Below are 72089 nucleotides of genomic sequence, written 5' to 3'. Positions count from 1 at the left end.
GCCCGCTTAAACCGAGCTCAGTGCATAATAGGCTGTCCTCAGCTACCAGTGGCCGAGCCGCACCCTATGGGCTAGTGTAAACTCCGACACTCTTAGGCTGTTTTTCTACTATTTACATGGCATAATACCATCCTTTATAAAAGCATACAAGGCAGGGAACCCTTAGTCCCATTATGAATCCACAACCAGGTGCAGTTTTCTTACATTTTATTTCCAACCGCTTCGATTACAAGAGATGCCCCTTAAGCATGATCCGCTTCCCGAGCCCTAGCTTTTACCTAGTCACAACCAAGATAAGGGATTCCATTAATATTCGAACAAAGGTTTCTGGATGAAGTTCTAGCTTCCGGGACATCGAATTCCACCAAACAAGTGGTGGAATTGATCCCGAGCACCCTAGGTTAGATTCCCGAGCTTAAAACCTTCAAATAACCAAAATTACCCTTAAGAGACGCGACCGTTGAAACCCATGCCGCGGCCCGCCCCTGAAACAGAGGCTAGGCCTCTCTGAAGACAGACACTCACTGCGGCCCTGCCCTGTGGCACCGCGGCGCTTCCCCACTGCAGAGCCTCTTTGGCTTTTCTTCGTTCCGTAGGGCCATGGCACTCTAAAACAGAGCCTCAGCTCAGCCCTTCGTGCCCAGAAAATTCACCATTCCTAACATCCTAACCTTGCTCAAAACCACCCTAATTCCAAAACCCATTGATCACAAGACTTCTAACATGATTCTAACAACATAGTCCAACAAAACCCTAGCTTTAAAACTCATTAAAATCTCATTTCAATTTCTGAAACTCACATACTCAAGAACACTAAAACCAGCCATGCAAACTCAAAATTTAAACTCTAAATTACGAATTGAAGCTTACCTTCTTTGATGAACCACTTCCTTAACAATTTCTGAGCTAAAACTGTAACACCCCAAACTCCAGAGACCGTTAAAGTGTGCCTTGTAACCAGTGCAAAACTCGCTAATCGAGTCATTTGGCCAAAATCGTTTAACTAAGTATGATTAGCGGTTTAGGGATTAAAATTTTTGGTTAAGGTGTAACGTTTCATTAGAACGTTTATTATATACATTGGGATCCCAAAATATAATTTAAGAGTCTATTACAGGAAAAATATTTACAACAGGCCGATCTAAGCGGAAAAACAGGGTTTAACCCTAGTTCCTCTTCAAACCCTCGGCCGTGTGGTGGTCAAGTAGCTGCATATGTACATGTCATCACCTAAGCTCTCCAACTCAAGGATGGTCCAGCTTTCTTTTGCCTTTACCTGCACTACAAAGCACCCGTGAGCCGAAGCCCAGCAAGAAAACTCAATATGCTCATGAACAGTAATAACATGTCATCAAATCATAAGGCACACGCCTAGCAAATATAGCCCTAATCAGGCAGGCAAACCAATCCACGTAATGATGGGTATCCAGGACAAGAAATCCTGCCCTCCTGAGTGGATGACTATCAAGTCAATCTCAATCAGATAAGTGATTTAACACTGGTGGTTCTGGTAACCATATCGGGCTGATAGCCCTGAATAGAAGAGTGACAGTGGTATAAGTCACTAAAGTGGGTTCCGCTCCCTTTATAAATAAGTGATCCCTTCACTAGCTTAAACAGGATAGGTGCATGATGATTGGTCACCAACATAACCTTCCTCATGACCCTAGAGTCATATCTATGGAACATCGTTCCCTAGCCATGTGACAACAGTCACCGGGGCCATATGCTCTGGCTCTTAGTAACTAGTCTTAGACTAGCAAAGCGCTTATAATTTCCATCGACCTTTAGGTCGGTCCAGCATTAATACCCCATATGAGTCATTCAACGCTGATATTGATCAGATCTAATCTTCATTCGGCCCTGTGTCCTCGACACTTATGCTGTTTCTGACTCTCAGGTCAGTGAAACACGACCAGTGCTCAACCCGTTGTGAACTTGACTGATAAGTCACAACTTCACAGACGGATCTGACACCATTGTCGATTCTGACTAATAGGTTAGTGCCACACATAAGCAAGCAATGCTACCAAACATATATCACATGTCAAATGCCCGAATATATGGTATTCCGCATGCTTACTTAACCACTACCAGCATAATTAGGACCATGCATAAACAAAGAGGCTTAAGCTTTGCCCAATCTCATATTCGATATTCACGGCATGCCCTAATCACATATTTCTCATGCATCATATGCATTACATTTAAACATCCAACATGCATCAAGAATAACCATGCATGTCACATATACACAAGGTGCAGTTTTCTTACCTCAGATTCGAGCTAGAATGAATAAAAGAATGACCCTTGAGATCGATCAACTTTTAGTCCTTTAGCGGTCACCTAGTCATAACCAAATACGAGACATCATCAATAAAAATGATCAACATAGGTTCCAAAACCAATATCTAGCCTCTGGAACATCAATCCCCACTAATCCGGGTAGTAGGAACGATCCCGAGGCCTAAAACCATGTTCTTGGGGCCAAAACGCGCAAACGGGCTCAACCCTGCTCAAGGGTTGCGGCCCTAGCACCTTGGGCCATGGCCCCCAGCCAAACCTGAAGTAAGGGCCGCACTGCCCAACACCAAGGGCCGCGCCGCCTAGCAAGACCAATTTCTTGACACCTGCTTCTTCGAGCTAGGGCCTTGGCGCCCAAGAACAGGGCCGCGGCCCCCAACCCTGGGCCATCCCCAAACACGATTTTCAACTTCCCAAATCCTCCAAAAACATGCCTAAACATTACCAAATCATCAAATCAAAGTTCCCAAGCTTCCCAATGGTCCAAAACCCAAGGCTCAATCGAACCAAAAATTCAACGATTCACAAAGTCCAATTCTAAGCTTAAAAACTTTAAAAACTTAAAACTTAAACTTAGATTACCTTCAATTGGGTTGTTTTCTGTCAAATCCTTCGGTTAAGAAGCTTCTAATCTTTCCTAGGATCGCTATGCCTCAACCCTCGCTTGATTTCGATTCCTAGAACTCGAGATTTCTTCAAAAAGGCTTCGAACGGTAAAATAAGCTAGCGGGAAGGGAGAGGGAGATTTTCTAATGTACGTTCTTATCTAACAAGCTACTTCAAGCTTAAGTAACCTCAAATAAAACCTAGTGCTCGGGGTCTCGAAAACACCCCCAGAGACATTATAGTCAAAACTTCCGGAATTTCCTCCTGATCTCAATAACTCCTAATTTATCACCAAATAAACATTCTTATTACCCAATAATTGACCCCGTTATGACAAAACCGTTAATCCATTATATAGGACCGTCTCATGCCGAATAGCTCGAATATATCTCCATAATAATGGAATCTCATACACAAATCACAATATGCACCCAAATATACAAATATGGCCTCAACAGGCCAAATTACCAAAACACCCTAATAACCAAATATGGACCCACATGCATGCATATAACATCATATTATAATATAATTATCATAAACATGCATATTACCATTTAATAACATAACAAATCAATTATGGCCCTCCCGGCCTCCTAATCAAGGTCTTAATCCTTTTTTAGGAAATTTGGGGCATTACAAAAACTCAAGCTTTCAAGCCTCAATTCTGCCCTTCAACACCCAAGTTCATAAACACTTCAAAACCCAGCTATAACATAAAATTTTAATCACCATGCTTCAAGCTTATATCTTACCTTAGATCCCAACTAAATCCTTAGCTGAACACTGGACTAATCCTTTCAAACTCCAGCCCAATCCACTGAATTCCCAACTAAAATCCTCAAGTTCTAGTAGCTTTCTTGAGAGACATAAGAGAAGGAAGAAAGGAGCAAAAAGGGTCGGTTTGGGTTTTTGTTCTATTGTTTTCTATTTTACTTGATTTAACCTTAGTTAATTAATTCAATCCCGAGGCTCGGGGTGCCGGAAACATCCCCGAGGGCAAAATGGTAAAATTCCCCAGTATTCCCGCCTAAGCTTCCAAATTCAAATATATCTCCAATTATTTATTTCCATAACCCGATAATCTAAATAACCTTACAACCCTTAAAATACCCTTTGACTTGCCCAAAGTAAAGTATTAAGCCCCGTTGTGACTTTCCTGCTACCTAGCTCCCTAGGATCGCCTCAAGTCGCATGTTGCAGATTCACCCACATAATAATGTGGTTCTCACAAATATAATATATAATCGCATTAACATTTACATAACCATACAATCATGCTTATCATATAATCATGCATTAAATCAATAAATTCACACATAAACCAATTATGCCCTCCCAGTACACTAATCAAGGCCCTTAAGCCATATTAGTGATTTTGGGTTGTTACAACTTTAAAAGAATGTAAAAGACATTTGTTTTTTCTGTGAATAAATAAATACAATGGTTTATTATTATTGGTATATTTAGATTATTAAATTATTGTTTGAATAATTTTGTAAATATTAGAAAATTTCCATATTCATTATTGAGGATGTGATCTTGTATTAGTACGAGAGAATTAAGATCACATGAATGAATAAAAATAGTCAACAACAACAAATTAAAGTTATGGAATTCTTTAATTGGAGTTGTAGGTACGGTTTACTGAGTGTCATAATGATACAAATAATCTAGATTCGGATTATTGATGTGGTAAGACATCTCGGTAAATGTGCTTTATATAATATGATTATATATGACTAGGACCAATATGAATTAAAGTCTTTATCCAAAAACCATTTAACAATAAAGACTTGTAATTCATATCATAACTGATGATCATTTATAGATCAATCTAAATCCTGAGTGTTCATGAACTCCTGTTCATGTTTATTAAATCTTTTGATTCATTCGTTAAGGTGTCTTCAAGGAATGAGGCTAATGACTTTTGTTTTGGAGATTTAATATCATGGATGGCTGGGAACATGTATCAACAATACAAAATCTAATCTTTCCTAACAGATCGTCTATTTGTTCCCTTAAGGGTTAATTCTGGAACTGAACGATTTTGAGCTCAAATCTATAATTAGATTATAGATTAATTATTCACTAGTGAATTAATGATACTTAAGGAATAAGAAGTAAATTAGAAAGGTAAAATGGTAATTCTTCCATTCTAATTTATGAACTAATTAATTAGAGGGTTGAACTATTGTACGATGGTTATATCAATGGACGACTTAAGAAAAGATTTCTGTAAAAGTATATCTATAACATAAAGAGTGCGATTCTGAATTTATAGAAGAGTAATATCAGAATTAATAAATTAACTATTATAATTAAAGAGTTTAATTATTTAGTTTCAATTTATTAGAGCTTAATGTTATAAGTCCATGGTCCCCGAAATGGTTCAAACAAACACTGACAAAGGTAAATACAGAAAATGGGCAAAAATGACTATGTGATAAGTAAAATATTTTTCTATGTATCAAACATAATTATTGTATAATTATGTGTAATTAATTAATTATTTGATTTAACAAAAATATAATTAATTTTGAATTAATTTATTTTTGGGATTTTTCGTATTTAAAGAATAATAAAAATTGGGAAAAATCACATGCCATCACTGGCATGTGGTACACGTGTAGCACAGTGCACAGTCACTGTGCTACACGCATAAGAGACTATGAGCAGTTTCTAGGTTCCACAATTTTTGTTATTTAAATATTAAATAAATAATGAGATATTGTAATTTGATTAAAATATTATTATTTAAATAAAAATCTGATAACTGATTAGTTATTTTCAAATTGTTTAAAATAACTAAGATTTTATTTTAATATATTGGATATATTAAATATAGGATATCAATTTTATAGAACATAACTTTTCAGGGATAAAAAAATATCTAGAAATCTCTCTCAGAGAAAGAGAACGGTGACACAAACAAAAGTCACTGTTCTTCACAAAACCTAGGTCCAAACTTTATCAGATCTCATGTGTTGAGAACATCTGATAAATAGTTTTTTGCCCATTGTTTGTATAGCGAGCCCACACTCGTTCTTTGTGTGATGAGAACATTTTGGAAGTTCTTGGTGTGAGATCTCAAGGATTTAGCCATACAAAAAGATAGCAGCAAGGAAGGACCTGAGGTAATTTTTCTATTCATGTCTTTGATTCAATATATATAGGTATGTGAAGAAGTAGATCTAGAAATCTTATGAGATTAAACTAACAATTTGATTGTTGTTCCGCTGCGTATAATCTCTGATTTGATCAATAAAAACCAACAAAAACTATCCCCTCCTACTGAGAATTTCATCCTCGAAATTTACCTGAATAGCTTGGGATACTGATCCCGCATCACCGTCTCTAGCTCCCAAGTCGCTTCCTCGACCTTGCTATTTCTCCACAATACTTTAACTAACGGAATCGTCTTGTTCCGTAGAACTTTATCCTTCTAGTCCAAAATCTGAACAGGTCCCTCCTCATAGGACAAATTTTTTTGTAACTCTAAGTCCTCATACTTCAGTACATGCGTCGAGTCTGAGACATACTTCCGCAACATAGAGACATGGAATACATCATGAACTTCCGACAGCGACGGTGGCAAGGCCAATCTGTAAGCCACCTGTCCAATCCTTTCTAGAATCTTCAAAGGACCAATAAACCGAGGGCTCAGTTTGCCCTTTACCCAAAATCTCTTCACCCCTCGCAGTGGTGAAACTCGCAGAAACACGTGGTCCCCAACTTGAAACTCCACGTCTCTACGCCTAGGATTAGCGTAGCTTTTCTGCCTACTCTGTGAAGCAAGAATCCTGGCTTGAATCTTCGCAATAGGTTCACTTGTCTTATAAACCATGTCTGGCCCCAAATACTTCCTCTCACCCATCTCGTCCCAATGAATGGGTGACCTACACTTTCTTCCATACAACAACTCATAAGGAGCCATTCCAATCGTGGACTGATAACTGTTGTTATATGAGAATTCGATCAATGGAAGATACTTACTCCAAGATCCCTCAAAATCAAGCACACATGCCCCAAGCATATCCTCCAACACCTGAATCGTCCTCTCAAACTGTCCATCAGTCTAAGGATGAAAAGTTGTGCTAAACTTCAACTGAGTCCCCATGGCTCTCTGCAGAGCTCCCCAAAACTTAGAGGTAAAGATAGGGTCTCGATCAGATACAATAGATTTGGGAACCCCATGGAGACGAACTATCTCCCTTACATACAACTCTGCATACTGTTCCACCGTATAAGTCAACTTTACTGGCAAAAAATGAGCTGACTTGGTGTATCTGTCCACTATCACCCACACCGAGTCACAAAGTCCCACTATCCTAGGTAGACCTCCCACAAAATCCATTGTGATGTCCTCCCACTTCCACTCAGGAATACCCAAAAGCTAAAGCAACCCTGCTGGTCGTTGATGCTCAGCCTTCACCTGCTGACATGTCAAACATCTGGCCATATACTCTACCACATACTTCTTCATCCCAGGCCACCAATATAATGTTCGTAGATCTTGATACATCTTCGTGGTACCCGGATGAAGCGTGTATGGCGTAGTGTGAGACTAATCTAGTATCTCTTGTCTGATCCCCTCATCTTTCGGAACACAAATCCGCCCCTGATATCAAAGCATACCAGCCTCAGAAACAGAATAATCCTTAGCTACCCCAGCTAAGACATGTTGTCGAACTTCCTGTAGCTGTGCGTCTACCATTTGACCCCCCCTGATTCGTTCTAGCAGGGTCAACTGCAAGGTAATATTGGCTAACCGGCCTATCACCAGCTCTATCCTCGCCCTGGTCATCTCATCAGCTAACTCTCTAAAGATCTGAACAGAACTAAATAATTGCCCCGAGCCGCTCTGGCTCAATGCTTCTGCTACAACATTGGCTTTCCCCGGATGATAAAGAATATCACAATCATAATCTTTAACCAGTTCTAACCAACGCCTCTGCCTCATGTTCAGATCCTTCTGGGTGAAGAAATATTTCAAACTCTTATGGTCAGTGTATATTTCGCACTTCTCCCCATACAGATAATGCTGCCAAACCTTCAGTGTGAATACCACTATTGCCAGCTCCAAATCATGGGTACGATACCGCTGCTCATAATCCTTTAGTTGCCGCGATGCATAAGCTATAACTTTCTCATTCTGCATCAACACACAGCCTAAACCCATCCTCGATGCATCACAATATACTACAAACTTTCCTTCATCCGAAGGAAGACTCAGTATAGGTGCGGTAATAAGTCGTCGCTTCAGCTCTTGGAAACTGTTCTCACACTTCTCTGACCAAACGAACTTCTAGTTCTCCTGAGTCAACTTTGTCATTGGCGAAGCAATCTTCGAGAATTCTTCTACAAACCACCTGTAGTAACCTACTAACCCGAGGAAACTCCGCACCTCCGAGGCGTTCCTTGGCCTTGGCCAATCTCTCACCGGTTCCACCTTAATCCCCTCTGCGCCAACTATATGCCCAAGAAAAGTCACATCTGGCAACCAAAACTCAAACTTCTTAAATTTAGCATATAACTGGTGTTCTCTTAACCTCTGTAAAACCTGTCGAAGATGCCGCTCATGCTCTGCCTCTAAACTAGAATACACTAAGATGTCTTCGATGAAGACAATGACGAACTGATCCAAGAAGTCCTTAAACACCCTGTTCATTAGATCCATGAAAGTTGCTGGGGCATTGGTCAAACCAAAAGACATGACCAAGAACTCGTAGTGCCCATACCGCGTTCGGAAGGTCATCTTCGGTATGTCCTCATCCTTGATCCTCAGCTGGTGATAACCAGATCAAAGATCAATCTTTAAGAACATCGTCTTTCCCTGCAGCTGATTGAACAAGTCATCAATCCTTGGTAGTGGGTACTTATTCTTAATGGTCAACTTGTTCAATTCCCTGTAGTCTATGCACATTCTCAGAGTCCCGTCTTTATTTTTTACAAAAAAAATTGGAGCGCCCCATGGAGAGTAACTAGGTCCGATGAATCCCAAATCCAGAAGTTCCTGTAACTGTATCTTCAACTCTTTCAACTCTGCTGGTGCCATCCTGTATAGCGCTCTTGATACTGGCTCTGTCCCTGGTGCTAACTCGATAACAAACTGAATCTCCCTGTGTGGCGGCAACCCCGGTAGCTCCTCAAAAAATATGTCTAAAAACTCACAAACCACTCTGGTTTCACTCGGCCTCGCTGGCAACACCCAGGTAGTGACCACCACACTAGCCAGAAAACCTATACATCCACCCTGTAACAAGTCTCTGGCTCAATGCTGATATCATGGGTACGTGGGGTCCGCATACCGCACCCACAAAAACAAAAGGATCCTCACCCTCAGGCTCAAAAGTCACCATCTTCTTCCTGCAGTCAATAGTAGCCCCATACCTGACTAACCAATCCATTCCTAAGATCATATCAAAGTCCTCCATGTCTAACTCAATCAGATCTACCGAAAGCTCCCTACTATCAACCATCACTGGCAGTGACCTAATCCATCTCCTAGAAACTACCAGTTTACCTGTAGGCAATAAAGTCCCAAACCCCGCAATATGATACTTACTAGGTCTACACAGTCTATCAATCACTTTACTAGAAACAAAGGAATGTGTAGCACTAGAATCAATCAGTATAGAAAAAGGAGAGCTAGCGCTAGAAAGCTGACCTGTCAGTACCGAGGGACTAGCCTCGGCCTCTGCCTGTGTCAAGGTGAATACTCAAGCTAGAGTCAAGCTATCCACCCTTCCTGCTTCCCCTTTCTTCACTGTTGGGCAGTCCTTCTTGAGGTGCCCCACTGTTCCACATACATAGCAAGCCTTGGCCCGACATTCGCCCTGATGGCGTCTTCTACACCTCGGGCACTCCGAATAACTCCTCCATGGTTCACTGCCGCCCTAACGGCCACCCCGACCTCTCCTATCAGGACCAGCAGCGGTTGAAGTGTTAGGGGTCTTTCTCTTGAAATCACTGGGGCCACCGCCCCTACCTGACTCGAAAAAAGGAGGCACTACTCTGCGGCCCTCCTGCCTTACTGCACTTTCCCTCCAGATCTTATTCTCTGCCTCCTTAGCGGTAAGAGCCTTCTCCACATCCTGGGCATAAGTTTTCCCCCCAGGAACTGTCGTAATCCTCACATCATGGGCTATCATAGCATTAAGCCCTCTAATAAATCTATCCTGCCTAGATGCATCAGTAGGCACAAGGTTTGCTGCGAATTTTGCAAGTCTGTCAAATTTTAGGGCATACTTAGTAACTGTCATGCTGCCTTGCACCAAACCCACAAACTCATTAACTTTTGCTGCCTTGATGGCAACATTATAGTATTTCTGGCTGAACAAGTCCTTAAATCCTTCCCAACTTAAAGCAGTGACATCCCTGGTCTGTGATGCCACCTCCCACCAAATGCGGGCATCCTCTCTCAACATATTTGTGGCACAAGCCACTCTGTCATGCCCCTCTATCCTCATAAAATCCAGAATAGTAGTAATCATGGTTAGCCATTGCTCGCCCTTCAGTGGATCAGGTCCTCCCTCAAAGATTGGGGGCTACTGCTTCTTGAACCGCTCATATAACGGCCCCTACCTGTTCCCAACCTCTCCTGGCTATACAACTGGTACCACTACATGTGGTACAATAGGGACAGCACTCCCTGATGGAGCCTGCTGTCGCAACAAGCAAATCTGTTCATCTTGACTCTGCAATCGCGCTTACATATCTGCCATAAGTTGCTTCCAGTTCTCAGGGACTGGCAGAGGAATCTGGCCCTGATCATCACCCCCGGTCCCAAACCTAATGCCGGCTAGTCACGTAGATTTTCTTGGACACATAGCTATCCAAGTCAATCTGCAATCAATGACTCGGAAATCAGACCATGATAACGCGGTAAAATCTTCTCCAAAACCAAAGGAATATAACCAGTCACAAACAATCAAAATATAGGCATTTATCCACATGCACTGGCACTGCTAATAAGCATGCCCCAACATTACCACACAACAACTAAGATATAAACACTCATCCATACACTATAAGCAGTCAATCATCCAAATATTCATTTACATGCATAGCGATGCTAATAAGCATGCCTTAATATTTTCACACAACAATCAAGGGCCAGGCCCTATCGGTATCTCATGCTTCATATTAATCCAATAAATAACAACATTCATAATTCATTTCAGTCATACAAGCATATAAGCACATATACACATTACCAAACCCTGAATCGAGCTTGTCTCTGGCCATGAATGTACATGTCCAGCCGGTCTTTAGGAACCCTTAAACCTAGGACGCTCTGATACCAAGTTGTAACGCCCTGGATAGCCAAGACTGCTACACAGTGTATTTATAAAGGTGCAGGACTTGCTAATCAAGTCATTTAGTTAAAAACGTGCCACAGAAACCATTAATGTGCTAGGGTTAAAAGGTTTTGGTCTCAAAAGGGTACATTTCATAAAACTAAACATCCTTACACATAGGATCCCAAAAAAAGTAGCGTTTAAAAGTCTATTTACAAAATTTCCAGTGTATAGACAACCACTAGCCTTTCTAAAGGCAAAACAAATGTTTATGGTTCTCCTATCCCTGTCTCCCCTCAACCATGACGACTGAGCAGTTGTTCATGTACATTATGCTCCTAGAGCTCTCTAAATCAGGGCTGATCAAGCTTGCCCTTGTCTTTACCTGCACCACGAAGCACCCTTGAGCCAAGGCTCAGTAAGAAAACGTAATATCACAACACCAGTACTGATAATAATCATACACCCTTTAAGCATGTTTAAACATTTAGCAATCCCTAATAAACATATAACTCACTCGCATAAACATGAATTCACAAGCTAACAACTAGCCATTTCAGCACATCATATTCAACAATCAACCAGTTTACACAATAAATAGGGTCGACACCCTTAGGTCGCACCCTCTGTTTACCCCACTGACTCCGGCCCGCTTAAACCGAGCTCAGTGCATAATAGGCTGTCCTCAGCTACCAGTGGCCGAGCCGCGCCCTATGCGCTAGTGTAAACTCTGGCACTCTTAGGCTGTTTTTCTACTATTTACATGGCGTAATACCATCCTTTATAAAATCATACAAGGCAGGGAACCCTTAGTCCCATTATGAATCCACAACCGGGTGCAGTTTTCTTACATTTAATTTCCAACCGCTTCGATTACAAGAGATGCCCCTTGAGCACGATCCGCTTCCCGAGCCCTGGCTTTTACCTAGTCACAACCAAGATAAGGGATTCCATTAATATTCGAACAAAGGTTTCTGGATGAAGTTCTAGCTTCCGGGACATCGAATTCCACCAAACACAGTGGTGGAATTGATCCCGAGCACCCTAGGTTAGATTCCCAAGCTTAAAACCTTCAAATAACCAAAAATACCCTTAAGGGTCGCGGCCCTTGAAACCCATGCCGCAGCTTGTCCCTGAAACAGAGGCTAGGCCTCTCTGAGGATAGACGCGCACTGCGACTCTGCCCTGTGGCGCCGTGGCGCTTCCCCACTGCAGAGCCTCCTTGGCTCTTCTTCGCTTTGTAGGGCCGCGACACTCTAGAACAGAGCCGCGGCCCAGCCCTTCGTGCCCAGAAAATCAACCATTCCTAACATCCTAACCTTGCTTAAAACCACCCCAAAGCACCCTAATTCTAAAACCCATTGATCACAAGACTTTTAACATGATTCTAGCAACATAGTCCAACAAAACCCTAGCTTTAAAACTCATTAAAATCTCATTTCAATTTCTGAAACTCACATACTCAAGAGCACTAATACCAGTCATGCAAACTCATAATTTAAACTCTAAATTACGTATTGAAGCTTACCTTCTTTGATGAACCACTTCCTTAACAATTTCTGAGCTAAAACCCAAGCTCTCAAGCCTCAATTCTGCCCTTCAACACCCAAGTTCATAAACACTTCAAAACCCAGCTATACCATAAACTTTAATCACCATGCTTCAAGCTTATATCTTACCTTAGTTCCTAACTGAATCCTTAGCTGAACATTGGACTAATCCTTCCAAACTCCAGCCCAATCCACTGAATTCCCAACTAAAATCCTCAAGTTCTAGTAGCTTTCTTGAGAGACATAAGAGAAGGAAGAAAGGAGCAAAAAGGGCGGCTTGGGTTTTTGTTATACTATTTTCTATTTTACTTAATCTAACCTTAGTTAATTAAGTCAATCCCGAGGCTCGGGGTGCCGGAAATATCCCCGAGGGCAAAATGGTAAAATTCCCCAGTATTACCGCCTAAGCTTCCTAACCTCAAATATATCTCCAATTATTTATTTCCATAACCAGATAATCTAAATAACCTTCCAACCCTTAAAATACCCCTTGACTTGCCCAAAGTCAAGTATTAAGCCCCGTTGTGACTTTCTCGCTACCTAGCTCCCTAGGATCGCCTCAAGTCGCATGTTGCAGATTCACCCACATAATAATGTGGTTCTCACAAATATAACATATATTCGCATTAACATTTACATAACCATACAAGCATGCTTATCATATAATCATGCATTAAATCAATAAATTCACACATAAACCAATTATGCCCTCCTAGCACACTAATTAAGGCCCTTAAGCCATATTAGTGATTTTGGGTCGTTACAGTAGTTATCGATCTTCTTACAGATTTGGTTATGGTGATGACAAGGGGGATAGTTGATATTACCAGCCATGAAATGACCAGTAGTATGATTCTCACAAGAATGATGGGCAACCAGGAGGATAGTATGTTCCACCAAGGCATCATGGGCCTCAAAACTTACCTCCTCGGAACAACGAACAACTTGGAGGATCGTTTGTCCCGCCAAGGTAACCCATGCCTGAAGGACCGTTTGTCACACCAAGGCAACCCGAAAAGCATAATCATCTTGTTGGACAACACCTTATACCCCTCTCGAGCATATATTTAGAATGTTAGGGCAACCCAAGGGTAACAAAGTCTTTAACAAGTTTGGAAACATAAGACAAGAAGACCTATGCAATATTCTCGACCAACTCAAAGAAGGCAACAGGTCGAATGCTGACAAATCTGTTACACCATTGGTTTCTCTTGCACTCTAGCTCGAACGAGTAGTAGCAGTGCCCATTTTCATACTAGTTGCTACACTACTATTGCAACAGTAATTCAACCACAGCTTGACGCACTAACCCAAATGGTTCAGGATTCAATAGCTCTTAAACCTACAAAACATCAATATAGAAATAAGGAAAGGTTATCTTTTCTTTGACAAAATAAACGCCATGATAATCCTGCCCAAGTTTAAGATGCCAACTTGGAAAATGTACCCTAGAAGAGAAGACCCAATGTCGCACGTGAATAACTTTGAGATCCAAATTGACCTTCAGGGCATCTGAGATAATGTTTGATGTATGATTTTTCATGCTACCCTACCTAACTCTGCCCACCAGTGGTTCTTTAAATTGAGCTTGGAACCAACAGTTCTTGGGATTCATTTGTGCAGCTTTTTTTATTCACAATTATTTGTTGCTCGAACCTTACCTACCCAACTTAACAACTTTGTTTGTATCAAGCAAGCTGTAGACGATTCCCTTAAAGCTTATGTGTAGCGATTTATGCGATAATCTGCTCGTTCCAAACTGACAGTGATGATGGAAAACTTATGGCCCCCATGATTGGAATCAAAGTTAATGGGCCACTATGATTTGATTTAAGAAAAAAGACTGTGAGGTCCTCAACCGAGCATATGAGTTTAATAAACTAGAGGAAGCCATCTAAAAGGTTGAAAAGTCTGATTAGGTTGCAGTGGGAACAAGCAATACCCAAAACAATAACCAAGGCAATAATTCTAATCTAAACTAGGCTAGTCATTGTAATTGGAATAAAAACAATCAGAATAATGGTAAGCAGGACAACAACAACTCGAACAACGAGAAGAATAACAACAACAACAAAAAGGGAAAAAACCAATGACAAGCCCCGAGGATATGTGCCTCGGATCACCCACCTATTCTATACTGCTAGAGTCATGAGCAAATATTTTTCTGGCTACATAAGCTGACATCCCATATAGGAAGCCTACTCCCATCCGCAAAGACATAAGTAAGAGAAACGTGAACAAATTCTACAAATTAAATAACAACTATGGACATGAGACTAAAGAGTGTAACCACCTTAAAGACAAGATCGAATTTCTTGTTCAACAAAATCATCAAGCTACGAGAAGATCTATTCGTTGTCCAATTGACCAGCAAACACTCTCTGCAGGCATTCCAGATGGAACAAACCACCCACTACTATTTGCCCTTATAGAATAATGAATCGACGTGATTTGTGGAGGACCACATTTAGTCGGTAACAGTGGTAAGGCCCTAGAAAGATATGCCTAAACACTACATCATGAGCATGGTGATGATTAACTGTCGAGGGGCGAACTCCCAAAATACCTCGCTTTGAATGTAACCCATTACATTCAATGAGGAATACGCCAATTGTGTTAGGTTCCCACATAAAATTCCCATGGTCATTGATGCCCAAATCATAGATACGATCGTTGTAAGAACAATAATTGGCAACAGTTCTTTACTTAATATATTGTTTAAGTCAACACATGAAAGGATGAAACTTTTAGTTTGGAACCTCGAGCCATTCACTCAAACCCTTTATGGTTTCACAGGATAAGGTATGGCTCCAACAAGAGCAATAGTAAGAAAATAATCCTTGTGGTATTGGTCGTTGTTGCTCCTAAAATTTGTCTCAGTCAGATACACCCTGGTAGTGTCTCGATGAAACAAGTAGAAGAAGATCGTGCCATTCTGGTTAAGATTGGACTTGAGCTCAAACAAATAATGCACATCGTGTGGGGTAGGCGGGTCCCAGTGACGTTGATGGTTAAGAATATGTAATGATGAACGCATTAAATATTTGTTGGGTGTTATTTGGATTGGTGCAATGTTAAAATATTCAGCCACCCCCTTAAAGTAATTGTGTAAGGGGGGAGTGGCACTAGCTTTAGTGTGGAAGCACGACCAAGCGCTGTAAGCTCCACTAGGTTGATTAGCCCGCTGGTCGACTCGTGGAGTTTGTCATATTAATCCCCCATTTTCCATGTCTTTTGAGGTGGTTTTCCAAGATGTTGATTGAAAGAGTATTAGCAGACACCATATACCAGGTAACTGGTCTCTTTTTCTTAGGTTTTAATCTTGCTTGAGTGTCAATGACTGTCATGATCTCAACTATTGATTTAGCTCTAATCTCTTCTTCATTACCACCACTGGTCGCTTGCCTTGCAACCTTCAAAACTAAAGTAGTCCTTTGACGCATTGTTTGTTTCACTATTGCCATCTCTGAAGGAGGACAAATAAAAATAGTTATAACAAAACCAACTAATGGGAATTTGTTCATATCTCTCTCAATGATCAATGCCCAGATTGAGAGAGTATTAGTGTTATTAGGGTGAACATTATATGTCTAGTTCTTTGGAAGGGAACTCCTAATTCCTTGGTGTAATTCTCTGACCTTACGACAATATTCTTGGTCGAGGTGAAAGGAAAAATAATATTGGTAATGTTGCACACTTGGTCGAAGAGGTGGTTCAGGTATTGTACATGGTTGATTCCGTTCAAGACCATGACCACAATTTGGATTAATTCCGGTGATAATGATTAATCACTTCCCCAATATTCGGGTGCATACATCTAGTATGAAAAATAAGAGGGGAAGTGAGTCATTCAACTAGTACTAAGGTGTGCCTAGAAAGAAGTGTGCTGGTCTAATACAAACAGAAGAAAGTATACAACTAGTATCATGTTTAGATTCAATTGGCAGTTTAAAAGATTTTCAAGAGATATTTGAACTTACCTCTTGGGTAGGAAAATCTCCACCATTCCCAAAAATAAAAACTACTTATATATATATAAATATATTATTTTGAGGATTTTTCTTACAATCAGTTACAAATGAAGCCTGCTCGAAGCCTAAACATCATTTTCCTACTCCCTGAACAAGGTTTTTCTTGGACAATACCTACTTTGCTTAGAAAAATCAAAACTTTTCAACTATTTTCTCAATAACCCAAATAACACAAAAGGCATTTTCATGTTTCTACTTAGAAAAATCAAAACTTGTCATTTAAGTTTGTTTGTGAACTGGCTATTTGCTAACCATTCATTTTATTTTTGAACAATTTTATTTTGTTTTAGACTCGTAATTAGACACACTTTGTCCTTTTTTTTACGAGTAATAAAAGAGATCACGGGCAGCGCGGTCGAATCTTGCTACAAATTTTGCATATGTGTTGATTATTCTTACTTTGGTAGTGTTCAACTGTCAGTGCATCTTAAAACAAAAAAGGTTTTTTGGAGGAAAGACTGGGCAGTGTTCAACTGGTCGGTATCCATCAGATGAATGCCCAACGTTTAAATAGTTGCATGTTTTTACAGTGTTTAACTGCTGAAATATCCTTTTTATATTCAATGTGTTTCACGAGTAATAACTGCTCGGACAAATTCGGTCAAGTAGCAAGTGATCAAGGATTTTTCAACCCTCAATCACTTGGGGGGCACATAGGGTATACTGGTATACAATTCAACACAAGCAATAAGAACACGAGCAAAGATATTTGTTTTCAGGCTGACTTGTAAATCTTTGAAGTCAAAAGGGCCGTTAAGCTAACTTGTTTTACAAAGCTTAAGTAGCTTGGAATTTTTTCAAAATTTTAAGTTAATAACAACTATTCGTGTGTAAACAAAACGCTATGCTCATAAAATGTTAGAGCAATAAGAATGTGAGAAAGCATGCTTAGTAGTAACTTATGAAATGTTTAGAATTTCTAAGTTAGGAAATTAAGTACTCATATGAAAATATAAGGCATCTATATAATAAAACTTCTAAATGACTTAAGTCTAAAAAAGTGAAGTATTCATGCCAATAGCTCGATCATACGAGCAAAGTACAATAACAAAATATAAAATAAATGTCTACTAGTCTGGTAAGGAGTCATCTGGTCGGATAGAGGCTATGGGGCTCCCTGGTCAGATTGTCACTCGGGTTGATCAACACCATCCTCAGCATCAGTGGCTTCTTCTGGTCGGAATGATAATGCAAGAGAAAAAGGTGTGACACTAGCAAGATTAGCTGCCTCCTCAACAACCTTTGCCTCGCATTTTGCAGACTCTTCTGTTTTGGCCTCCTCTGTGAGAAAGTCAAGGTTGAGAGGTTTGTTCAATTTCCACACCTGGTAGAAGCAGTTGAAACAAATCTCCTCGTAGCGAGCAAGATCAGCTTCCTTCTCTCGCTTCAGCTCCTCGTTCTCGCGAGTCAGTATTTCTAGCTGATCATTCAATGTCTTGTTGATTTGAGTTTGTTTCTGGTTTTCATCAGCCAGCTCCCTAAGAGACCCATCCCGCTTAGCAACGGTCTTCTCTGCCTGCTCAACCTTGGATTTGAGATCATTTTCCGAGGAAGTTAAAGTCTCTACTTTGGTCTGGACTTCCACTAGCTTATCATTTAAGACCTTGATCAATTCCTTGTAGTCTACTGCTCGATGCTGAGCATGGCTGATAGTGATAAGCGACTGCATGGAAAACAGGAAGTTACTACAAGTAAAAACGATTAATAACAAACTGTCTTGTGATAAAATACTTACATTCATCAGTTGAGCGAGCCCTCTTTGCAGGACGACTTCAACACTAAGCCGAGGCAAGGATTCAAAGCTTTGAATCGTTGAAGCATCATGAAGGGTTTGGTCGAGCAATTCCTTCCCAATGTTACTAGCGATGTGAAGGGGCTCACTTAAGCCAGTCAGGCGAGTGGGGGTTAAGCTCGCAGAAGGAGAAATCGATGAGGGGGTCAGCTGCGGGATTGTAATGGGCTGCTCGGGTTGTCTTCCCTGGCTGGTCGGGGTTGTCCTTGGAACTTTTTTTGGAGGGTTTGAGCCACTTCCCTCCCCAGATTTTCTCTTTTGGGCAAGGGTATTGTTGAATTGCTTGAACATCTCTGAATCTGCAAAAGAGTAAACACAAGATTTGTTAGTAAAAAGTAAAGCAATATGTAGATAAATATTTTACTACTACTAGACAACTCTATAAATCCCGTATACCCAAGTGTTGACCCACGATTTGGCCAACTGACACGGAGTCAAAATATGAGTGATATGGACAAATATAAAGAGAATAATATAATGACAAAAGTAAAGAAAACACAGCAATTTATAGTGGTTCGGCCCCAGGATCTGGTAATGACCTACGTCCACTTAGAATTATATTGATATGAAATCAAAAGTGTGATCAGAGAACTTGGGTTCAATGAGTTTCAGCACTTCACTTAAAGCAATACAAGTTTTCTAGGAAAAATTCTATCTCTCTATGATTTTTCAGCCAAAAAAAAGTCCCTTTCCCTTGAGCTATATCTTGCTATTTATAGGCTCAAGGAGGGTTACAGAATATTGTTGCAGATATTATCCCCTGAATAGTGGGATATTCAGAAGATTGCATGAGATAAATTCGGGATTCACAAAGATCTTCCCACAAATGTTGCTTTGCCAGTGGAACCACCGACCAGACTGGTCGTGGCAAAGATAGGCTTGTCATGCTTCTGGTGTGTCTCCTGGTCGATACTCTAGCAGATGCTTCCAGGTATCAGCCACGTATCAAGAAATTATTCGCCACGTCACCAATGCTAATTTTCCTGATAACATTTGCCCCCCAAAGTTTATTTACTACGAACAGTGAATAAACTTTGAACATATGACTCTTCGGTAACCCCTCCTGACGTGTCAGTACCCTTCGTGTGTTCTTGAAAAAAGCAAACCACTCCAGTCTAATCATGGCTTTTCAGTTCCCCAGCAACACTTTTGACGACCATCACGTTTCCCCATACTTCGAAAAAGGAAAATTAATGATCACACCTTTTGAATATCAGAGACAAACTTATATAAGATCACCAGGGCCATTTCTTTCCTTTTCACGCACACCACTACTCCGCCGAAAACCCTAAAAACCAGAGCTTTACCTTCTCCGGCGAACGTTCTCTTGCGCTTTCAAGGCTCAGACGGTGGGTTCCTTGACTCCCGAAGCTCTCACTTCCACCTTCACGACCATTTTCCCTGGTAAGTTTCTTGAAACCTCATGCTTCTAATTTCTCGTGGTGCATGCTTTTTGATGGCGTACTGTTTGAGTCTCTTGGCCTCTGGTTTTTTAAGCGCCCGTAGATAGAATATTTTTGTAGGCAGAGTAGGCTTATGAGTTGGTTTAAAACCCAGGATCAGTGCTTTTTAGGACGTAAAATCGAAGTAGCATTTTGATTTTTAAGCCAGTTGAAAATAATTTTTCTCGCCCTAAGGGGAGTCGAAAAAGCTTTTCAGGAAAACGTTTCACTTTCACCCTCTGATCCGCTTTTTAAACTGTTTGCTCAGAAAGACTTAGTTTCTTGTTAGAATGCTGTTGTATGAAGGCTTAGCTTTTATACTCGACTAGCGTTATTCTAAAAGCCTTCTAGACTCCTCTGACCTCACCTCCCCATTCTTCTGTTTGCAAATTTTAATGCCAGATTTGTGGGGAGGTGAGAGACCCATCGACGACGACCTCCTCGCCCAGCTGCTCGAGGGAGAAGAACAACCAACTGATCGCATTCACCAGATACCTTTTTCACGAGCCTCTTCCAGACCACATCCTTCTCCTCCAATGGCCCGTTCAAAGTCTTCTGGCAAGAAAAGGCCCGAATCTGAAAGTAACCCTACTTCTCCTGCCCAGCTCGGCTTACAGGCGGGGGCTCCCTCGACCAGTGGTCAAGAGAATTTTGTTCCTGACCCTAATATCCAAACTAGGGCTCGTCCTCGTCATAGGAATCCGCCTGATGTCGAGTGGTACACTCCCCCGGCCAGTTCGATGACCCCTCGGATGATCGCCAACTGCTTCAGAAAATTCCCCCTTATGGGGGTAACCATTACACGTCCTACTGCGGACTAGAGGGCTAACCGTCCAGGAGGAGCGCACAGCGCCTAGTCCCGGTATCACATTGAAGCGGGGGCTTATCTCCCTCTTCATCCTTTCTTTGTAGGGGTGGCCAATTATTTCGGCGTCGCTCCCTTTCAAATAACCCCTAACGGATATAGGATGTTGGCTGCACTCTATGTCCTGTACAAACTTAACAAATGGCCAAAACCTTCACCTCATGAGGTTAACTACCTCTTCGACCTCAAGTCCAATCCTCAGCACAATGAGACGGGCTTTTTTCACTTCTGTCACCAGGAAACCGGCCGGACGTTCCTGAGTGGTACTACTCATGTCTCGAACGTGGGGCATTATAATAAGGAGTACTTCTTTACTCCGAACATAGCCAGTAACAACTTGGCTTTTGCGAGAGGAGGTAAGAGCTTGTCTTTCGCTGGTCGATACTTTTCCCCAGAGTATATTCTTTCATTTTTTCTCAATTTTGACCTGTTTTTCAGGCCCCTGGTTACGTCCGACTCCAACACCAGACATGGTGTTGAGGTCCAATGCTCTGGCCAGGATGTCTGATGCAGCGAAAAGCGTCAAGGCCCTAATCCTTGAAAAGAACTTGAGGTCATCTGGCCTCCTGGCTCCTCGCCATGAAAATAGAGGGTCCGTGGTGGACAAAGCCACTGCCGAGGGAGTTCCCGAGCAGCAACCTCCTGTGCCTTCTCCCAGGAGGAGGCCTACAGGAGTTACGATCAGGGAACCCACGGGTAGCCCTTTTGCAGAAAGGCCTTCTGCTCCCCAAGGCAAGGGGAAAGAAAAAGCCACAGAGCCTGTTGTTGACTTGGGAGAGTCTTCTGATGACAATGGTAACGTTATTTCGCTTTTAAATGGTTTGCCAATTCCCTGTCATATGTTTGACGGGGACGGTAACTTTACATATGCTCCAAATCTAGGGCCAGACTTCTTCATGCCAGAAAATGAGTATATGACTAATAGAGTCAATAGTGTAGCGACCAGTAGTTGTAGCTCGGGTATTCACTTTATTATCTTCTTTCTGTTGTACTACTTACTTTCACCTTTTTCTTCCCTTACTAACCTCTTGTGTTTATTTTCATGCAGATATGTCGACTCCCAACATTTTTGACATGTACCAGGCCGAAGAGGAAGAGGAAGTCCCTCAACTTCAACGGAGGTCAAAGAAGCGAATTGGTGAAACCAGTCAAGGCCCTTCAGCCAAGAAGAGTCGACCAGAAGACCTTCCTCAGGGTACACCGACTGGGCAAAGTCCTGCGCCAACTGGGCGAACTCCTACCCCTCCTCCAGCTCCTTTTGAACAGCAAAACACTCCTGTTCGGTCCAATCCTCCAGCTGTGCCTGCTAGGGAGCAGCTTTCTCGTGAAGAAGCCCATGGGGCCAGGCTCGTGAGCCGTACCATCCGATCTGCTAAGGACCGACTTGAATGCATAGGCAAAGGTGAGCGTGTTGGGACGGCCATGATCCAAGCCGAAGAGCTACCGGTCGACCAGATCCTGAACAGGGCTCTGAACGAGATCTCCAGCGTAAGTGTTTCTTTATTCTTTAAGTCCTTTAGTTTTCTTTAGACCTCGTGATAAGTCCTAACTTCTTTTTCTTTCGTTCATAGGCCTTACTTTCTGCCACTACCGCTCGTACCCGAGCCCAGGCTTATTTCGAGCAGGTCGAGGCTAAAGTCCTCGAGAAACATCAGGTGAAGGCGGCCGAGGAGCTTTCTGCTGCTGAGGCTAAGCATGCTAAGGAGCTGGAGACGGTGGTCCAAGAGAGGGATGCAGCGGTGACCAAACTGTCCGCGGCCGAAGCTGCAAAAGATGCAGCGGTTAAGCTGAGGGAAGAGTACCGGTCGTACAACAAAACTCATCTCCGCGAAATCAAGCATCTGGAGGGGGTAGTCAAGACTAAGGATGATACTATTGCCACTCTTGAGGGCAAGGTGCAGCAGTTGGAGCTTGACAACTCCAAGAATCTGGAAAAGTACAAAAGGACCACACTCCGATGTTTCTATAACTTCTGGAAACACAATCAGGGTGCTGACTTTAGCTACCTTTCAGAGGAAGTCAGAGCTGCAGAGTTGGCCCGGTGCGCTGCTCAACTGGTTGAAGAGGAGGCAAGAACTGCGACTCCTGCAACCCCAAGCGTCGTTGGTTTGGAAGAAGAAACCATCGAGGAAGTGACTGACCAGGATGCTGCCCAGGACCCTCCTGCCCCCTAGGCCTCTTAACTTTTATTAACTATTTTTCTTTCTTTTTGAACATGCGACCTACGGGTCGTGATGTAAAGACACTAGTTTCTTTTTAAACTTGGCTGCATGGGCAGTAAATCTTTTTTATTTGAACAGTTACATCCAAGCAGCAATGCCTGCGGTGTAAAAGCTTAACTCTTGGTGCTATAATATTTTTACTTATTATAACATTTGTCCGTATGACCGAACTTAGCATAGTACTTTGCCATGATTTATCAAACACAAATTTTGAAAAATACACTAAGTACTGTAGCATGCTTTCACTCATTTTGTTCATGTGTTTACATACCTTGAGAGTATGCTTTGCTATCGATGTGCCTTATATGCCCCCCAAGTGATCGAGGAGCTTTAGGTCCTTGGTCACTTGCCTTGACCATGGCCTGTTCGAACATTCCTGTTCGTGTGGAAAAAATGATACTTGTGATACAGCAAAACAACACACGTAATGAACAAATACTTGCAAATGTAAATTCACAAAAGGTTGGCAAGAATGACTGGCTGAGCACAGTCCCTTATAATCTCGTATTAAAAATGGACTAACATGTCTTTACGAGTGATTCTGAAACAGAATCTTACATATACGAGCAGTTAGCCATACATCGTGGCTAACCCTCTTTGCAAAACTTGTAAAAATTAATAGAAAAATCTAAACAAGGCAGTCCTTTAAGAAGGGCTGTTTATTGATAATACTTGCGCAGGTGTTCTCCATTCCAATAGCGCGGAACGAGATCTCCGTTTAAGCGTGCAAGTTTGTAGGTGCCTGGGTGAAGGACTTCTTCAATCTGGTAAGGTCCTTCCCAGTTAGGTCCGAGCACGCCAGCAGTGGGGTCGCGGGTATTTAAGAAAACTCGTCGTAGCACCAAATCTCCGACGTTGAATTTTCTTTCTTTAACTTTGGAGTTAAAGTACCGGGCGACTTTTTGCTGGTAAGCAGCAACTCGGAGTTGAGATTTTTCTCTTATCTCATCGATCGAGTCTAAGGACTCCATCATCAACTGGCTGTTCGCGTCCTGGTCGTAAGTCAAACGCCGATGTGAGGGGGGATCTAGCTCGACAGGTAACATTGCCTCATATCCGTAGGCTAGAGAAAATGGGGTATGCCCCGTCGCTGTTCGATGAGATGTTCTATACGACCAGAGGACTTCAGGTAGCTGTTCTGGCCACGCTCCCTTAGCTTCTTCAAGCCTTTTCTTCAGGGTGTCCTTGAGGGTTTTGTTTACAGCTTCGACTTGCCCATTCGCTTGGGGGTACGCGACTGAAGAAAAACTCTTAATAACTCTGTGCCTCTCACAGAAATCGGTGAACAGGTCGCTGTCAAATTGGGTCCCGTTGTCTGATACTATCTTTCTGGGCAAACCATACCGGCATACAATGTTCTTGATGACAAAGTCGAGAACTTTCTTGGTCGTGATAGTTGCGAGTGGTTCAGCTTCGACCCATTTCGTGAAGTAATCGACTGCTACAACTGCGTACTTTACTCCTCCTTTTCCTGTTGGAAGTGACCCAATCAAGTCTATTCCCCATATTGCGAAAGGCCACGGGCTCTGCATCTGCTTTAGCTCGTTTGGAGCCGCTCGTGGGATTTTGGAGAACCTTTGACATTTATCACACCTTCGTACGTACTCCATTGAATCCTCGTTCATTGTTGGCCAGAAATAGCCCTGTCTAAGAACTTTCTTCGCCAAGCTCTGCCCCCCAGCGTGATCTCCGCAGAAGCCTTCATGAACCTCTTTCATGAGTTCCTTAGCTTTTTCTGATGTAATGCACCTGAGCAGTGGCATTGAATATCCTCTTCGGTACATAACACCGTCGAGCATTATGTATCTAGCAGCCCGCCTTTGCAGAGTTCTGGCCTTGTTTCTATCTGCTGGTAATGTCCCATTTGTCAGATACTCCAGGTAAGGAGCCATCCATGTATCTTCTGTACGAATTTCCATGTTGGCTTCGACCACATCAATGCTTGGTTTACTTAATCTTTCTACTGGGACTATGTTCAAGGTGTCAGCATCTTTAGCACTTGCAAGTTTGGCCAAGGCGTCTGCATTCGAATTTTGGTCTCGCGGGATCTGCTGGAGCGTGTACTTTGTAAACTGGGCTAGCAAATCTTTCGTTTTGTTAAGGTAGGCCATCATCTTTAATCCTCGCGCTTGATATTCTCCCAGGACCTGATTCACGACCAGCTGAGAGTCGCTGTAAATATCGAGCGCTTTTATACTCATATCCCTGGCCATTCTCAGTCCAGCGAGGAGCGCTTCGTATTCTGCTTCATTGTTTGACGCTACGAAGTCAAACCTGATTGCGCAGTGAAATCGATGCCCTTCGGGCGTTATCAATATCACTCCCACTCCAGCGTGGGATTCATTGGATGATCCATCCGTGAATAGCTTCCACGAAGGAGTCTCGTCTTGAGGCATGGGCGCGTCAGGTTGTTTGCGCAGCTCACTGTTGGGGAGTTCGGTGAACTCCGCAATAAAATCGGCCAAGGCTTGCCCTTTTATTGCTGCTCGCGGTGAATAAGTTACATCGAACTGTCCTAATTCGACCGCCCATTTTAACAGTCGTCCAGCCGCCTCAGGTTTTTGGAGGACTTGCCGAAGGGGCTGGTCGGTCAGAACTGTGATAGGATGGGCTTGGAAGTATGGACGCAACTTTCTGGAGGCTAGAATTAGGCAGTATGATAATCTTTCGATCGGTGGATATTTCAATTCTGCACCGATAAGCCTTTTGCTGACGTAATAAACAGCTTTCTGTACGCTTTCTTCCTCCCGTATTAGTACCGCACTAGCAGCAACTTCGGTAATCGCCAGATAAATATACAAAGTCTCTCCTTCGATTGGTTTTGATAGGATGGGAGGTTGCGACATATGAGCCTTTAAGGTCTGGAATGCTTGCTCACAGTCTTCCGTCCATTCAAACTTCTTATTTCCCCTGAGTAGATTGAAGAATGGAACGCACTTGTCAGTTGATTTTGAGATGAATCTACTCAGGGCAGCGATCCTTCCGGTCAGGCTTTGTACATCCTTGATTTTCTTCGGCGACTTCATGTCGATCAGGGCTTTTATCTTGTCGGGGTTGGCTTCGATTCCTCTTGAATTTACTATAAACCCCAAAAACTTCCCTGATCCGACTCCAAAGGAACATTTGAGGGGGTTTAATTTCATCTGATACTTGTTCAACACGTCAAAGCATTTATGCAAATCCCTCACATGTCCTTCTGCCCTTTTGGAATTTACGAGCATGTCATCCACATATACCTCCATGCTTATCCCAATTAGCTCTTTGAACATGTGGTTGACCAGTCGTTGGTAAGTCGCACCTGCGTTTTTCAGTCCGAAGGGCATTACTTTGTAACAATACAATCCCGTATCGATCCGAAAGCTGGTGTGATCCTCGTCAGGGGGATGCATGCTGATTTGGTTGTAACCCGAATACGCATCCATGAACGAGAGGATCTCATGTCCTACAGTTGCATCGACTAGCTGGTCGATCCTCAGGAGTGGGAAGCAATCTTTTGGGCAGGCTTTATTGAGGTTTGTAAAATCCACACAGGTCCGCCACTTGCCGTTAGGCTTGGGGACCAGCACCGGATTTGAGACCCACGACGGATAAAACGCTACCCTGATGAACCCGTTTTCTTTAAGTCTTTCGACTTCTTCTTTTAAGGCCTTTGATCTATCTTTATCGAGCAGCCTTCTTTTTTGTTGCACCGGTGGAAAGGCTTTGTTTATGTTCAGGACATGGCTGATTACTGCAGGGTCTATCCCAACCATGTCTTTATGCGACCAGGCGAAAACTTCCTGGTTCTCTTGCAAGAATCCCACCAGTGCCTGTTTTGTGGTAGGTTCTAAATTCTTCCCAACTCTTACGACTCTGGTTGGGTCTTTTTCATCGAGTTGGACCTCTTCCAGGTCCTCGATGGGTCCTATATTTTCGTCAAAATCCCCAAAGCGAGGATCCAAATCTATATCCTCACTTTGGGCAACACCCTATTTGGTGACTTTACCACTTGATTGGGTTTGTCTGTCTTCTGTCATCTGCAATCGTTCTGGGGTAGCACTCCTCGACGCTCCACTTTTTGCCTTTGTGATCGAGGCGTTATAGCACTCCCTGGCTTCCCTTTGGTTTCCCAAAACACATCCTACCCCTGTATCCGTTGGGAACTTCATGGCTAGGTGCCACATGGAGATGATGGCCTTCAGCTCAACCAGTATGGGTCTTCCAAAAACGGCGTTATACGCTGAAGGACAATCGACCACTACAAAAGTGGTGAGTAGTGTCCTTGAGGCAGGCGTTGTACCCGTTGTTATTGGGAGTTTGATTGTTCCGGCTGGTGCGAGTCCTTCTCCAGAGAAGCCGTATATGGTTTGATTGCAGGGCTCCAAGTCCTTTACGGACAACTTCATGCGTTCCAGCGTTGATTTATACAGGATGTTTACTGAACTTCCTGTATCGACCAGTACTCTTTTTACCATCATATTGTCCATCTGGATATCCACGACCAGCGGATCGGAATGTGGGAACCGGACGTGCTGGGCATCGCCCTCAGAGAAGGTTATCCCGTACTCCTCTGAGCGAGCCTTTTTCGGCGCGCGGTCCTCCACAGTCATCATCTCGATGTCCTGGTCGTGGCGTAGAGTTCGAGCATATTGTTCTCTGGCCTTTCCGCTATTTCCCGCGAGGTGCGGGCCTCCACAGATGGTTAAGAGCGTTCCGGCTACGGGGGCAGGCTGTAATGGTGGCGAGCGCTGGCGTGTGGACGTCTGCTCGTTGCCACCTGGAGCTTCTCGTTGGGAAGTTCCCGAGGCCCGTACGTACCTTCTCAAGTGTCCTTATCTTATAAGGAACTCGATTTCGTCTTTTAACTGGTTGCATTCATTAGTGTCATGTCCGTAGTCGTTATGGTAACGACAGAACTTGGTGGTGTCTCTTTTCGAAATGTCTTTTCGAATGGGCCCAGGTTTCTTGTAAGGCACACTAGAGCTTGTGGCCTGGTAAACCTCTCCCCGAGACTCGATGAGGGCAGTGTAGTTAGTGAACCTAGGTTCATAACGATTACCCTTTGCTCGTTTATTGTCGGAGGTGGAAGGCTCGTTATATGGCCGTTTCCCACCATTTTTGTCATTACCGTTGCCGTTTTTATGGCCTTTGCCATTTCCATCAGGTTTGGACCCATTGGCGGCTTTGGAAGGTTCGGCGGCCTTTTTACCCTTTCTCGAGGGTTTCCCATCGTCAGCAATGGCTTCCTCGAGCTTTATGTAACGATCGGCTCGATCCAAGAACTCTTGGGTCATTTTAACTCCTTCCTTTCGGAGACTCTTCTAGAGGGGAGAGCAACGCTTTACCCCTGCGGTAATGGGCATCATCTTGCCTTCGTCTCCTACTATTTTTGCTCCAGCCACCGCCCTCATAAATCGTTGGACGTAGTCCTTCACTGACTCTCCGTCCTGCTGACGGATCTCGACCAGTTGGTTTGCTTCGGTCGGGTGGACACGACCCGCGTAGAACTGTCCGTAGAACTCCCTTACGAACATTTCCTAGGAAACTATGCTTGCGGGTGGGAACTTAAAAAACCACTCCTGCGCGGCTTCAGAAAGTGTTGCAGGAAAGATCCTGCACCGAGCGTCTTCAGACACTTTCTGAATGTCCATTTGGATTTCAAACTTATTCACATGCGAGACGGGATCCCCGTATCCATCAAAGTTCGGGAGCGTAGGCATCTTGAACTTGCTGGGAGTCTCTGCGTTGGCTATCCTTTGGACAAAAGGAGTGCCTTTTCTTCTATCGTGGTCGATGTAAGAGGTTCTTCCCCTGACCAGCTGTTGCACAGCCTGATTCAGTGCGTCTATCTGGGCTTGCAATGCAGTAGGAATAGCTCCGGTCTCTGCTGCTGGAGGGATGTTCTCACCATGCTTCTCTCGACGATCATTGAGTATGTCCCTTAGGTCTTCCTCCCTTCTCCGTTGCTCGCTACCTCCGAGCCGGTTGAAGACATTATTTTGCCTGGGTTGCCCCCCAACATCTTGTCTATTTGGTTGGTCACCTTGAGGTATTTGGCTCCTGCTTTTACCTCTATTTCCGTTCCTCCCATCAGCATTGCCCTTGCCTGAGTCAGCCTCGTTGTATCCGTGGCCATCTTTGAACCTTGATTGGCTGTGGTAAGATTGGCTGTTCCCTCTATTCCCATCTCTGGCAGAAACGCCCCGAGCGTTAGAGGGTGGCCTGCGCTGGTCGCGATGTCCCCGTGCATTATCATGCCGTGGGGGTCCACGGACCGCAGAGCCTAACTCCGAGTCCCTCCTGTTACCAGGAGGGTAGTGACCTTTGTTCGCTTGGTGTGGCCCATCATTCTCACGGTGTCTAGGACTACGAGGCTGTCGTTCGGCCCTATTCTGCCTTTGCTGCGGGGGATTACCTCGAGCAGCTTGGGATGGTGGATTTGCCTCGGGGTCCAGTGGGACGTCGTCATGGGGCATCTGAGGCTGCTCGGGCCTTTGCAGACTTGAAGGATGGATTGGTGGGCTAGGATTGGGACCCTCCCGAGGTGGCCCATTCTCAGGTTGGTTAGGCTGCGAGGCAGGTGCGGCCTGATTTCTTGCCAACAGCAAGGCTGCTTCGAGGGCTGCCATGGCCTCAGTCTGGCGGCGATCCACCTCTGCTTGTCTCTCGCTCAACTCCGCCCACTGACGATCAAGTTCCTGCTGCTGCCTTGCCATGGCTTCTGCGGCAGTCTCTTGATTGGCCCTCAGACTAGCCAATTCTTCTTGCAACGCGCCCAGGGTACTCTTCAGCGTCGCATCGTCCATTTCCTCCTCTTCAAAATCTAGTTGCGGCTCATCTTTCGCCATGCTTGCGGGTGGAGGAGGAGGTGGTGGATTTGACGGTGCAGCGGCGGCAGTCTGGCCAGCTTTCCTTCCTGCTTTCGCCATCAGTTTTCTTAACAGCAATGAATTGTCCTCTCAATGAAAGCACCAGAATGTTGACCCACGATTTGGCCAACTGACACGGAGTCAAAATATGAGTGATATGGACAAATATAAAGAGAATAATATAATGACGAAAGTAAAGAAAACACATCAATTTATAGTGGTTCGGCCCCAGGATCTGGTAATGACCTATGTCCACTTAGAATTATATTGATATGAAATCAAAAGTGTGATCAGAGAACTTGGGTTCAATGAGTTTCAGCACTTCACTTAAAGCAATACAAGTTTTCTAGGAGAAATTCTATCTCTCTATGATTTTTCAGCCAAAAAAAAGTCCCCTTCCCTTGAGCTATATCTTGCTATTTATAGGCTCAAGGATTACAGAATATTGTTGCAGATATTATCCCCTGAATAGTGGGATATTCAGAAGATTGCATGAGATAAATTCGGGATTCACAAAGATCTTCCCACAAATGTTGCTTTGCCAGTGGAACCACCGACCAGACTGGTTGTGGCAAAGATAGGCTTGTCATGCTTCTGGTGTGTCTCCTGGTCGATACTCTAGCAGATGCTTCCAGGTATCAGCCACGTATCAATAAATTATTCGCCACGTCACCAATGCTAATTTTCCTGATAACACCAAGTTATTTATAACCAAACATCACACTATGACTACTGAACCTGAGCTTAAGATTTGATCAAGAAAGTCGTCCTCTTCATCAGATGATGAGCTGAAGTCCCTATGAAGCTGAATGGTCTTTCCTTTCCCAGGTTGTGTGGGAATGACACGTCTGTGTTGATCCTCTGGCAGGGGTTCCCTAATGATAAGGTCACCTGGTCTACGAGAGTAGGGAGACGGTCCGGGAGAGAACTGATTGGTCACTACCTCGGTGTCAATGTTGGACTGGTTAGTTGCATTCGCTTCCTCAGTAGTACTTTCTACTAAGATGTTTTGGTTACTTGGTAACAGCCCCACCATCTGAAGATTGTCCACGTTAACCAACTCTTTTACATTCTTCTCCTCGGTGGACATGTTAGCCAATTCTTCTGCTCGGGAACACATTTCCTTGGTAGGCAAGGGCTGGTGAAATGGACCCGCATGTGTAAAAGCTAAGTTGTTGGCTTTGATATCTGAAGTCAGAAAATACTCTGTATAGTATTTTCCGAGATTTGATTTATGAGCGATACCATGGAGGTATTTGATCCCTTTATGCCTGTGGAATAGGTGGAAAAAATCTGTATTCTTGTGGCTTGAGTTGGTCCTGAAGTCGAAGAGGTAGTGCACTTTATGAGGAGTGGGTGGATCCCAACCTTGCAGGAAGTAAAGAATGTATAAAGTGGACAATGCCTGAATCCCATTGGGAGCAATCTGGAAAGGAGAAACGTTGAAGTAGTCCGCTACTGACCGAAAGAAAGGATGCAGCGGAATGGTAGCTACTGCGAATACGTGGTACCTAGACCAGGCACAGTAAGGTCCACCAAGCTTGTTGGCTTTCTGATGAGGGCGCAGACATATCACGTTAACCCCTTTTAAGCCCGAGGCTTGAATGTGTTTGTCGAACATGCAGGGGTTAAGTTTGGAGGGTTTGGCTGTAAACCAAGAGGGTGTTTCTTCTTCGTCTTTTCTTGGTTTTTGAATGGCTAATTGTTGAATCTCGGTGGTAAATTTCTGAATGATTTTTCTCCGAGGCTTGCTGGGTTTTTGTATCTGGCGAGGCGGTCTTGGAGAAGCCGCAGTTCAGACTTCACTGCGTTCCACTACTTTCTGTGCCGCTCTGTGAGCCACCTGAGGGTCTTGGTCCTGAGGAAGTCTATTGGATTTCTTCACCCTCATTTCTAAATGTTCAACCTGTTGATTGAGAAACTGTTCTTCGTGGAGGAAATATAAGGTTGATCGGGGAAGGATCTTTTTAATACGGCGAAGGCGATCATCGGGGGTGCGACTTCTAGGAGACTTCGATGAAGAGTGCTACTTTGAGGAGTATCGCTTGATTGCGGAATGGAGGTGTCAGAATTTGTATGGTTGTCACCTCCCCTATAGTTGAAGCGATTCATCTACAAAAAATAAAAATGGGGAGGTGAGTAACCAAACAAATATAAATCAATCAGTTCAACATGAAAATATTTATTTTTATACTTAGAAAATATTTATCTAAGTAGTAAAAATATAACGTGCATGAGGGAAAAAGAAATTTGATGGCTAAAAGTGCTTAAGGTCCCGAGGAGCTGTATAGGCATGGTGTCTGAGCAGGCGTGCCTAGTGTCCGGGCGGATGGTGATGACCGATCGGGTGGTGGTGAATGCATGCATCTGAGGGGCAACGCTTGGGTTCTGAGCAGCTGGCTTCATGTCCGAACAACGTGCGTGGTGTCTGAGCGGAGGTGTCCGTGTCCGATCGGCCAGCATGCGCATCTGGTGACCGAGCCGAAGTGTGCACCCGAGGAGCGCAGCAGGTGCGCATGGCCGAGCGGCTGGGCAGGCAAGCGTCCAAGTGTCCGATCAAGTGCGTGCCATCTAGGCAGGCGTGTGCGCACCCGAGGAGCACAGCAGGCGTGCGTGGTTACTGATCGGTACAGTTTTGGTTGCATCAAGGGATCCGAGGAGCATCAAGGTTCTAAGGGGCTATTTTTTGGTGTTCGATCGGTGGGCACAATGATAAGCCGAACATGTTTGTGTCCGAGCAGTGAGAGGTGTGTCCCATTGATTTTGGGACATGCCCGAATATTCAAACAAAAAAGAGCCATGACCGATCGGCCATGAACATTTTCCCTAAACCTGTTTCGAGAAAGCCTAAATCCCAAAAGACCACTGACACAAACACTTTTTTCTCACCCAAAATACACAACAACAAGATCAAAATATGGGATTTGAAAGGTTCATATGAAGTTCTAGGGATCATATTTATCATCAAATACTCAAGGACCCAAATATGCAATTTGGGATAGAAAGTTAATTTTTCTTCAAATTTTTATGAAATTGAAGACAAAATTGATTTACCCATAGCCTACATAACATCAAAACAGCCACAATACACATTATATATCAAAGATTCATACACAAATTCAAGGGAGTATTTCCTATGGGGGTTTCGACCTACAAGTTTTTTCTTAAGCTTTGAGAAAAAAAAAACATAAATGGAGATGAGGAAGAAGAACTTACCCAAATGTGTTGATTTCTTGAAGAATCCTTGGATTTTCTTGGAGAAAATTGGAGCCTTCCTTGGAGTTTTGGAGGTTGTCGGCCAAGAGATGGAGGGGCTTTGAGAGGTCACGGCCGAAAGAGAATGAGGAGGTTTGTGAGCCTTTTGATTTTCTTTTTTCTTGTGAGATTGTGAGCACTTATGGGTCTATTTAAAGGGAAAAAGTGGAAATTGTCACTTATTCTTAGACTCTTGGAATTCCCTTGGGTATATTTTCTCCCCCACGATTGGAGCAGTTAATTATAGTGATCATGGTCTGCTATGGCGTCGTGGTTTGTTGCATAGGCGAGAAAATGTGTACAGTTAGTTTTTTTATTTTTTTTATTTATACCGTCAACAGTGGAGAAAAAAAGTTTATTATGTGAGAATATCATATAATAAACTTGGGGGGAAAATGTTATCCCCAAAATTTGAAAACGATGACATGGCAATAGAAGTGACAAATGACAAGGAATGGTTGGGTAATCTAGCTTAAGAGTGATTCGATAGACCGGTAAAGATTTTTGACTGACCAGTCAAGTGTCATGACCAACCAGTCATGTGCTTGTCCGACCAGTCAGGTGCTTGTCCGACCAGACATGTGTTTGGCCGACCAGTCATTTGTAGATCGGTAAAGATTTTTGACTGACTAGTCAAGTGTCATGACTGACCAGTCATGTGCTTGTCCGACCAGTCAGGTGCTTGTCCGACCGGTCAAGTGTTTGGCCGACCAGTGAGAGTGTGGCCGACCGGCGAAGTGCAGTTTTCCTTCTGGGTGTGATGTGGACTGACTAAACAGATCATTGCTACATAAAAAAGATCCTAGTAACAGCTTCAGCTAGAATCGATCATACTAGCGCGAGAATCTCTCATATTATCCCAAAGAATCGCATATTGTTGTATTTTAGATGTTATTATTAATTAAATATTGAAAGAAAAACAGAAAGATCCTGATTATAAGGGACTGCGTTTGTACGATCCTGGGCTTATAAATACAAAGCTTATATTCAGATTCTAATTTTCCTAAGAGAGTATTTGTATCTTGAGAGAAATATTGTATTATTTTCATCTGCACTGAAGAAACTCAGTTGACTCAGGTTCATCTGATCTTGAGTGTAGATTCATAATCATAACTCTAAGTGGACTAGGTTATTACCAACACATTGGGGTTGAACCACTATAAAAATTGTCTGTGTCGTATTTTTTTTCTTGAAGGTTTATTGTCGTTTTGACGTCTACACGTCGTTGGCCAAAACCGCGGTCAACAGTATTGTGATTAAGTCTGTGCTCCACAAGTTGCTCAACATCTAAAGCCACAACTGGAAAAATGTTGGAAAATAACATAATGAGCTAACGCTCAGTAAGTAAATCTCATGCATACACATACACATGAATGTCGTGAGTTTGAAGTGCACATATACTCATATGCTGGCTTATAATATTTATACATTTCATTTATTGATCAAGCACCTGCAAACTTTACTTTTGTACGTTTTCTCTTTTCACTTTCACATTGTTATAGCCCATTATCTTATGTGCACACTGTTCGATTTAGCCAATACCTGCAGGGCTTGTTACACATGTAATATAAAATCCCATGGGTTCTCCTCCAGCTAGCCATCATCGCAGCTGGACTCATCATATTACTCATTTCATCGTTGCCATAACTACCATACTTATTACACATATAAATGGAGGAGAAAGACGGGAACATGACACACATATCTGAATGGTCAACTCTGACCTAGCCCTCACTAGTGGGTAGCCACTATAAGTCTTCGAAACCTCCATTTCTTTACTAAACTTACTTAATTGCTTTATCAAAACAGATGCAATCACAAAAAGTTTTTTTTTTTTGGCAAAACAATGCTTTTTCGATGAAAAATCGATGGTGTTTCGATGTAAAATTGATGGTGTTTCGATGCTATTGTGATGCAATCATGAAAACTTGATTTTTAGCCAAAATGATGCTTTTTCGATGCAATTTCGTTGCTCTGCACTGAAATTTGACGAAAACTTTGGAGGTTCATATTTTTTCATTCAAATGTCTGTTTCAGATGATTTTTTTTTATTTTGGTATTTTTTTCGAGATCTACAAGATTAGAGAGAGAGAGAGAGAGAGAGAGTGAGAGAATGAGAGATGTTAGAGAGAGAGTTCAGATTGAGAGAGAAAATGGTTGTTTGAATGTTAGGGGTATTTTTGTCTAAAAAATTGAATTTGTCATATATTTGAGATAGTAACTTATGTTAGTATATTAAAAAATTTAAGTAAATTATCATGCATATAATATGAAATTTCCCTTAAACAATTGGTTCCAAAACAAACAATAAAAATATTAAAATATAGTATATGTCTTAATTAATGTAGAATACAAGGGTGAAAACTCTTTTTGATTCCTTTTTAATCATCTTTTGATTAAATCAAAGCCAGCTTTAATGATTGTAACTAATAATCATTGATTAAATCAAAACACAATCTTATTTTTTTTTATAAGTTAGGAGAAAGGGTATGTAGGCAGCTCTATTACGAGTGCAGCCCTAATATTTTTAAAAATAAAATACTAAATTAAATTTTTTTATTTGTTAATTTTTGGTATGTAAATGTTATATTAACTATATATCCAAATAAATCATCTTATTTGGCTCAAGGTGAATTTTTGATTTGAATGATTTATTTATAAATTTACAATAGTCTTCATTGTTAACATTTTTACATTTTTCTTAATTAATATTTTCAAATAGAAATATGCTTGGTAGCTAAATAAATGTAAAAATTGAAAGAAAAAAAAAACAAGTGTTAGAATAACTCTTACATAAATAATATATATAAAAAATAATGCGAGGAATGAAATAAAACTAAAAAGTTGAGAAATTAAGAGACACGAGAAAGAAAATAGATAAATGATAGAGAAAATAAAAATATAAGTTGGGAAATTATGTGACATTTATTAAAGAAAAATGTTATTTTATGAGCATTATTTTATAGGCATAAAGAAAAATCTTTCTGAAAAAAAAAACATAAAGAAAAAAAAAAGAAAAGATAAAAGAAAAAAGAAAACAAAGTAAATTAGGGTGTGATTGGTATGGTTTTGGGATACAATTTATTGTTTTCAAATATTAAAGCTTGGTGGGACCCTTTAAAATATCTGATTGGAAGTTTATTTTTGAAAACTAAACTCAAATCAATTTCTCAAATTTATAAAGAAAATGAGAAAACAATAAATACACGTTTTCAGAGTTTTGCAATATTTCAATCTAAAAACCCTAAAATCATTTTGTAAACTTTCTCCTTCTCATTTTCTCTCTGCGCCGCCTCTCTGTCAAAAGCAGAGTTCTTCTTCTTCTTCCACAAAACCACACCATTCAAACTTTTCTTCTTCTCTGTTATTAATCAGATCAACTAACCAGTCCTCTGTTGTCTTCTCTCGTGATCAGCCAGTCTTTTCCTCTCCATTACACAAGGTAAAATCTTCTAATATTATATATATTGGTATATATATATATATATAAGAGTATTTCTGAGTAGTAAAGAAGTAAGTTATGAGTATATATATATATATAAAAGTATATATATATATAAAAGTATCTCCTGAGTAGTAAAGTAGTAAATATATATATATATATAGATTTAAGAAAAAATCGTATGGCTTTTGAGTAGTGGTCAGGGTATATATTTATATATATATATTTACTACTTTTTTAAGTATAGTTTCGAATATCTATATATATATACATAGATTTAAGAAAAAATTGTATGGCTTTTGAGTAGTGCTCAGGGTATATATTTATATATATATATATATTTACTACTTTTTTAAGTATAGTTTCAAATATATATATATACAGAGAGATTTTTCATGTATAGCTTTGCAGCAGATGACTTAGTTTTGAATATATATATATATATGTAGAGGGGTTTCTCATGTGCAGCTGGCTGATTTGTAGCACAGGGACGCCGTTGCCAGCACCAGGCAGGGGAGGGACGCCGTTGCCAGCACCAGGCAGGGGAGAAGCATTTTCGATCTAAGATTGCGGGTTGACGGAGAGACACCATTGCCGAACTGAGTGCGATAGTCGGGTTGAGGTATAGTCTGACTAAGTGGATTGAGGTTTCTTTGTATAAGCATGTTCGATTTATATGTTTCGATTTATATGTTTGCAACTTCATTTTTTGTGGTCTATATTTTGTTTTCAGTTTTGCAGTACTTTGAATTTGTGTTTCCTGGTTTTGTTTTGCCTTTGTGTTTTACTGGTTTGTACCTTTGTGACGGGTTTCATTGGAAAAAAAAAAAAGAATGAAGTTTGTACTTTATATTGAACGAGGTGATGAGTTAATTTTTTTTTTATTTTTTATTTTATGATGAATTCTGTTGAATTTATTGAAAGACAAACTTTTCAATTTAAGAAAGGAATAATAGACACGTTGTCATGTATGGTGTGCAAACCATTTTTTAATTTGTTCTTAGGAAATAATAAAATGGGTGGTGCTGATAAAAGTATTGTTATATAAATTGTTTTATTTTAGCAATTTGACTATGAAATAAATCTATAACAAGATCAAAATTAAAAAAGAGAATGGAAAACCTTATGAAAAATATTGGCGACAATCTTAAGTTGACAGATTGGCAGCCAATAATATTAATTAGTTGACATTTTGATTTCTAGTTTGGAGTGAAACAGCTAGAAGTAGGCCATTACTGTTGAGGCCGAAACAAAATAAAATTTCTTGCCTTTTATTTTTACTTTCTGTTTTGATTCATAAGTTTAGTTCTCTTATTTTGCTTAATCTTTATAGTGTTCTGTTTTGTGTTGAGTTTAGTATATTAGCATATATTCGACTTCTTGATGAATACCAATCTAAAAGTTTTGCATTCTTTTTTTTTTTTTTTTTTATCTTTTGTTTGAAGCAACAGCTGACCACAACACCATCACACCATTGTAGTCCATTTACGCTCAACCTGCATCATCTAAGGTGAGCTCTTTCTCTCCCTCTCTCTACTTTCTTTACATCTCTAGAATTCTTTGATTTGAATGTTTGATTTTGAAAACTTGGGCTATTAAATTTAAAAGAAGCATTATTTATGAAGACATAGATTGTGATAGTTAAAATTATGATTAGATGGCTGAGAAGAATGTAGACATTGACGATCATGCTTCTTGGCCTGAGGCTATTGAATCACATTTTATTAGTCTTCTATATGAAGAAGCCAAAAAAGGATTACAAACAACAACCTTGGACAAAAAGGGATGGCTGAAAATAGAAAATGACATATTAAATTCTTTTGGAAAGAGATATAAAATGCATCAATTGAAATCCAAATTCAATCGGTTAAGAAAGGCACATCGTGAATTTTCTCATCTTTTGGAACAAACTGGTATGGGATGGGATCCTCAAACAAGTACTGTTACAGCAAATGATGAAGTATGGGACACTTATCTAAAGGTAATATACTTACATTATACTTGTGTTGTTGATTACTTGATTATTCTAAATTCATGTTACATTGTAACGTTATGTGTTTTTGGATTTTTGTAGAAATATCCAAATGCAAAAAGATTTCGAAAAAAAGGATTGCAACATTATGAGATGCTTGGAGAAATATTCAATAATACAACAGCCACTGGTGGGATGAGTTATGCCTCCACTCAACTTCCGCCTTCTTCAGTTGAAGAACGCCAACAAGAGCGTCATTTTGTTGGAACTGGAGCACATGTTGATGTTGGTTTTGAATTTGATGGTGATAATTATGGAGAGGAGGAAGAAGTTACTGGTGTACGTCGTCGAGCTACTTCTGCTCCACCAGATGACCAAAACCAAAAGAGAAAAAGAACAAAGGGGCCAATCCATCCATCGACCATGTGATGGAAGAACTTGCAAAAAGTATTTCTGCTAAGACTGAGGCATCACTAGTACGGAGTGAGACTATGCGTAAGTATTATGAATCGAGGGAAAGGAGAATTAGCGAGGAAACCAGCAATGTCACTAACTCTTACAATGTGGAAGATTGTCAAAACATTCTAGATGGTATTCCAAATCTGGATAACAAAATATACCTCAAAGCGTTGCAAGAGTTTGTAGCAACCCCAGAATGGCGTGGAATATTCATGAGAATGAATGAGGAGCGTCGTCGTGCTTATCTTGATTCATTGATGGGGTGATTTAATATTGTTTATTAATTATGAGTTTGTCTGTCATGAACTACTAAACCATGAAGTTTACATTTTCTTAAATAATGTGTAATGAACTTAACTTGGTATTTATTATCATGATTGAACTATCTTATGTGGTGCCTTGTTATTTCTTTAACTTTTGTGAATTTTCGAATTAAACTTTTATTATTGTCATAATTAGGTACCTAAGATGGATGATTCAGATGAGGAGTTTGAAATATTATTTGGTGATACTTCTTCTTCATCAAGCGAGGAATTAATTGGTCAAGTTATCATGCTTAATCGATTACAAGAGATGCAAAAATCTCAACAGATTAGACGACCACTACGCACTTCAGATATGTCTGGACGTCAATATTTACTTGAGCTGTTAAATGGACACCCTGATAGATTGTTTTACACAATTAGAATGGACATTAATACTTTTAGATCTTTATGTCGTCGATTAGTTGAAATGGAAGTCATAGAACATGATAGGGTAATTAGTGTTGAAGAAGCTGTTGTCATGTTTCTATGGATAGTTACACACAACCAACGAGTTAGAACTGTGGCTGAAAGATATCAACATTCAGGAGAAACTGTTTGTCGTCAGTTTGGTAGAGTGCTAGATGCATTGTGTTATTTAGGAAATGAAGTAATAAGGCCTCTTGACTTTAACACTGTGCAAGCAGAAATTCAAAATAATTCAAAGTATTTCCCATGGTTTAAGGTAAATTTTGTCTGTTAATTTTAATAATATACCAGTTATAATTCATATCAATTTAATTGATGTTGGTAATGATTTATCTAATTTGTTCTGCAGGATTGTGTTGGAGCAATTGATGGTACTCATGTAAGTGCAGTTGCACCAACTCTAAAACAACTTGCATTTAGAGGAAGAAAAATAGATGTAACACAAAATGTAATGGCTGCATGCTCCTTTAATATGATGTTTACTTATGTCTACGCTGGATGGGAAGGAACAGCTAATGATTCCCGAGTGCTTCTTGATGCAATGAGAAAAGATGATAACTTCCCTATGCCACCACAAGGTATTAAAATAAACTAATTTTGATACATTATAATTTTCTTTCAAATGTTCTTATATATTAATAATTTCTTTTAATGTAGGAAAATACTATGTTGTTGATTCTGGTTATCCAAATATGCCTGGGTTTCTAGCACCATATCGTGGTGAACGTTATCACTTGCGTCGTTTTAGAGGAAGAGGGAACCACCCTAGAGGTGCAATGGAGTTATTCAATTATAGACACTCATCATTGCGTAATGTGATTGAACGTTGTTTTGGACTTCTAAAAGCTAGGTTTCCAATTTTGAAGTCAATGCCTCCATACTTGCTTGGAAAGCAACGTCGAATACCAATAGCATGTTGTGCTATCCATAACTGGATTAGAATGCATTCTATTAATGATGAAATGTTTGAACAATATTCAGTTGATGCCAGAACTGTAGAAGATATTGAAGGAACTGAAAGCCAATCTAATACAACAACTGAAAACCAACAAGAAGGAGATGGAGCAGGAATTTCCGAGACACCAGAGTTGAATTTCAGTCAAGCTTATATGGCCCAGATGGAAAATGTTAGAGATGACATTGCTGGACAAATGTGGCTTAGTTATAACAACAATACTTAAATAATTGAAAAAAAATGTAACTTTAATTTAGAAAAAAACCAAAATTAGTAACCATGCAATATTATTATGAATATAATCAATGTACTATTATTAAATTTTAATTTTGATTTATCAATATTATTAATTTTTACTTAATCAAGTTTCTTTAAAAAATCAAAATTTAATATAATACATCCTATATATATATAATATATAAAATTAAAATAATTTTCAGATTGAGCCGAACCAATCACATATTCTGTTTCTGTTATATTTTCAAATTTATTACCAATCACAGATTCAATTTTTTAAAATTCAAAAACAATTTACAGACAGTGAACCAATCACATTTTCAGAAACATGTTTTCAATAACTAAATTCAGATTTTCATTTCAGAATCACAATTTTAGAAAACTCAATTTTCTAATCACGAACCAATCAGCCCCTTATGTTTCCCCATTCGACACCAGAAGGCGGGAAGTGAAGCTCAAGCTGCAATGGAGTCTACTAAGGATGCCCTAATTTCTACATGCATTCTTCCCCTTCTCTTGCTCTTTCTTCCATCTTCGTCTTCTTCCACAGTTCCAGCATCCAATCAACATTCTTTAGGTAGCTTCTCTTCTCTCTCACCTGTCATGAAATTTTCGCTTGCCCTTATCTGAATTCTTGAATCCTGTAGTCTTTACTTTGCAATATGAACTATGTGAATTTATTTTTCAAAATTGTTTTTGTTTAAGGAAAGTTCTGTTATTTCTTGTGTCTAGCTTGTGAAAAGCTCATGTTTTGTCTTTATAACATGTGAGAGTTGTTCCCATTGGGTTCTTTGATAGTTATTGTAGCCATTTTATTTAATTATAATGTATTTAGGTACTTTTCCTTCCATGCAAGAACTGTTGAACAAAAATTAAGGGCTATGCATTCTAGTGTCTTTGGTTTACTTATCTTATTTGTATCACTAAAAGAAATGCAATTTATTTTCTTCAAGAAACTGGGGTATTTGAATTTTGTGCCTTTATGGATTCCTTTTCTCTTTTGGGAGAGTGAGATAAAAGTTGAAGATCCAAAGTAAAATTTCTTTTATATATTTTGCTTGCACACGATGAATCAGAGTGGAATTTTAATGTTATATCATTGCAGACTGGTATATGTAGAGCTTTTTATGGCTTTGATTTTGCAGTTGTTGCTCCATTTTCTATGTTGCAATTATCTCATGGCCTACCAGTGAAATACTCCCACAATTCCAAGCCTGGCACTTCCATGGTCTGTGAAAGGGTTCATGTTTATGGATCATCGAGGATTAAAAACTTTAGAAAGTTTGCTCATTCAGTCACGTTGAAGGTATCGGCTAAAGATTCAAGTGTTTTTCCAAAGGCTGAGGTTTGCTTCCATAGGTGCGTCGTTATCTTCCAGAGTCAATTTTCAATTTTATAGCATTTTTAGTGTATTCTTTTGGTGTCTCATAGCAGCTTGTGTTTTAGACAACTAGGGTAATCTATCTTTAAATCTGCAGGAACTTATCTACGGGGATAGGATTGTGCCCCAATAGCCGATGGGAGAAAATTTCCAATGGTTCATGGGCTCGTTCCATGTCACCTTTTGGTTACAAGCTTTTAGATATCCGGACTACTAATTTATCTTTAGAAGACTTTGTGGTATCTATTGAAGAAGGTAACCTGCCTAAGCTTTACAGTCAGATAGTTTTCTCTTTCAATGGAATCATTGCATTACTGCCTAGTTCAAATGCTTTGCTCTCTTTATATCACACACTCTCTCTGTCCCTTCTTTTTTGGCAGGATTTTTCCCTTGTCGTGTAATATGTTTGATCTTGGGTATTATCTTCATGAGTTTGGCTCCCAATCTGAGCAACTCGTTAGCATTTTACTATGGCAGTACAATAGCAACTGGTGTCATCCTTGTAATATTGATTGCCTTTTTTCAGGTTCTGCATTTCTTTCTCTTGTACTATTTCTAACTTGTTTATGTAGGCCTTGTTATTTACTAAAGATCAAAGAAAGCATTTCTTCACTGGTAGCCATTGACATAAAAATGACTAATGAATTGCTTGCCTAAATCACTTTGTTGTGATGCTTAACTCTTGTATCTACTCCAGAATCTTGTTTACCAGACACACTCATACTTTATTGATAAGTCTTTCTTGTTATGTTCGTTGTTATGTTTGTGTGACTTCTTATCATTATGCATGTGGGCTATCTTTAGTCATGTTTGCTACCATATGAACATTAGAAATAAGTGATGGATATTGTGAAGTTTCTTAGAAGGATTCTATCATGTCAAGTTAGAGATGAAGTTAAAATTCTATCTGCTTGTAAATTTCACTTGATACATGATTATGTAGTAATTTTATGTGCGAGTTGTACCATGTGCCATTCCTTTCTAGATACATTTGTTTTATCACAATTTTGGTGAGGGTATCTTTTTAAATGAGAATGAATGATCTGTTGCATTCATTTCTGGAAAAATAACTTGGTTTTGTTTGGAAAATTTTTTTGATGTAATTCTACACTTTGTTTTGGTTTCATTAACAGGGACTGAAAAAGACAAGGAATCTTCATCCTACTCATCCAAAGACTGCATTGTTAATCTATTCATCTGTTGTAGGTATCAGCTCTTAATCCTTATTTTCTTTAATCTTCATGAGCATGACACATTTACGTGTCATTTCTCAGGTTGGTTACGTGTCATTTCTCTTCTACCGCTTTCCTCAATTGTTGCATTCAATACTTGTGGAGATTGGAATCGATGAGGAAATATTATATGCTGTAAGTAATTTTGACTATTAGTTTTATAATTGCATTGTTTCTCTGCTTTGAAAGCCTACAATAGATTTTATTGCAAGTTATTCTATAATGGTTAGCCTTTTCTAATCATAGAGAAGAATGGATGTAAAGCAGCCCATTTCCTTTTTCAATTCTCTTGGAAATATGTCACTTCACTTTAGTGTTACACAATAAATTATTTAGTAGATGGTTGTAGTGTTAAGATAAATATGCTTTTCTGATAATCATTGGTGGCAGCATGGTTTTAAAAAACGATGGAGGATCCTCGAGGCGAGGCGGTGAAAAAATGTTTCTGAGGCACACGCCTCACACTGATGAGGCGCACTTGATGCGCATGCCTCTGAGGCGAAACGCACTTGGGCGCATGCCTCATTTTATTTATGTGATTTGGCTGTTTTATTGTGCCTCACGTGGGTTTTTTTTTAATTGTTTTTAAGAGTTGTTTTTGGGATTTTAAATGAGTTAAATGAGCTTTAGTTTGAGCTTTTTTTAGCAGATTTTTAATAAATGAAACAGGCAAATAAAAGCATAAAAACATTTCTCCCTCTTCTCCTATCATCACCTCTCGACAGCTCTTCTCCCCTCTGCCTCCCAAGTCACGAAATAGCTGCCCTCCTCTCTCATCTCTCATGACAAATTTTAAGACTTATAACTAGTACTTTTATGTCTTTGATATGAAATTATGTGTTGTTTGTTATGAATTTTATGACATTTCATGAATTTTATGATATTTTTTAATTTTATTTGTTCTTATTGTTGAGGCGTACGCCTTGCGGTACTAAGAGAAAACGCCTCACCTCACGATTTCGCCTTTCAAAACCTTGGGTGGCAGTTGGTGTTATTTCTGCTGTTTCTCAACATTCTTGCTGGTGCATGGTTGGGTGTTTGGGTGGTTCGCAAATGTATCCTAACAAAAGATGGATCAATTGATTTTAGCACATCCCACTTTGTTGAATGGTTCTTCCGAATCCTGTCTGCAGTTTTACTTCTTCAGGTTCTTATCCTCTATTAGTATTATTAATGTTTCCATGCTGATTAATTATAAATATATATTTATATATTTTACTACTGCATATATGAGGAATACTTCGTTATTTACAGAGTTCTGTGGATCCCATAGTGGCAATGGAGGCTTTAGTTTTTGGAATATTAATCTCTTCACTTTCTAGAAGAATCTTTAGATTGAGAATCCTTCGTCGCATCCATAGGTAAGGCTATTTTTTTTCCATTTCTGAAGCTCAATTGCAGCTGTTGTCTTGCTTTTATTACATTCAAAATCAGTAGGTCTAATACCAACAATGGATATAGTGGGGAAGGAAATTCAGACTCTATGCATAACAGAAGGAACCCCTATAATGACCATTTCATTCTCTTTGATACACGTGCATAAATGTTTACTAAATCTTTGTAGTTTAGATAAATTAATCTAAAACCGTTAACAATGTTGTGTGTATGTTGCTTTTTCTGTGCCATGGATGACATAGATATCTTTGTAACACCTTTTCAGAAATTTAACAAAATTAGCTCATAGGAGGCACAGAAAGTCACATTTGTCTGACCTTTCCTCTTCTGAAGATTCTCATGATAAATACACTTACAAGATCCAAAGCAATGAAGACTTCAATTTCCGAACAGGGTATCAATCAAAGGGATTTTCTATAGCTCCAGGCAGTTATGATCATGGTTTGCTTCTGTTGATATCTACCGTCTAATAAAGAAAACATGGACCCTACCAACTTGATTTGGTTTTACTAAATGTTTTGTTTTATGAAGATGTTTATGTTTCAGGTTTGAGTGGCAATACCTCCAATCAGCTATACTTATCTAGTTTTCACACCACACCTGAAAGGAGAAGATTCTCAAAGCCTGTTTGGGAAAAGTTCACAAGAGACTCCACCGAGAAAGCCCTTGAAGAGCTTGTTTCTTCCCCTGGTTTCGGAAAATGGCTTTCCAGAAGTGCAGAGAGAATTAGTGTTACTCCACCTAGTGGCAGAAGAGCCGAAAAACAGGGCAAGTGGTTTCGATTTTTTTAAGCAGTTCTTAATCAGCTCGTAGGTGAATCATGATGGGCAAGCATATTAGACACACAGTGCATGAAAAGTTGGGATGGAGAAGAGAAGATGGCATTGCTATATGCCATCGAAGGAGGCTAAGTACATCAGCAATCACCTGCGCTAGAGTGTGCTGTTTCTTAAATTTGGTGGTATTGGAGGCTTCGGCTGCACTGCATAAAAAAGGCCATGTGAGAGAGAACAAGATGAGTAAATGGATGGAGATGTGGATCTGTGGAGTGTGCAACGGATTTTACTTACAAATATAATTATGCATTTGACCCCTGTATTTTGTGCTTATATTTAAGATTGACTTTACTTTTTAGAAGATGACATATGTAACAGCTTCAGATTTGTAAATAGTAACAAAGTTAGCCATTCTGAATTCTGATGAATGCTACTGCCAATAAAGTCAAATCCATCCTTCCAATGAAATGTCTTTATTAGAAAATAATGGCAGTAGAATAAAAGTGTAATATTAATTAGATTAGAATTTTCAGCTGAATGTTAAACGTGTCTAAAGAAGTGAGATTAATAGATTAAATTATATAAAAGTAAAAGTATAGAAGAATGTGTTAGAGAATATATTATTCCATAGAAATATGGAAAACCAAAATACAACTTTATGTGAAAAATACAATAGACAAGGTAATTGATTAAAAAAATGCTACAACTCAATTGCACAAAATACAAGTAAATAGATTTGAGAAGTAGTAGAAGAGAAGAAGATTTGAGAAGTAGCAGAAGAGAAGAAGATTACAAACTCAAAGTATGAATAATACAAATATATAAACTAAGAAAGAAATAAAACAAAAGATGTAAAGAACAAGAATAAAAACAAGATTCTCACACAACCAAAGTGTAGTATAGTGGGTGTAGCGTCCCAAATCTGCTAATAGGGCTTATGAACTTGATTAGCGTGTCAGGGAGGTAATAATTAGATATAATTAAGTTAATATGTGAATTAAATGATTATGTGATTAGAAATGCATGTTTATGTGAATTAAATGTGCATGTGAATTAAATATGCATATTTATAATTTTGGTCTGTTGATGGCATAAATGTGATATATATGTGTATTGTGATTAATATCACGAGTGTGTGGTGATTGATGGCATAACGGAGTCGAATACCCGGCTCGAGAAGAGCCTAGGGGTATTTTGGGAATATAGTATGTGCTCGGGAATTACAGGGTAATAGGTAGTAATTTAGCAATTATTTGGGCATGTCGAGATTAAATGAGGATTTATAGGAACACTCGAGGGTTTAGCGGGATGTGGCAATTGATGGAATTTCCCTTGGTGACACTAGAGGATTTAGGATAGTCTTGAGGGCATTTTGGACTTTTTGGCAAAGAGATAGACTTAAACATTGGGCAGTTGAGACTCTTGAACCACTTAGAAGAAAAACAGAGTTCTCATAACTATCTTACTCTCTCTCTCTCTCTCACGACTCCCTCTATCTCTCTTTGGTGCTTGGAAATTTGAGGAATTCTTGAGGACTCCAGGCTAAGAAATTGGAGGATTGGACTTGCTAAGCTTGAGAATTAGCTCAAGGTTGAAGATATCTCTGAGGTAAGGGTTTAAAGTTGAGTTATTTTTATGTTTAATTCTATTGAGAGTTTGAAAGTTGCATGGGAGTTGGGCTTTGATTTGGTTTTGGGTGTGTGGTAAAGGTATGTAATTGTTTCTGAATTGTTGTGATGGTTAGGCTATGTGGATGAGGATTCTAGACTTGATTCTAGGTTTAAGTGGTGTTTGGAGTGGGAATTATTGATTTGGGCTTGGGGCAAATGCAGTAGAAAGCTTTATTTATGGGTTTCAGGGGCTCGCACCGCGGCCCGCTTGAACGCAGAAGCCTGGGGGCCTCGGAAATTTGGCCAGGCATCGCGGTGCAGGGCTTAGTGCGTCGCGGCTCGTGTCCTCCAGCAAAGAGGGCTTTACCCTCTGACTTGGAGCGGCCACGACCCTAAAGGGCATGTCGCAACCCAAAATGGAAAGAAAGGGGAAATGGAAGTTTTAAGCTCAGGAACTCAAATGTTAAGGCCCAGGAAGGATTCTACTACCCGGCTTAATAGAATCCAAGGTCCCAAAGATTAGATTAATATTCCGAAGTTATTAATTGGTTTAAGGCTTGATGGATGGTTATTATGAATGCGTTGTGACTAGGTTTTCAACGAGGCTCGGGTTAGAGGTTTGTGCTCGGGATCGCAGTACTCAGACAGCTCAGGACACAGGTAAGAAAATTGTTGTACCCGTAGAGCAGGGTACGACCCTATTGTTTGTGTTTGAAGGCGCGAACCTATTGTTTATGTTTAATATATGTGATTATTATGCTGTGTTATGCATGTTTATGAGTGAACGACGAAGGCTAGGAATGACGAAGGCCGGGAACGGCAAGAAGCCGGGTACGGCAAGGGGTCGGGATCGGCGTTAAGCACGGAGAGTGAAGGTCGCTAGGGCGAGACCCTTCTAGGGTGCTGTATCCACTCGCTTAGTGAAGACCATGAACCCAGGGCCTGGTAAAGCACCTGGGTTGGCATAGGCCACTGTATGGTAGTTTTTTTACTGTTTTGCTGCATATTGTGGATTGATATGTGTAGTTTATAATGTATTGAGTTTTCTTGCTGGGCTTCGGCTCACGGGTGCTCTATGGTGCAGGTAAGGGCAAATGGAAAGTTGACCAACCATGAGTACGGAGAGCGTGGAGCAACGGGTACATGTTCGGCCTACCTGGCTGCAACGACCAGGGTTATTTTGGGGAAATGTATTGTAATGAACTGGTTTTTTGCCTAGGTCTAACGTAATTATATTTTGAGTTGTATTATAATTTCTAAACAATATTTTGGGATCCCAACTATGTAACTTTTTATGATTTCAATGAATGTCCAAATCTTTATTATTTACGTCATTAAACGAGTTTTATTTCAATTTAGTCACACTTTTAACCTAAAACCCCGATTAGCGAGCTAACGACACATTTATAACTCACATAGTAATGACTCTAAGGTAGTAGGGTGTTACAACTTGGTATAAGAGCATGCCAAGGTTTATGGTTCCTGGAGTTCGACTGAACATGTACACTCGCTGCCAGTGACAAGCTCGACTCATGGTTGGTTGGTATTTAATGAATTATATGCTTAGTTTCTTGCTTAAGTTGCCCTACTTGTCTGAATGTATAGATCTAGCATGATGAATGTGTTGATATATGCATGATGCTAGGGCATAGCCCCCTTGATTGTTGTATGCTATGTGTGACATGTGGACATACTGTTTGTGGTTGATTGATGAGATTGGGAGGTGGTTTTGGATGTTGTTATCATGCCTGATGTGCGACATCATTGATTGCAGGCTTATTGCAGTAATGCCTCGGTGATCAATCAGACTCCACGGCAATAAGGCCGAGGATGACAATGAGGGTCAGGACCCTCCACCTTCCCCGGCGAATTGGCAACAGTTATTTGCCGAAATTAAAGCTAGACTTCATCAAACAGAAGAAGAGCTTTGACAATTGAGGCAACAAGCCCCTCCTCAGAGTACTGGGGTACAGGATCCATAGGCTTTGGCCCTAGCACTAGCCCAGCCTGCGATGGAAAATAGGTGGGAACCCTTGAATGAGAGGTTTAGGAAGCATCATCCTCCTACCTTTGAGGGTGGCCTAGACCCACTGCAGGTAAAGGAGTGGATGAACATGATTTCTTCCATCCTAAATTTCATGAGGGTCGAAGGGAATGAGAGAGTGGCCTGTGCCAGTTATATGTTGAGGGAAGATGCCCGCATCTGGTGGGATGTTGTGTTAAAGAGGAGGAATGTAGTGGTTATGACCTGGGAAGAATTCAGAAACATCTTTAACGATAAATATCATAGTGTTGCAGTCCAAGCTACAAAAGTGGACGAGTTCGTTAATTTGAATCAGAACTGGATGACGATTGCAGAATATGCCTTGAAATTTGATCGGTTAGCAAAGTTCGCGCCGGACTTGGTGCCTACTGACATGGCACGAAGGGATCAGTTTGTGTGGTGATTGAACCTTATGATCGCCCATGATGTTAATATAACATTGGATCTGAGAACTACCACCTATGCACAAGTAGTGGAGAAGACCTTTACAGCTAAAGGGGCCGGGGATCAGATATGGAGAGAGGGCGCCGCTAGGCGTGATGCCTCCTTTTATTGGATATATCCGGGGTAGTTGCCCCAGTGAGTAGAAGAGAAAGGCCCTATATTCTTTTGTTTCTCTTGGCTCAAATAGGAGGGCACGGGGTGTTTTCAGGGCAAGGGAGACAACTGGAGGAGTTTTCCAGTGTGTCCTTGGTGCAGATGATGACATTAGGGAGAGTGCAGGATCAAGGCTTGCTTTACTTGTGCTTTATGGTGCAGGTAAGGGCAAAGAGAAAGTTGACCAACCATGAGTATGGAGAGTGTGGAGCGATGGGTACATATTCGGCCTACCTGGCTGCCACGACCAGGGTTATTTTGGGGAAATGTACTGTAATGTCCCAAATTTGCTAATAAGTCTTAGGGCCTTAATTAGTGTGTCAGGAGGGCAATAATTGATTGAATTATGTTAATATGTGAATTGGATGAGTATGTGAGTAGAAATGCATGTTTAGGTGAATTAAATATGCATGTGGGACCCATTTGGCTATTGGGGCATATTTGTAATTTTAGCTCGTTGAGGGCATAAATGTAATATTTGTGTATACTGTGATTGATATCACGAGCGAGTGGTGATATATTTGTGATGGACGATTTGAGATGGTCCTATGGAGAAGTTTAGCTAGAAAGTCACAATGGGGTCAAATACCCGACTTGGGAGGAGCTTAGGGGTATTTTGGGAATGTTATATGTGTTCGAAATTTATTGAGTAACGCGTATTATTTTATTAATGATTTGGAAATGTTGGGATTAAATGGCGATTTATGAGAATACTCGGGGAATTAGCGGGATTAGGCAAATGACGGAAATGCCCTTGGTGGCATTAAAGGGTTGCAGATAGGCTTAGGGGTGTTTTACGTATTTTGGAACTTAAGCAGTTGGGATTACCCTTAGCCTTTAGCATATTCTAGAGTGAAGCAAAGGAAAAAAAAACATAAGAGAATTCCCCATCTCTCTTTCTCATCTATCTCTCGGTTCTCTCCCTCTCTCATGGTGTTGAGAATTTTGATGAAACCTTGAAGAATTGGGCTGGTGAATTGGAGGATTGGCAAGATTAAAGCTCAGGGAATCAATTTAGGAACTGATTTAAGTGTAGAGGTAAGCTTCTTAATTGAGTTAAGCTGTTGAATTTTGCTTGATTATGTTAGAATCTTAGGCTTGCATGATAGTGGATTTCAAGTTTAATTGTGGGGTTGTTTATGGATTTGCTGTGATATCTGGGGTATGAATAAGGAATTCAAACTTTGTTCTGGGTTTGATTGGAGTTTGGAGTGAGAATTTTGGGGTTAGGATCGAAGAAATGTGCAGAGGAAATGGTGATTTTCTGGGTTTCGGGCTCGAGCCGCGACCCTATTCTTCAGGCACCGATGCCCATGTTTATCAAATAGGCTGGAAGTCTCTGTCTGCCAAGGTGCGCCGTGGCCCAAGGATTGGAGTGCCATGGCCCGTGTCCCTCAACAGAGAGGCATTTTGCCTCTGACTTGAGCACATCGTGGCCCAAATTCTAAATATTGGTTGTTTGAAGGTTTTTGGCTCGGGAACCCAAAAGTTAAGGCTCAGGAAGAATTTTATCACCCGGATTGGTAGAATCCAAGGTCCCAGAAGCTAGAATTATATCCCGAAGTTATTTATTGAATTAGAGCTTGATGGATGGCTATTGTGAATGCATTGTGACTAGGTTATCAGCGAGGCTCGGGTTAGAGGACTATGCTCGGGATTGCGGTGCTCAAGAAGCTTGGGACACAGGTAAGAAAACTGTTGTACCCATAGAGCAGGGCGTGGCCCTATTGTTTGTATTGCAGGGCATGGCCCTATGTGAGTGAATTGCAAGGTGTAGCCCTATTGTTTATGTTTAGTATATGTTTAAATATTTGTTGATATTATGCTATGTATTGCATATTTGTGAATGAATGGCGAAGGTCGAAAATGGCAGGAGCCGAGTACGGCAAGGGGCCGGGAATGGCGTCGAGTACATGGAGTGCAAAGTCGAGTACAGCAAGGGGCCGAGAATGGCGTCGAGCACGTAGAGTGCAAAGACGAGTACGACAAAGGCCGGGAGCGGCACTAGCACGCGGAGTGCAAAGCCGAGTACGGCAAGGGGCCGGGACGACGTTGAGCACATGGAGTGCGAGCTGTTAGGGCGAGACCCTCTTAGGATGCTGGAGTCATCCTCACGGTGAAGACTACAAACCTAGGGCCTGGTAAAGCGCCTGGGACGACATGGCTGCTATGTGTTTAGCATGTTGGCTATTTTGTTATATGTTGATTGATAGATATGCATATGTTAATTGTTTTGTGTTGAGTTTTCTTGTTGGGATTCGGCTCACGGGTGCTCTATGGTGCAGGTAAGGGCAAGGGTAATGGTAAGGTCGACCAACCATGAGTATGGAGAGCGTGGAGCGACGGGTACATGTTCGGCCTACCTGGCTACCATGACCAAGGGTATTTTTGGGAAAAGCAATGTATAGATTTGAATTTGTCGCCTAGTCGACCCTAAATGTATTTTTAGTTGTAAATATTTTCTAAACAATATTTTAAGATCCCAAATGTTTAACTTTTAGTGTTTTCAATGAATGACTACATTTTTATATTTAATGCCCTAAAACAACCACAACACAGTTTACCTAAAGTTTTAATCTAAAACCTTGATTAGCGAGTTAATGGCACGTTTTTTTTAAACTCACTTAGTAACGACTCTAAGGAAGTAGGGCGTTAATGTAATGAACTGCTTTCTCGCCTAGGTCGACTGTAATTATATTTTTGAGTTGTATTATAATTTCTAAATAGTATTTTGGGATCCCAACTGTATAACTTTTTATGATTTCAATGAATGCCCAAATCTTTGTAATTTATGTCATTAAATGAGTTTTATTTCAATTTAGTCACACTTTTAACCTAAAACATCGATTAGTGAGCTAATGACACATTTATAACTCACATAGTAACAACTCTACGGTAGTAGGGCGTTACAGTGGGGATCGCCAACTTGAACAAGGTTCAAGACCTTTGTCCGAAAGCTTATTTCCCCTATTCTCTAAGCACTGAGGGATCTCACAAGGAAAAAACTCTCTGGAATTATCAAGCCTCTATGGTGTATTTTCTAGCCAAGTGCTTTGTGGATAGAAAATGATGAGAATATATGGCTTTACTCTTTGCAAATCAACAACTAATAATGGAAATGATGCAATATTTCAAACCCTAGATGTTAATCAAGATCCAAATTCAAAGTATGAATGCAATTCTTGATAATCAAAGATCCAAGTTTTGATGGATCAACCAACACACCTTGTGGATCTTTTCATGATCCCCCCATCGATGATAGTACCCAGAATGAGAAGTATGATGATTTGTTTAAGGAAATGGGCACTGAATTTTACCCAGGTTCCTCGAAATCAGCCCTCAATGCGTTGGTGAAGCTAATGCATAGCAGAGTTCTAAATAGGTGGAGTAATCGATCTTTTGATCAACTTCTCAATATATTGATTGAGCTATTTCTTGTGGGAACAAAATTACCGAAGTCTCATAATGAGTCGAAGGTAAAGTTACGTAATCTTGATTTGGGTTACGACTCAATTGATGCATGCAAGCATGATTGTGCACTTTTTTGGAAGGATAACGAGAAGAAGGATGTATGTCCAGTTTGTGGGGAAATCAGATGGCAAAAAAACAGCGATAAAGACAAAATATTCCTCATAAAGTGTTGCGGTACTTTCCGGTCACCTCGAGATTGAAGAGGCTCTACAGTTGTAGACATTTAGCAAAAGATATGAAGTGGCATTACTCTAAGAGACCCAAAGAAAACGGTGTGCTTAGGCATCCTACGGATGGTGAAGAATGGAAACAATTTGATAACCTATATCCGTTTTTCGTAGCTGAACCAAGAAATGTGAGACTAGGGTTGGCAACTAATGGATTCAATCCATTTGGAAATATGAGCAAATCCTACAATATGTGTCCGATTATCTTAGTTCCTTATAACTTACCTCCATGGAAGTGTGATGGACCCAAAACGGGTATGTTTTAAATATTTATACTCGCAAGCGCACGAATCGTATTTATAGAATAGTTTTTGTGTAAGCACCAGATCGAACCCAAAGGAGTTGTCTAAAATCAAAAAAAGAAAACTATTTTAAATCAAAAGTAATAAATTCTAACCTAGCTCCAAAGATTGATGAGTTTTAATATTATGAACATAAAATAAAAGATTGAAAAATAAAACTATTTAAGAGAATGAAAATAAACCAATAATGATTTGAAAATAAGTGTTAAAAGAAAAGATTATTAAGATACTAGAATCCACAAAATGTAAGTTTAATAATATTTATTAGTATATTAATTCCCAAGTTTTAGTGATAGTTAAAATAATTCAAACTATCATTTTCCAAATATATTTATAATTTTAAGCACAAATTACTTCTAAAAAGATAGGAATTTTCTTAACTTTTCAAAATTATAATTTCAAAGCATTTAATGTAAATCAATCTAATGAAATAACAAATAAATCAATGAACATTATTTATAAGGCAAAACATAATATTTTTGTTCTAAGCATGGATGTGTACAATTTAATGACACATCTTACATAAAGAATATTATGCCTTTGCACTAATGACGAACAAAGTGTAAATATTATCTAACAATCCAAAATATGAGATATTAAAGATGAAAGACATATATGAAGAAGAAAAATCCATAAACTTTGTTGCATTACAAGGGAAATCAACATACAACATAAATATTACCTAGTTACAAGTTGCTTCATCATGATCTTAATAATCTTATGAAAAAGATTAGAAGCACATAACTAGAGTAGAAATTACAAAATAAATGACATACATACTTGCAAAATGCTCTTGAAAAACCCAAAATGGAAGAGAGAATGGTAGAGAGAAAATGAGAGAAAAGAATATGGTAACCAAAAATTAAGCACCCCAAAATGGTCTTGAAATTCCATATTTATAGCCAAAAAGATATTATTAAAATAATAAATTTAAATTAATTAAATTTATTAGATTAATTAAATAAAATAAATATGGTATGTAGAGGTAAATTATAGGGTGTAATGATGATGTTATGGTGAAAATGTGTAGAAAAAAAGGTAAAAAGTTGGCATTTTGGACATAGGGGACACATGGTACATTTAGGCAATTTTATGGGCTCAAGAAGTGGCTGATGGTGGCTGGTGACAGTTGGCTGGGGAGCTGGGCCAAATTGCTGATGGAAGAGGTCAGGGAGTGTGCTTGGGTTGGTGGGCCAAAGAGGCTGGCAGGGCCAAATGGATGTTGAGGCAGGGAGTGAGTTCGACTGGCTGGGAAATGGCGGAGATGGGTGGACAGCTGGCGGCTGGAGGTTGATGCTGGGAAGGAGAAGCAGGCGTGGGCCTGGGCTTCGGTGGCAGGCTGGGAGGCTTCGGGCCTTGGTGTGGGCCTGCTGAAGGAAGATGGCCTTGTGCCAATTTTTGTTATTTCTTCTTCACAAATGCCAATCTTCTTTCTTTTTCTTTATTTTTCAAACACAACAAAGATACAACATAATTCCTACACCATAAAAACTTAAATTAAATAACAATCAAATATTTTCAATTATAAATAAATCATATTAATTATTTGAAAATACTTAATTAAGACTTAATTTAATTTATCAATAAAGATCAACAAAATTGCACTTTTATTTTACTTCTAACTAAACTATATTAATTACACATAATTTAAACTACAACATATTATAATAAAATATATAAAAATATACAAAAATATATAAAATCATGATAAGACTAATAAATTTAAAATTACTTAAAAACTTAATAAATCAATTAAAAATTCAAGAACTAAGCAACAATTAGCATATAAATTATGGTACAATAACTCTATTTTGTAGAGTTATCACACCCCAAAACTTAAAGTTTTGCTAGTTCTCAAGCAAAAGAAAATAAAAAAAAACACACACATTTTTTTTATTGGTGATATAAAAAGGATTTTCTCAAAAATTGCACAATGAAAATAATTCTAAAAAATTATTATGAATAGAAGTTAAGCTTATGTAATTACTTAAATTGTCAATTTTGCTTTTAGAAAATATGTTTTCATTAAAATTATTTTTCACTTAAACTTATAGGAAATAAGAGTGTTCTTGTTATGAAAAATGTAATTTTTGTTACAAGCAAAATTGACCCTATAGTTAAAAACAAAACTTAAGAATTATTCATATTTTTAAGAGAACTAAACTCAAGCTCAATCAAGATTTTTATCATTGAAAATGAAAAATATCACCAATGTTTTTTTTTTTTTTGAATTTTTATGAAAATGAACAAATAAAAAAAAATTAACAAAACAACAACATATATATAATTTTTTTTTTTCAAACAAACATAAATAAAACACAAAAATTAACACAAAACATAAAAATTAAAAAAAAACAACGCAAAGCATAAACACAATAAATCATACTCTCATTAATGATAATAACCATATAAACTTGATACCCCCAAACTTAATTTAAGCATTGTCCTCAATGCGCCAAAATATAAATATAAATTAAAATTGACAAGAGTTTAGAGTTTAGAATGGTCGTACCTTGATATGGTGCACCGCTAAGAGAGTAGAAGATATAACAAACAAAAATTAAATCACACATAAAACAAACAAAACAAATAAAGCACAAGTTAACAAGATCAAATAGGAGTCAAATAGCATGGTAAACAGGGTCCTCAAGGAGTATCTCATCCACTTCATCGGGTTTCAATTCTAAAAATGGTTTTAATTTTTGTCCATTAACTTTAAATATATCACCATTTTTAGGATTTTCAATTTCAATAACTCCATGTGGAAAAACAATACGAACAATGTAAGGACCGGACCACCTAGAGCGTAACTTTCCCGGGAATAAATGCAAACGAGAGTTGTATAAAAGGACTTTCTGACCTGGAGAAAAATATTTTCTCAAAATAGTTTTGTCATGGTAAAATTTCATACGATCCTTATATTTTTTGAATAATCGTATGCATCATTCCTAATTTCGTCTAGCTCATTCAATTGAAGTTTTATTTTCTCACCTGCCTTGTCTAAAGAAAAGTTTAACTGCTTAATTGCCCAAAAGGCTATATGTTCTAACTCAACAGGTAAATGGCACGCCTTCCCATACACAAGTCTGTAGGGTGACATGCCAATGGGTGTTTTGTACGCGGTACGATACGCCCATAATGCATTAGTGAGTCTTAAGGACCAATCTTTCCTAGTTGGATTCACAGTTTTTTCTAAAATGTGCTTAACTTCCCTATTAGATACTTCAACTTAACCACTAGTTTGTGGGTGATATGGTGTTGAGACTTTATGTGTAATGCCATATTGTTTCATCAAATGTTCAAATGCCTTATTACAAAAGTGTGTACCGTTATCACTAATAATAGCACATGGTGAACCAAAACGAGAAAATATATTTTCTTTCAAAAATCAAAGCACAACTCTGTGGTCATTAGTGTGGCATGCAAAAGCTTCAACCCATTTTGACACATAATCAACTCCAACAAGAATATAAAGATTACCAAAAGAGTTAGGAAATGGTCCCATAAAATCAATGCCCCAAACATCAAATATGTCAATAATAAGAACAAGATTTAAAGGTATCATGTTTCTTTTAGTTAAACTTCCTAACTTTTGGCAACGTTCACAAGCTTTACAATAAACATATGTATCATGAAAGATAGTAGGCCAATAAAAACCACATTGTAAACCTTTAGCAGCTGTTTTCTTACCACTAAAATGTCCTCCACATGCATGATCGTGACAAAAAGATATGATTTTAGATTGGTCACAATTTGGAATGCATCTTCTAATTATTTGATCAGGGCAATATTTAAACAAGTAAAGATCATCCCAAATAAAAATTTTCACCTCAGAATAAAATTTAGATTTATCATGCTTTGACCAATGAGATGGTATTTCTATAGTGACCAAATAATTAACAATATCAGCATACCAAGGCAAGGAAGAAACATGCATCAATTGTTCATCAGGAAAAGTTTCAGTGATAGGAGTGGAGTCATGTATAGTTTCAACAACTAGTCTAGATAAATGATCAGCAACAACATTTTCATATCCTTTTTTATCACATATTTCTAAGTCGAATTCTTGTAAAAGAAGGATCCAACGGATCAAACGAGACTTAGCATCTTTTTTCGACAAGAGATATTTTAATGCAGCATGATCAGAATAGACAATAATTTTAGATCCTAACAAATAAGATCTAAACTTCTCCAATGCAAAAACAACAGCAAGCAGTTCTTTCTCGGTTGTGGAATAATTTAATTGAGCGTCATTTAAAGTTTTGCTAGCATAGTAAATTACATGAGGTATTTTTTCAAGTCTTTGTCCTAAGACATCACCTATAGCATTATCAGAAGCATCACACATTATTTCAAAAGGTATTTTCCAATCAAGGGGTCGAATAATGGGTGCAGTAGTCAACAAAGTTTTTAATTTTTCAAAGGCAACATGGCAATTATTATCAAATACAAAAGCATTTTCTTTTCCAAGTAAATGGCATAAAGATCGAGAAATTTTGCTAAAGTCTTTTATAAATCTTCTATAAAAACTGGCATGGCCTAAAGAATGATCTAATTTCTTTCACAGTTTTAGGTGGGGGAAGTTTTGAAATAAGATCAATTTTAGCTTTATCAACTTCTATTCCCTCAGAAGAGATTACATGAAAACAATTCCTTTTTTAACCATAAAATGACATTTTTCCCAGTTAAGAACAAGGTTTTTCTCTTTGCAACGAATTAAAACAAGTGAAAGATGGTGCAGACATTCATCAAAGGAAGAACCAAACACAGAAAAATCATCCATAAATACTTCAAGAAATCTTTCAACCATGTCAGAAAAAATCGAAATCATACACCTTTGAAAAGTCGCAGGTGCATTACATAATCCAAAAGGCATGCGACGATAGGAAAAAGTCCCAAAAGGGCATGTAAATGTAGTCTTTTCTTGATCTTCTGGGGCAATGGGGATTTGTTTATATCCCGAAGACCCATCAAGAAAGCAAAAATATGCATGGCCAGCTAATCGTTCAAACATTTGATCAATAAAAGGTAATGGAAAATGGTCTTTTCTAGTAACATTATTCAACTTTCTATAGTCTATGCACACTCTCCACCTCGTTTGTACTCTAGTCAGGATTAATTCATTTTTCGCATTTTCAACAACTGTGATCCCAGACTTCTTAGGCACAACTTGAACTGGACTAACCCATTGACTATCAGAAATAGGATAAATGATACCTACGTCTAACAATTTTATGACCTCTTCTCTAACTACTTCTTTCATATTTGGATTTAACATTCTTTGACATTCCTGAGAGGTTTTAGCATTATCTTCTAGATGGATTCTATGCATACATATGGATGGGCTAATTCCTTTAATGTCTCCAATGGTCCAACCTATGGCTTCTTTATGTTTTCTAAGGACATCTAACAATTTATCTTCTTGTTCTTTATCTAAAGCAGATGCTATGATAACAGGTAAGGTTTCAGATTCTCCTAGAAAATCATATTTTAAATTTTCTGGTAAAGGTTTAAGGTCTAACTTTGGAGACTCGGATATTGATTGAACATGATCTAAGGGTGAAAAAGGTTCAACTTTGGTTTCATTTAAGGGTATAGGCTCTAGCAAAGCATTCACATCACCATTAAAATCATCAACATGCAAGTTCATACCAAAGTATTTTTCACAAAAGTCAAGTAAGTCATTTCCATCATCTTCACATATACTATCTATCATGTTAACTTCAAGCACTTCTTCACACTCAACAGATTTAACCACATTAAATACATTCAATTCAACAGTCATATTTCCAAAAGATAATTTCAAAACACCATTACGAAAATTTATGATTGCATTAGATGTAGCTAAGAATGGTCTACCTAAAATGATAGGAATTTGAGCATGCATATTTTCCACAAGTTGAGTATCAAGAACAATGAAGTCAACAGGAAAATAAAATTTATCAACTTTTATTAAAACATCCTCTATAATGCCTCTAGGAATTTTCACAGAACGATCGGCTAATTGAAGAGTTATAGAGGTAGGTTTTAGCTCACCAAGACCAAGTTTCTTATAAACAGAATAAGGCAATAAATTCACACTAGCACCCAAATCAAGTAAAGCCTTGTTAATAAAATGATCACCAATAATGCATGAAATTGTGGGACACCCAGGATCTTTATATTTAACAAGACTCTTATATTGAATAATGGAACTAGTTTGTTCAGTTAAAAATGTCTTTTTAGGAACATTAGTGTTTCTTTTAACAGTACAAAGATCCTTTAAAAATTTAGAGTAGGCAGGAATTTGTTTAATGGCATCTAAGAAAGGGATATTGATACTAACTTGTTTAAAAACTTCTAAGATGTCATTATATTGGCCGCCTTTTTTAATTGGAAGTAATCTTTGTGGAAATAGGGCTTTTGGAATGAAAGGATGGATTGGAGTTTCCTTGTTTGAAAAGTCATTGGCATTAGAACTAGAAGGCTGACTCTTTTCTTTTTCTTTTTCTTTTTCTTTTTCGTTTTCAACCTCGGGTATGTAATCGGGTTTGACAATGTTCTTTCCGGACCTAAGAGTTGAAATTGATTTGAATTCTCCATTATGACTAGACTTTCCTATCTCATATTGACCTTTTGGATTAGGGATAGGTTGACTAGGGAATGTTCCTTTTTCTCTATCAGCTAAAGCAGTGGTGAGTTGTCCTACTTGTGTCTCGAGTTTGGTAATTGATTGAGATTGATTTTGTAGGATTTTTTGAGTGGATTGCATAAATTGTTGTAAAGTATCTTCTAAGGAAGGTTTTCTTTGTTGAGGATATGGTTGATTTTGTGGGGCATGAGCTTGGTTTTGTGTGTTGTATTGGTGCCCTTGATTCATTTGGGGTTGGTTTTGTTTCCATGAAAAGTTCGGATGGTTTCTCCAATTTGGATTGTAGGTGGATGAAAATGGGCTATCATTTGGTTTCCCATAAGCATGAAGTGCATTGGCCTCCTCAGAAAAGGCTTCTTAGTAGGAAGGACATGATTGGGCATTATGGCAAGGACTAGCACATATAGAACAAACATCTTTTCTTGGTTGTATTGGAGAGTTTATAGTTTGGCTTATGGCTAAAGCTTCTACTTTTCTCGCTAATTTGTCTAACGATATTCTTAAGTCTAATTCTTCTTTTACTTCATACCTTCCTCCTCTTTTTGGTGAATTAGTTGACCTAGACCTAGGATCAAAATAATTCCATTGTTGTGAATTGACAGATAAATCTTCAAGGGCGTCCCACGCCTCTTGTCCTTGAAATTTTAAAAAATTTCCAGTATGCATAGATTGAATCATTTGACGATTAGAGGGAGTCAAACCATCATAAAAATATTTTACAAGTCTCCATTTTTCAAAACCATAATGAGGACATTTTAATAATAAATCTTTAAATCTTTCCCAACATTCATAAAACTCTTCATTATCTTTTTGAAAAAACTCGGAGATTTCTCTCCTTAGACTATCAGTTTTAGACATAGGAAAAAATTTCAGCAAGAATTTATTATAAAGTTGATCCCATGTAGTTATAGACCCTGTTGGAAGGGAATTTAACCAAGCTTTTGATTTTTCTTTTAATGAAAAAGGAAACAATCTTAGTTTGACCGACTCATCAGAAAATTTTTGAAATTTAAATGCTGAGCAAATTTCTAAGAAATCTTTGACATGCATGTAAGGATCCTCTCTATCTAACCCATAAGAAGATGGCAACAATTGAATGATTGTTGGTTTAAGCTCAAAATGAGTAGCAGAAGTTGTAGGAAAAACAATGCATGAAGGAGCATTAGATGAAATAAGTGCAAAATATTCAAGCAAAGTTTTTTCAGGCACAACATTGTCATCAACAGGATTAGCAATAGGTTCCATGATGCTCAAATTTTTACTAACACTTTCAATTTCAAGCAAAGATAAACGTCTTTTTACTAATTATTTTTTAGAGTTACGTTCCCAATGATGCATACAATTTTCACAAACAAGGTAATAAGGATAATCTCAAACAAGCAATTTTCTGATGTGGAAGATCAGTTAAAACTGCAACCACAGAGCATACTTATAATTTTTAGAGATTTCACAACAATATAATTCTTATGGTTTACTTGTCCCCAGGCCTATTTGATTCCACTTACTCGCACACTACTAACAACTCCCCGAGGTTAATTAGTAGAGGCGGATTGTGAATTTTATTCAAATTTCCTTTAAGCAAAAATTGCTTATGGTGAAATGACAAGATTTAGGTTTTTTTTTTTCAAGTATTTTTCACAATATTACACTAAAATATTATAAAAGATAAAGAAAAATAAGGTAAAAATTAAATAAGACTAAAATTTAGGAAAGAGTAGGGAGGCATAGCATGCCATCAACCATAACAAAATTAAGGTAAAAATTAGGAGGCACAAGTGCCATCAACTAAAACATAAGATAAAAGACTAGGAGGCAAAATTGCCATCAACTAGTTAGGAGGCAAAATTTCCATCAACTAGTAATTTGTGGAAATTAAATAAAATAAAAATTACAACAAGATAAATAAAGAGAATTACAACAAATGTTAGGAGGCACAAGTGCTGTCAACTAACAAATATATACAAGAAATAAAAATTACAACAAAATTATAACAAAATTAGGAGGCACAAGTGCCATCGACTATAAAAATTAAAAGGATAAATAGGAGGCACAAGTGTCGTCAACTAAAAAAAACAATAAATATAAATATATAAGTAAGTTTTTTTTTAATGGGTGGTAAAACTGTCCCAAATTTTCTTTTTATCTTTTTTTTTTTAGTTTTTATAGATATATATTTTTTTGTATTTTTTTTATATATATATTTTTTTAAGTGCAAGAATTAAAATAACTAGTAGAAGAATTTACTAACCATGAGATAAATTTCGTTTCTTTTTTCTTGCAACTCCCTGGCAATGGCGCCAAAAACTTGATGGACCCAAAATGGGTATGTTTTAAATATTTATACTCGCAAGCGCACGAATCGTATTTATAGAATAGTTTTCGTGTAAGCACGAGATCGAATCCAAAGGAGTTGTCTAAAATAAAAAAAAAAGAAAACTATTTTAAATCAAAAGTAATAAATTCTAACCTAGCTCCAAAGATTGATGAGTTTTAATATTATGAACATAAAATAAAAGTTTGAAAAATAAAGCTATTTAAGAGAATGAAAATAAACCAATAATGATTTGAAAATAAGTGTTAAAAGAAAAGATTATTAAGATACTAGAATCCACAAAATGTAAGTTTAATAATATTTATTAGTATATTGATTCCCAAGTTTTAATGATAGTTAAAATAATTCAAACTATCATTTTCCAAATATATTTATAATTTTAAGCACAAATTACTTCTAAAAAGATAGGATTTTTCTTCACTTTTCAAAATTATAATTTCAAAGCATTTAATGTAAATCAATCTAATGAAATAACAGATAAATCAATGAACATTATTTATAAGGCAAAACATAATATCTTTGTTCTAAGCATGGATGTGTACAATTTAATGACACATCTTACACAAAGAATATTATGCCTTTGCACTAATGAAGAACAAAGTGTAAATATTATCTAACAATCCAAAATATGAGATATTAAAGATGAAAGACATATATGAAGAAGAAAAATCCAAAAACTTTGTTGCATTACAAGGGAAATCAACATACAACATAAATATTACCTAGTTACAAGTTGCTTCATCATGATCTTAAAATCTTATGAAAAAGATTAGAAGCACATAACTAGAGTAGAAATTACAAAATAAATGACATACATACTTGCAAAATGCTCTTGAAAAACCCAAAATGGAAGAGAGAATGGTAGAGAGAAAATGGGAGAAAAGAAGATGATAACCAAAAATTAAGCACCCCAAAATGGTCTTGAAATTCCATATTTATAGCCAAAAAGAGATTATTAAAATAATCAATTTAAATGAATTAAATTGATTAGATTAATTATATAAAATAAATATGGTCTGTAGAGGTAAATTATAGGGTGTACTGATGATGTTATGGTGAAAATGTGTAGAAAAAAAGGGTAAAAAGTTGGCATTTTAGACATAGGGGACACATGGTACATTTAGGCAATTTTATGGGCTCAAGAAGTGGCTGATGGTGGCTGGTGACAGTCGGTTGGGGAGCTGGGCCAAATTGCTGATGGAAGAGGTCAGGGAGTGTGCTTGGGTTGGTGGGCCAAAGAGGCTGGCAGGCCCAAATGGATGTTGAGGCAGGGAGTGAGTTCGACTGGCTGGGAAATGGTGGAGCTGGGTGGATAGCTGGCAGCTGGAGGTTGATGCTGGGAAGGAGAAGCAGGCGTGGGCCTGGGCTTCGGTAGCAGGCTGGGAGGCTTCGGGCCTTGGTGTGGGCCTGCTGAAGGAAGATGGCCTTGTGCCAATTTTTGTTATTTCTTCTTCATAAATGCCAATCTTCTTTCTTTTTCTTTATTTTTCAAACACAACAAAGATACAACATAATTCCTACACCATAAAAAATTAAATTAAATAATAATCAAATATTTTCAATTATAAATAAATCATATTAATTATTTGAAAATAAACCAATGATATTTTAGTAAGAGCGTGAGCTCCTCCTTCTCTCTCTGCCATGGCGCGGCGACGAAAGGTGGTGCAGAAGCTTGCTCAGGCTGACCCACGACAAGAGCTCCCTTCATCCATAGATTCATCGTCAGATGCTCCATCGGCTGAGCTGGTGAGTTTGAAAGAAGCAGATGAGACTGTGCTCTCTGTGATCCCTGAGATTCCAGATATGGCGAAGGTAGTTTCTTCTCCGATTGCTCCGTTATCGCCAAAGGTTAGGTCCGACTCGTGGGCGAAAGAGGTAGAGACTCAAACATTCCAAGAATCGGCTAAGGCTACCTGGTCACGATTCAAGGAATCCCTTCCATTTCAGGGGGGTTCAAAATTAGAATTTACGAATCCTTTTCAGAAGGATGGACAAAAGATTGCCCAACTGGATATAGAGGAGATAGAAGTTGAAGCATCATTCTGGAATTCGGCTTTGATCTGTGTTGTCATTGGTGCTAATCCACCATTACCAGTTTTTGAAGGTTTTATCAACCGGATTTGGGGGAAGCTTGGGATTGACCGAGTGGCAAGGATGAATTCTGGTTTTACGATGGTCAAGTTCAGAGATGAAGCTACACGTGATTTGGTTTTAGAATCAGGGGTAATCCATTTTGATAGGAAGCCAGTTATCTTACGACCTTGGACGATTGATATTGAAAATCTGAAATCGATTAAATCGGTTCCTGTTTGGATCTGTCTTCCTGATCTTGGTTTACAATACTGGGGCACCAAATGTTTGAGTGCATTGGTTAGTACTATTGGAAAACCAATCATGATAGATAAGGTCACTAAGGATAGATCGATGATTAAGTTTGCTTGAATTCTGGTTGATATGGAAATATCAGATACTCTTTCAAAATTCTTCAACTACATCAATGAGAGAGGTCAAGTAAGGGATCAATTGATAGACTATGAGTGGTTGCCTACTAAATGCTCTAATTGCAAAAATTTAGGGCATACAGTTTCTTCTTGCAAGCATGTGGAAGGTATGGTCTGGAGGAAAAAAGAGGCCCCAGTTGATGTTATAGAAAACATCACTAAGCATGAAGCTTCAGTCAGTAAACTTACCCAAAGGCAGGACAGTTCAGCTCAGGTATTAACTGAAGTGGAACCGAAATCCCAGATTGAGGTGCTTCCTAAGGAGCAAGGATGGGCTACACCGAAAAAACCAGGCACCATGAAGGCGAAATCCCCTGTTATTAGTCAGAATACAAAAAATGCTTTCAGTGCTATTCAAGAACAGAAGCAATTCCTAAATGATCCTTCTCCATTACTGAATTTGAATGGACAATTTCAATATAATGAGCTGGAATGTTAGAGGGTTAAATAAGAGGAAGAAGCAGATATCTGTTGGTGATATTTGCAAGATAAATAAGATTGGTTTTGGGGCTTTTTTGGAAACCAAAATAAAAGGTGATCGAGTAAAGGATGTTATGAACTCTAGTTTTATGGGATAGGATTATTACCGTAGTAGGGCCCTGGAAGGTAGAATCCTGTTAATCTGGAAGGGCAGCTGGGTCAAAGTAGATGTTTTGGTTGATCATGCTCAGTTTATTCATTGTAAGGTTTAGATCTGGGCAACAGGCCAATCTTTTTGTTTAACTGTGGTTTATGGCTTGAATCAGATAGAGTTGAGGAAAATTCTTTGGTTTGAGTTGGCTGTAATCTCTCTTCCTGTCAAACCGTGGTTAGTTATTGGCGATTTCAATTCTGTCTTTGATGTAGCAGACCGTATAGGGGGTAAGGTCATTTCTCCTAAAGAATTAGAGGATGCTCGGAAATGGCTTGATCTTGGGATTGTGGAAGAAATGAAACTGCTGGGTTCTTATTACACTTGGTCGAATAATCAAGATGGAAATAATCGCATTTTTTCCAAATTAGACAGAGTGTTCATTAATGAGGCTTGGCTTGATACTTTTCCAAATGTCAATGCTATAGCTAATTGGGAGGTTGTTTCTGATCATTGTGCCATCATTTTGAAGCATATTTCTGTCCTCAAGAATGGTTTGCGCCCTTTCCGTTTCTTCAACATGTGGACTAGTCATCCGCAATTCAAACCTACTGTTTTAGCTAGCTGGAATAATCCATTACCGTTAGAGGGTTGTGGTTTACAACAGGTCTCGAGGAAATTACAATGACTTAAGTTTGTTTTGAAGAGATTCAATTGGAGGATTGCTGGTGATATAGTTAAGAAGTATGAGGAAAGTAAGTTGTTGTACCAGCAAGCTAAAAGCAATTTATTCACTGGTCCGAAAAGTCAAGTCCTGAGCGAAATTGAGAGAGCTTTTAACCTGGAGTTCAAAAAGCAAGAGGCTGCTTATGCTAGTTATTTGTATCAGAAAAGTAAGGTTGATTGGCTCAGATTCGGTGATGAGAACTCAGCTTTGTTCTATGCCAGTATGAAGAAAAGGAAAGCGCTTAACAGAATTGTGTCCTTTGTAGATGAAAATGGCAGAGTTGAAGTGGATTATCCAAAGGTTATAAGTCATTTTACTCAGCACTTTCAATCTTTTTTAGGTGGAGCAAGTGCAGCAACTGGGTTAGTTGAAACTTCAGTAGTGCTCTCGGGTCCTACTCTTAGCATTGATGACCAATCTTTCCTGATCAAACCTTTCACTTACCAAGAAGTCAAAACAGCTATGTTTAGCATAAAGGCAGTAAAGAGCCCGGGTCCAGACGGGTTTGGGGCTGGTTTTTACAAGAGTCTATGGTCTGTCATAGGGAAAGAAGTGGCTACAGCAGTGACTGAATTTTTTGATTTAGGATACATTTCGAAGAGGTTGAATAGTACCATATTAGCTCTTATTCCCAAAGTCACTCAACCCTCAAATGCCTCAGAATATAACCCAATAGCCTGCTGCAATACACTATACAAATGCATATCTAAAATTCTTTGTAACAGGTTGATTCCTATCCTTCCCAAGCTGATAAATCAGAACCAAGGAGCTTTTGTTAAGAATAGGACTATTTCTCATAATATTCTTATTCTTCAAGACCTTCTTAAAGGATATAACAGGAAAAGAGTGTCACCTCGGTGCTTAATGAAAATAGATCTTAGCAAAGCCTATGATTTTATTGATTGGGATTTCCTTGAGAATCTGTTAAATGCTTACAAGTTTCCTGGCAGGTTCATTAAATGGATTATAGTTTGCTTGCGAGGTTCTTCCTATTGCATTCTTATGAATGGTCAACTCTATGGTAAATTTAAGGGTGGTAAGGGGCTGCGTCAAGGTGACCCTATTTCCCCCCTTCTCTTTGTCCTAGTTATGGAATACCTCACACGAGCTCTTCATGGGGCTGCTAAAGATAAGAATTTCAGATTTCATCCGCTTTGTAAATCTTTGAACATAACTAACCTATGTTTTGCGGATGATTTGTTGCTAGTTTGCAAAGCTCATATCAGCTCTATTCAGATTATGCAGCAGGTTTTTAAATCATTTTCATCAGCTTCTGGTCTGAGTATTAATCAAGCCAAGTCTCGCATTTATTTTGGAGGTATTGCTTCAGCTGAGAAGGAGAAACTTTTGTGTATTTCTAATATGATAGAAGGGCAGTTTCCTCTAGTGTATCTTGGTGTTCCTTTGCAGCCTACTAAGTGGAAAGCTATGTATTGTGATCTCATTATTTCAAAAATTAGGCAAAGACTTCATGGTTGGGCCAGCCGTAACTTGTCTTATGCTGGGTGTGTGCAGCTCATTCAGTCAGTTTTATTGGGGATTAGGAACTTTTGGATGAGCATATTTCTCCTTCCTCAGAAAGTTATCAAAGAAATTGACTGTTTGTGCAGAATTTTCTTATGGGGTGGCAATGGCTTTCGAAGTAAATTTCATCTAGCATCTTGGGATCATGTTTGCAGACCAAAGTCTTACGGTGGTTTAGGATTTAAAGAGGGTGTTCTCTGGAATAAGATTAACCTTGCCAGATATGTTTGGACGATCTCTTCTAAACAGGATAGCCTGTGGGTCAAATGGGTTAATTGCATCTATTTAAAAGGCGTCCGGATTTGGGATTATGTTTTGCATCAAGATACTAGCTGGTACTGGAAAAAGCTAGTTAAGGTGAGCAAGTTTCTGTCTGAATCGCTTATGAATGCTGCTGTTTGTAAGGGGAAAATTAAGCTGAACAAACTTTATCTGCTATCTATTTCTGGTTCCCCTAGCACAGGTATGAAGAATATTTGGTGTAAACTCTCAGTGCCCAAACACATGTTTATTCTTTGGCAGGCTTATCACCAGAAGCTGCTTATCAGAGATCTATTACATCACTGCAATATCCCTGTTATCTCTCAAAGTTGCCCGGTTTGTGAGACTGAAATGGAGAGCCATGCTCACCTATTTTTTGACTGTTTGTTTTATAGGAAAGTGCTTCAGGCGGTTGCTAATTGGCTGGGAAATCTTATGTGGCCTAGGAATTTCCAGAATTGGTGTTGCTGGCTGGAAGAGCCTAGTAAAGATGAACTGTCTTGGGTAATTGTAGCTTCATTGGCTGCTTCAATATACTTTATCTGGCAAAATATAAACAAGTGCTGGTTGGAAAGCTGCTGTTTTTCTGTGGCCCATGTTGATGCTCTTATTAGGAATTCAGTTAAGGCTAGAGTTAATAATCTTAGCTGTAGGAGTAAAAATCTGACTTTGAGGGAGAAACTGATGATACATTTTTTTCTCTAGACTGTAATTGAGGGGGAGTTATCTGCTCCGGACTGTGTTTGTATTTGTCCATTTCTTGATCAAAAAAAAAAATTTATTTGAAAATACTTAATTAAGACTTAATTTAATTTATCAATAAAGATCAACAAAATGACACTTTTATTTTACTTCTAACTAAACTATATTAATTACACATAATTTAAACTACAACATATTATAATAAAATAGCTATAAAAATACACAAAAATATATAAAATCATGATAAGACTAATAAATTTAAAATTACTTAAAAACTTAATAAATCAATTAAAAATTCAAGAACTAAGCAACAATTAGCATATAAATTATAGTACAATAACTCTATTTTGTAGAGTTATCAAAGTGCATGAAAGCAGAGTCCTTGATGTTTTCTCTTTTGATTCCAAGCCCATTTGCACTTGGAAAAGGCATTGATGTGTTTATGAGATCGTTAATTGACAAGCTTAAGCAATTGTGGGAGACAGGCATCGAAACTCAAGATTCTTACAAAAATACATTATTTTTATGTGTGCCGCCATTATGTGGACTATCAATGATTACCCAGCATATGATTTAATGTCAAGGTGGAGCACAAAAGGGTACAAGGCGTGTCCGACATGCAACGAACACACTCCATCTGTTGGCTACGCAGTAAAGTTGGTTACGTTGGGCACATACACTTTCTTGAAATGAGTGATGCTAGTTGGAGGAAAAAACACATTGATGGAAAGAACGAAAAAAGAGCTCCGCCTCTAGAGTTAACAAGGAATGCTATTTTGGCTCAGTTGGAGCATCTACAGTTTCAATTTCCTGGAAAACACACGCAATATGGGGGTGTCAAATGTAAACGTTTTGATATCAAGCTCAATTGGTATAAGAAGAGTATATTTTCTTAACTTGAGTATTGGAGGAATCTCTCACTTAGGCATAATCTTGATGTGATGCACATAAAAAAAAAATGTTTGCGATAGTGTATTGGGGACTCTTCTAAGTATTGAAGGGAAGTCTAAAGACATAGAAAAAGCAAGACTTGATTTGGCAGACATGAAAATTCGTGAAGAGTTGTGGTTGTATGAAGCTAAAAAATGGGAAATGGAAAAGCCACCAGCTAGTTACACGCTTAGTGTTGACGAGCGTCGTAATTTTTGCTAATTTATCAAAGTCTGTGAAGTTTCTAGATGGTTTCGCTGCGAACTTGTCAAAAAATGTGAGCGAGAAAGATGGTAAGATATCCGGTCTAAAATCTCATGATTTTCATGTGTTGTTTCAGTGATTGTTGCCAGTTGGTATCCGAAATTTTTTGAAGAAAGAAATTCGAGATACTATCATTGAGTTATGTGTGTTTTCAAGCAACTATGTTGCAGGAATTTAAACGTCAGTGCTCTCAAGATAATGCAAATAAATATTCTAGACATCCTCTGTAAATTAGAAACAATTTTTCCACCAGCTTTCTTTGACATCATGGTTCACTTAGTTATGCATTTGCCAAAAGAAGAAATTCTAGGTGGACTCGTGCACTTTAGGTGGATGTACCCCATTGAACACTCTATGTCTGTGTAAAAGCAATATGTTATAAATCAGGCCCATCCAGAAGGTTCTATTGTTGAATCATATGTGGTTAACGAGGCGCTGACATTTTGTTCTAGGTATTTTCGAGGTGTGGAAACTAGATTTAATCGATCAAAACGAAATGATGATGCCATTGCAAACAAGCTGAATCGTGAGTTCTCCATATTTAAGCATGTGGGACGGCCTATTGGTGCCAAAAAAATTTATACAATGCCAATAGATTTGAAGCGTAAAGCGTAGTAGTACATAGTGAACAATTATGCAGAAATCAAGAATTATGTCAAGTAAGCCTTGCTGCATTTGAAGTGTTGATATTTTTTATACGTTGATAGCCGATATCATATATTTGTAATTGAATAGTGTAGTGAGCATATGAACGAGCTCAAAATGAGGGGCAATTCTAATCTTGACAAAAGGGAAGAAAATGAGTTCCCCAATTGGTTCAAGAATCGTGTAAGTACATAAATTACATTCCAATAATCTTGTACATGTTTATAAATAAAACAACTTCCCTAACCCCTCAATTTTTACTTTGCAGATTAATCAACTTCAGCAAATTAGTCTGTATCAAGTGTTTGATGAGTTGTATCCATAAACATGAGAAGATGTTCATAAACTTCTGCAAATTCATCATTTGAACTATTGTGTCACTTCAGTGTCTTGAATGGAAACAAGTGCCTGCAACAAACATCCAGGTAGTGTTGGACAAATTGGACATAATAAATCTATTATATTCATTGCAAAGTTCACACAATTAATCATATTATATTCTCAACAATTATGATATTTTTTTCAATGTTTAAATGTTTTGCAGACCAAATTTATTTATCCAAAAGTCAATGTTAAAGTCATGGATGAGCTTGCTCGTACCATGATGATGGGTCTTCGAGATTATAAGGCCAATTTGAAGAAGGTATGGAAGAAAAAAGTTGAGGATATGGGTGCTGAGATAGCAAGTAAGTGTCCGGCCACAGGAGTTACCTAGGAGGATTGAGAATTTCTGATCGCATACTGGATGATTGAAAAGCATCAGGTACAAATAAGCCTAAACAAAAAATTTAAAATTACATTAAATTATCTCTTAAAATCAAATCCTCAATAAATTGTATAATATTGTTTTGAACAAACTTTCTAATCAAAATGCTGCAAATCGGAGCAAAATTTCAATAGAAGGAGGATGGGGATCAAAGTCTATTGTAGCTTACCTTCATGATCAGGT

At 38.9% G+C, this 72089-nt stretch overlaps 2 protein-coding genes, 1 long non-coding RNA gene and 1 other non-coding gene across 7 annotated transcripts; all 4 read left to right on the top strand.

The window, feature by feature from the left end:
• Nucleotides 1-36156: 36156 nt before the first annotated feature.
• On the top strand, nt 36157-38995 carry LOC133828827 (uncharacterized). Of its 2 annotated transcripts, none has more exons than XR_009891332.1 (4): nt 36157-36660; nt 37149-37282; nt 38112-38170; nt 38318-38995. It is a non-coding gene; the product is annotated as an uncharacterized LOC133828827 (long non-coding RNA). The 2 variants fall into 2 exon arrangements; XR_009891333.1 differs by having other exon boundaries at nt 37144-37282.
• A 436-nt stretch (nt 38996-39431) lies between these two features.
• On the top strand, nt 39432-41003 carry LOC133831899 (protein ALP1-like). The gene is made up of 4 exons (XM_062262304.1): nt 39432-39452; nt 39551-40078; nt 40172-40400; nt 40480-41003. Exons 1-4 carry the CDS (start codon nt 39432-39434, stop codon nt 41001-41003), a joined length of 1302 nt encoding a protein of 433 aa, XP_062118288.1.
• Nucleotides 41004-41412: 409 nt separating this feature from the next.
• On the top strand, nt 41413-46216 carry LOC133829964 (uncharacterized). 3 transcript variants are annotated; one of them, XM_062259831.1, is made up of 10 exons: nt 41413-41591; nt 42160-42373; nt 42493-42650; nt 42776-42921; nt 43529-43597; nt 43670-43762; nt 44613-44774; nt 44882-44988; nt 45288-45463; nt 45554-46216. In XM_062259831.1, the coding sequence occupies exons 1-10, from the start codon at nt 41480-41482 to the stop codon at nt 45811-45813; spliced, it is 1497 nt and encodes a 498-aa protein (XP_062115815.1). In that variant the 5' UTR covers nt 41413-41479; the 3' UTR covers nt 45814-46216. The 3 variants fall into 3 exon arrangements, with proteins under 3 accessions (XP_062115815.1, XP_062115817.1, XP_062115816.1); XM_062259832.1 differs by having other exon boundaries at nt 41415-41591; nt 45569-46216; XM_062259833.1 differs by lacking the exon at nt 45288-45463 and having other exon boundaries at nt 45569-45780.
• A 15200-nt stretch (nt 46217-61416) lies between these two features.
• On the top strand, nt 61417-61523 carry LOC133833523 (small nucleolar RNA R71). The gene has a single exon (XR_009892900.1). It is a non-coding gene; the product is annotated as a small nucleolar RNA R71 (small nucleolar RNA).
• Nucleotides 61524-72089: the final 10566 nt, after the last annotated feature.

This window comes from Humulus lupulus, chromosome 4 (assembly GCF_963169125.1).
Source record: "Humulus lupulus chromosome 4, drHumLupu1.1, whole genome shotgun sequence".
Lineage (NCBI taxonomy): Eukaryota > Viridiplantae > Streptophyta > Magnoliopsida > Rosales > Cannabaceae > Humulus > Humulus lupulus.
This window is presented reverse-complemented; position numbering and strand designations above follow the sequence as displayed.

Coding starts and splice junctions, on each gene's coding strand:
- LOC133831899 (XM_062262304.1), top strand. CDS start 39,432: ATGTGTAATGAACTTAACTTG. Junction 39,453..39,550: donor TGTGTAATGAACTTAACTTG/GTATTTATTATC, acceptor TGTCATAATTAG/GTACCTAAGATGGATGATTC. Junction 40,079..40,171: donor AGTATTTCCCATGGTTTAAG/GTAAATTTTGTC, acceptor TTTGTTCTGCAG/GATTGTGTTGGAGCAATTGA.
- LOC133829964 (XM_062259831.1), top strand. CDS start 41,480: ATGGAGTCTACTAAGGATGCCCTAATTTCTACATGCATTCTTCCCCTT. Junction 41,592..42,159: donor ATCCAATCAACATTCTTTAG/GTAGCTTCTCTT, acceptor TTGATTTTGCAG/TTGTTGCTCCATTTTCTATG. Junction 43,763..44,612: donor ATGAGGAAATATTATATGCT/GTAAGTAATTTT, acceptor CTTGGGTGGCAG/TTGGTGTTATTTCTGCTGTT.